Source organism: Furipterus horrens, unplaced genomic scaffold (genome assembly GCF_987537825.1).
Source record: "Furipterus horrens unplaced genomic scaffold, mFurHor1.1.pri manual_scaffold_5, whole genome shotgun sequence".
Lineage (NCBI taxonomy): Eukaryota > Metazoa > Chordata > Mammalia > Chiroptera > Furipteridae > Furipterus > Furipterus horrens.
The window spans coordinates 41955210-42027298 of NW_028327175.1; the positions used below are offsets into that span (position 1 = coordinate 41955210).

General features: G+C 42.5%; 1 long non-coding RNA gene across 5 annotated transcripts; it reads left to right on the forward strand.

Annotated features, from left to right (window-relative positions):
* The first annotated feature begins 8338 nt into the window (after window positions 1–8338).
* Window positions 8339–46085, forward strand: LOC150008457 (uncharacterized). Of its 5 annotated transcripts, none has more exons than XR_016511307.1 (6): window positions 8356–8396; window positions 21006–21088; window positions 33353–33485; window positions 35222–35820; window positions 44198–44265; window positions 45295–46085. It is a non-coding gene; the product is annotated as an uncharacterized LOC150008457 (long non-coding RNA). The 5 variants fall into 5 exon arrangements; XR_016511308.1 differs by lacking the exon at window positions 8356–8396 and adding an exon at window positions 9216–9345; XR_016511310.1 differs by lacking the exon at window positions 21006–21088 and having other exon boundaries at window positions 8339–8396.
* Window positions 46086–72089: the final 26004 nt, after the last annotated feature.

Below are 72089 nucleotides of genomic sequence, written 5' to 3' on the forward strand. Positions count from 1 at the left end.
GGCCCTCAGGACTGATAGTGCCTGCTCAGATCATTCCACCAGTTCCCTATGTTCATATCCAGACTCCTGTCTCACCTGACTCTCCATGAGGCATGGGACACATAGCTCTGATTTTATGTCCCCAACTGAATCTCGGTGCCCGCTCCCCTTTAGATGCTCCTCTCACAGTGGTTCCCAATGCTTTAGTTTCCTGTGGCTTCTGTAACAAGTTACAAAAACAGATCGGCTTAAAACAGCACACACTTATACATTCACAGTCCTGGAGGCCAGTGGGCGGAAGTCAGCAGGATCACACTTTCTCTGTTTCTTGACTCCTTCGGGTCTGAATCGCTGTCAGCACTCCTTGGTGTATTAGTGAGGGTTTTCCAGAGAAACAAAACCAATTGTGTGTGTGTGTGTGTGTGTGTGTGTGTGTAGTTTTATTGTAAGGAACTGGCTTATGCAACTATGGAGGGAAAGAAGTCACAAGATCTGTAGTTGGCAAGCTGGAGACTCAGAAGGGCCAATGGTATAAATTCCTCTCTGAGGGCAGGGAATGATGGTTGTCTTGTTGAAGCAGCCAGGCAGGAGAAGTTCCCTCTCACTCAGCCTTCTTTTCTATTCAGGTCTTTGATAGATTGGATGAGGCTCACCCACACTGGGAAAAGCAGCGGCTTTACTCAGTCCACCAGTTCAAATGTAAATCTTGTCCAGAAGCACCCAGTATGGTGTTTGGTTAAATGTCTGGGTAGCCCATGGCCCAGTGGAGTTGACATGTAAAATTAACCATCACCCTTGGCCTGTGACTGAATTACTACAATCTTCAAATATCTCTCTGTTCCATGTTTACATTGATTTGATGTATGTGTATGTGTGTGTGTATATATCTTTTAATATCCTTCTGCTTCTCTATAAGAATACATGTGATTGCAGTAAGGCCTACCCAGATAATCCAAAATAATCTCTGGATCTTTAAATTAAACATACCTGCAAATATCCCTTTTCCAGATAAGGTAGTATTTACAGATTCCACATTTCAGGGCATAGGTATCTTCTGGGGGACCATTATTAAGCCTACTAATTCATACAAAGAGTACTTTACCCAGTTGCTTAAACCAGAAATGGGGACTCACCTTTGTCAATAAATTCTCCTCAACCTTATCTACTTCATTAACAATTTCTATATATTCTATCTTCTAAATAATTTTGAATCTGCTCACCTTGTTCCATCTCCTCTGCCATCAGTCTAACACCAAACATAATGTCTTTCCTGGATTACTTTAATACTACACTCATATCAATGATCATTATCTCCTTATTTGTACAATTACTTGTTGAGTATCTGTTTCCAGTCACTAAACTAAGCTCCATGAAGGCAGGTTCCCATATGTTTTGTTCACCATTATATTATATTTTATTTTGTTAAAGATTTTATTTATTTTCTAGAGAAAGGGGGAACGAGGGAGAAAGAGAGAAACATCAATAGGCTGCCTCTCACACACCCCCAAGTGGGGACCTTGCCCCTAACCCAGGCATGTGCCCTTGACCAGGAATCGAATCAGGGGCCCTTCATTTTGCAGTCCGGTGCTCAGTCCACTGAGCCAGACCAGTCAGAGCCCACCATTATATTTCAGGCCCCAGCATAGTGCTTCATATCTTGTAGGTGCTCAATAAAGACTGACCACATGTGTGAATAAATAGATGGTGCATTTTCTGCCACTTGCTCATTTAAACTATTTGTATTGATAACCACCTATAGATCAGACATTCTAGTAGACTCAAAGAATCCACCAATGAACAAAACTCCTTGCTCTCAGGAAACTTTGTATTTTAATGTGGGGAAGGACAGGTAGCATAATATATAATTAATGCATTCCATATATGTATATGTGCTTATATTTAACATTAGAAAGTAATCAATGATATGAAAAAGAACCAGCAGTTCAAAGGGAATTAGTGTGCACTAGTAATTTTAGGTGGGCTAGAGCTTCCTGAGAAGTGGACATTTGAGAAAAGGCCTGAGAGAACTGAGGGGGTGAATCATGAATTTATCTGGGGAAAGCTTCCCAGGCCTGAGGGAACTACATTTAAGGAGGTCCCTGCGGCAGGTTTGGCCCCAGGCAGTTTAAGGACACGAGGAGGCCAGTGAGGCTGGAGTGAGTGAGGCAAGAGGAGGAGGCAGTGAGGATCAGGAGGCCACAGGGCAGCCCGTGTCGGGTCCTGTGAGGCTTTTCATCTGAGTAGGATGTGGATCTTTTGGAGGGTTTTCAGCAGAGAAGAGACATTATCTTACAAAGTGTCCCTTTGGCTGCTGTTGGGGCTATAGAGGAACAAGGCGGGAAGCAAGGATCTCTGGGGAAGTTATTTCAGTCATCAAGGAAAAACGTGGCGGTGGCTTGAACCAGGTGGTAAGAAATAGGCAAAATTTGGATGTATTTTGAAGACAGAGTCAATAGGATTCCCTGATAGATTGGATGTTGTGGGAGAGAGAGAGGGGAAAAGAAAGATATCAAGAATGATGCCAAGGTTTTTGGCTTGAGCAACTGGAAGCTAGACTAAATTCAGAGTTTTGTCTGGAACTCCTGCCCCAAACATCTTAATTCCCTAAAGTCACTGGAACGGCTCAACAGCCCTGAACTTTCCAGACAGCTGCACATAGTTGTCATCCATCCTTCCCTAGAGGGTGTCTGATCGCTTTCTTAAACTTACGCCCCACTCCTTGCTCACATCTGTGCGCAGGGACCAGCTCCGTTTGCCTTCAGCACAAAGCTCAGCCCGCTGCCCACCTTCCATCCACGACTCACAGTCACACTGTGTCCTTGGCCTTCCTCTCCAGGTTGGTCTGGGCCTCGACACACTGTGTAGGGTGCCCTTCCAACCCTCGGCTTTGTGCTCAAACTCAGAGCTCTCGGACTTTGGCCTGACTTATTTGCTCACAAAAGTTTCTCCTTGTTCTGGTCCAAAACAGTTGAGGTCATTCAGTAGCCCCTGGATCTCTGCTGGCCCAGGTGGCCTGGCCAAGTGCCACTGTAGGTAACTATGCTGTTTACTCAACCTCCTCCTGGATTTTTAATATTCTCATTGACAGGGGCTTTGGGCTAGTCTGTATGTCAGGCTCAGGGACAAGACCGTCCTGTTAAGCTGCAGCTGTTTTGAAAGAAGGCTCATTTTTCCTGTCTATGTGCAGCTATGTGGCTACATGTATCGGGTGCTATAGGGCTTTGGGAAACATTTTGGATTGTCAGGGGCAAGAACAGTTGTCTGTGACAGGCTCTGTTTTGACCCAGTCCCTCACCCCACATAAGTCTCCCAGCAAGTTACATGAAGGGGACAAACCTCTCATATTTCTTCCTCCAATGAGACTCAGGAGTGCCACTGTTTCTCCCAATTTTCAGCTGCCAGGTGGATCCTCTGTGTAAGCACATCTGTCTGTGAGCCCATAAACCCATGCCTACGTGGAAAGAAAACCCTCTAGGGAGAATGAATTTAACTTGACTCTCAATTATTTGTTCAGGAGCCATCAATGCTTATTTAAGTCACCAGCTTCCTTCCTAAGTGCAGTGGCAGGCTCTCCCAAATTGCCCCCACCCCAACTCCCTCAATATTCAAAAAGCTCTGAGCCTGTCCTGATCCTGGCCTCCTCCCACCACGTGGTTGCTGTCTGGCTGGTGCATTCTGGGTAAGACTGCTGTAAGCAGCAGAAAGTGAAAAGCGAAAGGCTCAGCAGGTAAGCAAACAACCAGCAGGAAGTGCTGCAGGCCTCCTGGTTAGGGAACTGAAAAAGGGAACAACAGGGGATGTGTTCTTCAGAGCTTTCAAGCAAAGTCGTCTGAACTGAAAACTGATAATTAGGGGGAGCTGAGACTTCAGTGGTGGTCCCACAAAGCCGCTGGAATACGCAGCCTTGCCCTCACCCTGATCTTAGTTTACACCTCCTGTGAGTTCTGCTCTAACTGGAGGACTACCAGAGATTTGGGACCGGAGCCAAACGCAAGGATCCTCATATCACCTTCTAGAAACACCCTGTGACGTGGTGCAAAGCTGAGCCACTTAGACAAACTGTTTGGGGTGCTGGTTCAACGTAGCTCATTACATCTGGGGAATTTAGTTTTTGTTACCATATAATCCAATTAAAGTGTAAGAAGGCATTTTTTCTCGGGTTTCTTAAAGTGGTTGCAGCCAAACCAGTTATGATACTGTTACAGAGTGGGGGGTCTCCAAAAATCCCCAGAGCCTGTGGGTTGGGGGAAGAGCTTATAACATGCCTTTGCATGACTATGGCTAGTAGCTTAGTTTCTCAGTTATGCAAATTGCTTTGGTTCTTCCAAGGGCCCAAGAAGGTAGAAGGGGTTTTGACCATGGAGTGGTGCAGAAAGAGCATACAGAGCCTGCGCAAGGTTCTGTGAATGGTCAGAACTGGTTACCCCACCCACTGAGTCAGAGGACGAAGTCAGGGATTTAAAAATAGGCGGCAGACATTTTGGCTAGGAACACCATGAGGCTTTGAGAAGAGAACACCATGCGGCTTTGAGAGGAGGAGAGGAGATCCACGTGGTTTGCAGGGAGGGCAGAGGAGAACTCCATGCGGCTTTGAAAGGGCAAAGAGAGAACCATGCGTGATCCAGTGCAACACGGCACATGTTTTCCTGGACTGTTAAACGGAGGCTGATGACATCGTACCCCAGATCCTAGAGAAGACAGTTGACAGATAAGGGATGGGGAACTTCCAGGCATGTTTTTGGCTTCTAGCCTTTTGGGGAGCAAGGGAAGTGCTGGGTTCCGTGGGAGAACAGGGCTCTGAGCTGAAGAGCTCACTGCCCTCTCCAGGATGCAATATTTTAAATAAAGACCTGTTTTCCTCAACACTAGTTGTTGGGTTTTACACCAAGGAGCCATGTGAAAGAACCCCCTTTCACCCTGTAACAATACCTTTACCCTTCCGTGTATTATTTGTATTATTTGTATTTGGCGTGATTGGAGAAAGGCGGCTGAGACTTCATTTAGGGGAGCTCTGTTGGCAGTGTTCCCTCCAAGTGTCACACAAGGGGTTGAAGTGACCCCAAGTCTGCAGGCTGTCTCTGGGAAGAAGTAAGTCTCTTTGAGCTCTCGTCCAGCAGAAGCACAGCATTTTGCTGTGTGCGCCTGAGCTCTACCTGGTATATATCCTGTGGAATACTGGAGTGTCATCTGTTACTCTTCCTGTGAAGAGCTGTTCATTGAGCAGTTACTATGGGCCAGGCACCACCATTCTAAGGGCTTCACCATGTATTAACTTAGATTTACAAGTTACTGAACAGCATCACAAACGAAAACCAAGTAGCACAAGAGTGTGCATAGCATCCTTTTGTTCCTATAAAAAAAGTAACAATATTTTGTATGTATTTTCAAGGGAGAAAAAACTTCCTGAAGGGCACCCCCAAAATGGTATAGTGGTTGTATCTTAAGAGATTGAGAGAACTGTGATGTGGGAGGGAGGCTGTTCGTTCAGTACTCTTTTATTGTTTAAATTATTTTTAACCATGTGGGATGTATTCCAGTTTCAATTTTAAAAAAATACTGCATTTATTTTTAAGGAAAATGAAAATAGTCCAAGGCAACTTTGTGGATCAGGTGCTGTGGGCCAAATCCTGGAGGAGGACAAGTCTAAGGTAATAGATAGGCAAGAATACCAGGGGACAGGATGGAGGGGGATCCTTGAGGAGAACAATTTTGACACAAAGGAGCTTGCTATTCTGGTGAATGGGCGATAGTTCAAATCTCAAATTGGAAGAACTGGATGTAGCAGTTAAAGTTCACATGACACAAACCCATGTCAAGCTAAAATGAGCAATGTGAGGCCGCACCTGTAACTTGCCCACGACATATGAGGGGGCCCCCAAAACCTGGAATTAATTTATAAAAATTTGTGTATTCTCACATGTTTAAACTTCAGTCACCTTCAAAGTACCCTCCATTGGATGCAATACACCGATCGAGACTTTTTTCCACTGCTCAAAACAGTGTTTGAGCTCATGGATTTTGATGCCTTTTAGTGCTTCTGCTGTCTTTGGTTTCACCTCTTTCCCATCAGCAAAATGTTTCTCTTTGAGGAGTTTTTCATCTGAGGAAACAAAAAAATCGCTTGGGGCGAGATTGGGTGAATAAGGAGGTGAGGCATGGGGGCTATGCTGTTTTTGGTCAAAAACTGCTGAACACTCAGTGCAGTGTAGGCAGGTGCACTCGTAAATCACCCATCATGAAACGGGCAAACTTGTTGAGTCTTAAAAAAAATTCACTGAAGCTGAATGCAGCCTCTCACGATAATACCAGCTGGTACACTAATACAGATGGGTTCCTAGAACACTCACCTACTTGCGGGTGTGGGGGAGGGGGACTGTACTACAAGGGGCCCACTCTCCAGAATATAATTCCATTTTGGGGGGGTACCCCCTCATGTATATCATTTTAATCTGAAGATCACCTCAGCCTGAGAGACAAGCAGGCCTCACTTCCTCATACTATCAGACTCAACCCCAGCTGGTGAACATTTAGAACATGATTATTATTACTATTACAGGCAGTCAGGAGACTGGCCCAGCCATCTGGTCCTCAGCTATGAATATGGAGGTCACTGTGCTAGGCTTGTGAGGGATCCCAGACAAATGCCTCCACTTACAGAAACCCATTGTCTTACAGAAATAACACACTCACCATCAACTCTTAACGGAGGCTCTTCTGTGAGGAGTCCTGCCTGAGCAACAGAGAGAAAAGGTTACATTAGTCAGGAAACAGTTGGGACATTTGAAAAGGGCTTTGCTTGCCATTTAGGATTTTAATAGGATATTTCATGCAGGAGACTGGCTTAAGCAAAGAGAGGGAGGTGTGTTTAGGGAACAGATGAGTAAGTTTGAGAGGCAGGTGCTTAGAAAGGGAGTAGAATGTGAACAGGCTAGAAGGTTGGAGAGGGTCAGCTGGCAGAGGGTCTTGAGTTCCAATCTGGGTCAGTGTCAAAAGCCACTAAGTTGTTCTGAGGACAGGCGAGCCAGGACTTGAGCCCTTCAGGAAGGTGAGTCTGGTAGAAGAGATGAAGGACCTGGCCCTGGGAGAGAAATCTGTAGGCTCTGTGATTCATCTTCCAGTTAGAGCTCATGGGAATTAAGGAGGAAGAAAGAGGACGAGGCAGAGATATTCATGACAGACTTTTCAAAGGGCACAGAAGAGAAGTGAAGACGGATTGGGTGTTGGGAGACGGGGAACAGTTGGTGATGTTTTGAGGCTGGTCAGCTAAGAGGAAGGAGATGGAATAAGTGAGTTTGGTGGCAGCGTGCTAAGGGAGAGGATGGGTCAGCACAGATTTTTTGTTGTTGTTTATTTTTGTTTTGCTTTGTTTTGTTTCTGGTTGGGGGGTGATTCTTGCATCCAGTGCACAAAAGTTTGAGACTGGTGTTGAGGAGTGAAGCTGAGAGTTTTGGGGGAGAGAGCTCTGTGAGGGGCACAGTGGAAGCCCAGAGATTTTTGAAAGAGAAAAAAAGAAAATGATCAAGTAAGATAAGCCTCAGGCAGAGGAGACAAGGCTGAACAGTGAAGAGAGGGTGGTGTCCCAGAATTTCAGTGACGACAGTTTAGCACAGGGCAGAGGCGGACTTAACGGTGGGTGCACCGGGCGCCCGCCCTCTCACCCGACTTCCGAAGGGCCCCGCAAAACCCCAACTTTACACTTTTTTTCTAATGACACCAAGTTTGGTTTCATTACTATGCTGCATAAAAGATGGTTAACATGTATTTTTATTTTCCCTCTCCCTTTTTTTTAAGGAGCCCAAAATTTTCTTCTGCACCCAGGGCATCAACTGACCTTAATCCGCCTCCGCACAGGAGTTTGAGATAAAACATTCCTCCTCCACCCAGAAGGCTGTGGAAAATGAGCTGAGAAAGGTCATTGCTGTGTTAGCTAAGAGGATACGGATGACTTGAGAGAAACATTTTTGGAGATCATTGGGTGAAGGAAGCCAAAGGTTTAAAGCATTGTTTGCAAATTTCAAGGCCATAAGCTGAATTCAACCAGAAGAGGTATTTCATTTAATTCTTAATATTAACCAAAAAAAATCAAATTAAGTGCTAATACTTAAAAATTGTTAAATTTCACATGATCCTCCTAACCTCCATATTTCAAGTCTAAGTAATCTGCCTACCCAGGCCCCTCAATCTTCTGGGGCTGGTGTTGCTGGAGCTCCTGTGCCAGGAGCATCGTGGGGGTGGGTGGTTTACCCCCCCCCCTTCCCCCAGCTGTATCCAGCCTCCTTCTCCCATTTCTGCAGCCTGTCTGTCTGCACTTCTGGTTACGGCATGTGGGGGTGGTGAAGAAATAGAGGTCATTTACTCTCACAAGTCAATTCCTTCTTCAAAAGTTTGGAGATGATATGCAGAGAAGAGAGAGGATGGTAAATTAGGGTGCTTGTGAGGAGAGACCGGGTGTGTTAGGGTAGAAGAGAAAAGCTCCGTGTACCAAAATTACACGTGGAAACTGAGAAGAAACAAGTGTGGGGAGGAAAGGAATCTCTCTGCTCTTGAAATAGGACAGAAGAGCAACAGACAGAGTGGACGAGTTGGGGTAGGGGGGCAACTTTGTGACACAGAGGAAGGACTGCACCAGGAAAGCTGGGATTGGCTTTGTGTGCAGATATGCTAGCAAAGTGGGGCCAAGGTCGCGGTGACACGTGTGGTTTGCAGGCTTTAAGTGGGTCTTCTTTAATAGTCATTTTCTGATGGCAAGGAGAAGCTGATTTCTCTTTAAAAAATTCCATTCCTATGTTTCTATTTAAAAATCACAGTTTATTACATACACTGATTATAGCATAACCTTCAGACTGTTAAATTGTCTTCTGCCTCACATTTTCTGTAGTGATAGGTAACTTCTATTTACAAAGTGTAGGAAAAACTACATGAACAGTAGTAAAGTTTTGTTCAAAATATATTTAAAAGTTTTTTTATTTTTGATTCCATGATAGCAAAACATTTTCCATTTTCTTTAGTTCTCTCTCTCTCTCTCTCTGAGTTTTTTTTTTTTTTTCTGAACTAGTCAACTTCATAGGAATCTTAGGTCAGTGCCAATTGAGAGAATGCGAATTGCTTGTTACTGATTAAAAATATCACATTCTACAGTATATGCAGTATATGCATTTTGTTGGCCCCTCTGCTGACCTTGGCTGTTCTGTCAGCTGATCTCAAGATCTGTGCCTCAGCCTGGGGCCATCCTTCTGGAGGGCACCACAGGGAGAGGCAGTGCCATGTGTGACGCTTTTGCATGGGCACAGTAGTGAGAGCCAGGAGTGGGATTACCCTTGGCCAGTTATGTGAAGTTTCATATGGAAAGCCGAGCTCACTGGCAAGGTATTGTACATTTATTCTCTTATTCGTTTAGTGTATCTTCCTGAAAATTGGTACCTGTAGTAGGTACTTGGATGGCCTGCTCCTCTGTGTGGATTGGGTAGGTTTTCGGCAGTCATGTGGGATGAGTTTGGTGTTGGTGTTATCGAGAATGTGAAAATAGGTCTGTTTAAAGCAAACAAAAGGAGCACTAAATCTTAGGGAGGGACGGGCAGATTTGTGGCAGGCAGACAGAAGAGGAGACTAGAATGATTTTCTTAAGAGGCCAGCAGGGCAAATATTGAAATGCGAGACCCTGCAGGCTTCTGGGGGCAAGTCGGCCAGATCCCGTGTGGACTGATGGCAGTTTGGAGGGTGAGGGGAAGGAGAGGAAGTATAGGAATTACAATCAGATTTAAGATTTCCAGTCATTTTAGTGAAATATTTATTTTAGTGAAATATTTTTAAAGTTGCTTTTTAGAAAACAGTCCCATATTAAAAAAATGCTTCTCTGTGATGTGTGAATTGCTTGAAGAGCTGTCAGTATGAGCTTCATGTGACTAAAAACACTTCCTGTTTCTACACTGTTGTTGGTCTGATATGAACATCCAAATTGTAATGCATTTGTGGCAACCTTAAAAAAAAAATAGATTTCTCATGTGACTGAACATGACACATCACTTTAACTTTTGTTTTAGTTTGTCACTCAGTATGAGTGATAGAGTGACTGAGTAGCATTAGTCTCTCATATGTGCTGAGAAGTGGCAACATATATGAATATAGTTAAATTTTGTTAAAATTGTTTGGTCCACCTTCAAGGAAGGATAGACATTATCATCATTATGGCTGTCTCTTAACCTCCCTGAGTTGTAGTTCCTTTATTTCAAACAGTGATGGGGTGATAGTGGGGTTGGGGTTGCCCAGATGGTCTTTAGAAACACTATGCCCTTTTAAATCTCAGAGAACATGACAATAAGCTAGGACAGTATTTAGGACTGAGTGTGAATGTGCTAAAAGATAAACTGAGGCATATTCAAATGTTTAAGAGTTTATTGGAGCAAATATGGGTTCTAATTGGGCAAAGACTAATCAGAGATAGTTGAAGAAAAAGGTTTTATAGAGAAGACTCTAAAGCAAATTAGAAAATCATTTGATTGGCTATAGCTTCGGCATTTGCCTTATTTGAGAAGGCCTCACTGACTGCTTGTGATTGGTAGCCCTTAAGTTTCTATTTCTTTACCTTGAGGCATTTACAAGCTTAGATTCTGGTTTGCTTATGCATGCTGCCAAGGCATTAGAGTGACCTCAGACTAATGACCCCTGCATTTCATTAATTTAACCAATGTGTTGGAAATAAGAAGGCGGCAGCACAAACTCCTCAGGTTAGAGTTTGCATTTGTTTGGTTTATGTTAGGAGAGATAGGCTATTAGTAGCATTACTTCAAAAAACTCCTGAATTCCAAGAAAGCAATTTTTGTCAATTACATGTTTAAAGCTCCTTATAGCTAGAATATACATTGTTAGCCTAAATACAGTAGAGCTGTTTAGAGAACACAGGGAGGCCTTGTATAATCAGCATGTACGAGATACTTATTTTCATTTTGTAGGATTTAGAACTCATATTACTATAATACTTTCAGTGATTCTGGAGCTTACGGGTTTTTTCCTCCGTTTTCCTTTGTGTTATGGGGTGTGGTGCGGTCCAGGATCTGCATCCAGGACCCACAGCAGACAAGTCTTTCCTCAAATAATCCCACTCCTTGGCTCTGCAGGAACTGAAACTTGCAAGGAAGTTCTTAAGGAATGTTGTGGTACCCAGTTGTTGTGGTTTTCCCTATTTTCCCTATTTTTTGTTTGTTTGTTTGTTTTGTTTTTGAGCTTCTTACCAATATCCTTCTAACACTGATATACTGTGGCCCTGATAGGAAAACTTGGAGAAAGGAAACCTTACTGATTCTACCTGGATACCTCCTTCCAAAGGCTTCAGTCCCACTCCCCAAATCAGCAGATTGATCTTCTGCACAGAAGGGGTATTATCTGCTGCTATTCCCCCGAGTCCATATGCATTTCCTGATAAGATGTCTGCAATGTTAGTTTGGTAGCCCAGCTACTTTGTCTGTCCGGTTTCACGCAGGCAATGCTGCACTGGAACATGGCTGGCCTTCCTGAAGGTGATAGGTATTGCCAGTGAGCTCTCGTTTCTCAATGCTTAGCTAGCAGGTCCCCTAAAACCTCATAACTTGTGGGCCCATCAGAACATTTTCTCATGATATTCCAGTATTATTCTTTTTTTTTTTTTTTTTTTGGTTGATCTTGCCAGGGCTTCCGAAAAAAAAAATTTTTTTTCTTGTTTATTGTCTGTTGTTTGTTTTCTAGCTCATCAGTATCTGCCCTCATTTTGGCCAGCTGGTTGGCTAGTTTTACTTTGTTTTGTTGGGGATGTGCTTCACACAGATGTTAGGGAATTACAACAGCTATTTAGTAGACCTCTCTGTAAACAGGGTGTTGTGTCATGCACTTTACATAGTTCACTTTTAATCTTCCATGTGAGGTATGTATTATTTTACCAATGATGAGGTAGAGGTTTGGAAAGGCCACATGCTTTGTCCAGGGTCACACAACTTCTACTGGCTGACCATGAATTTGGAAGCAGTTGATTGCCAAGTCTGTGAGCATTCCCCTATACCATGCTGTCTGTTTGCATTGATGGGTTTGATTTCCCTTGTCTCCAGCCTTTTCCTGTCCTTCCATTCTCACACATGTGCTGCTCATATGGAACTGCTCTTCATTCCCTCTGTCAGAACTATGCCTCCTAACTTCACCTCCATCCAACACACAACTTCTCTTCCAAACTATTACTAAATACACCTTGCCTGACTTTGATTAAACTTTACCATTGCAGGTTTTATCTGATTATCACCAGTCTCAAGGCCTCAGAGCACGATTTTATCCTGAAAGATAGTACAGTTAATTAATAAACAACTATTAACTTTAAAAGTGGAGTTTTCATGGTTTTTAATGATTTATACCTAATTACCAAAAGTATACCAGTCAGCCCAAAACTATGCTATACACTTTATGTTTATTAATCCCTTTTCCCATTAAAGAAAAACCATGAGATAAGGATTTTTAAAATTTTATAGGTTCATATAATGAGAAAGTAGTGTTAAGTTTATGCCCCCTTTCCCAACACCCAAGCTCTTTCTACCACACCTACCTGCCTCTCTACTCTTATTTATATTATTAGTTATAAATTAATATTGTATATATTATATACTAGATACCTCTGTTATATTAGTGTTTGGAGATTAGCATTAGCATTAAAATTTGCTCAGAATTTCCTGGTAGGAAAGAAAAACATATATGTATATGTATATGTATAGGTATATGTGGATATATATATATATATATATGCATATGTAGCCCTGGCTGGTTTAGCTCAGTGGATTGAGCGTCGGCCTGCGAGCTAAGTGTCGCTGGTTCGATCTTCCAGTCAGGGTACATCAGAGAAGGAAAACTCTGACTCCAAAAAACCTCCGCTGCCTTGCGGCATACCTCTTCAGGGGAAAGGCTAAGGGAGTAAACCCTGACAGAAAATCCGGAGCCGGAGTCCCTAAGGCGGTTTGACGTTGTAGTCAACACCGGCAACTCCTGCGGCGCACCTGAAACCAAGCTGTATTGACTCCGTCTTTCCCTTGGACCCTTCAGCTGCGAAGAGAGGGGGGGTCTGCTGCATGGGCAACAGCGGACCCTCCATATCACCCTGCCCAGGCTCTGTAGCTTCAGCGTCATCGCAAGATGTCGATTCAACACGGGAGGAGACAGATACCGTGTCGCTCCCGAGTCGGACTGCACAGCCATTCTCGGCGGTGCAGATAGACTCTTAAGAAGCTACACCATCGTCTCTCGAGACGGACGGCTGCCGACGACGATATGCATATGTGTATATATAGAGAGAAATGTTAAGAAAATATACATATTCTTACACATTTTAACATAAGTTTAAAATTGTACATTTGGACTTCCAGTCAAGATTGTGATGTCAGTAAACGCAGCTTCCCTCCTTAACAACCACATCAAAATTACAACTATAGAGCAACCATTTTTCAGGACAAAAATCAAGCTGAAGAGAAGTCCTACAATTACAGCATTAAAGAAGAAACCACATTGAGACTGGTAGGAGAGGCGGAGACATGGAATGGGCTGGTCTCACACTCATATGTGGTGGAAAAAAATGGGATGGATATCTCAGGAGTGAGGGGTCCCAGGCCCACACCAGGCCCCTCAGCCCATGGTTCCAGTGCCAGGAAGATAAGTCCCTACAACTTCTGACTATAAAAACCAGTGGGGATTGAGGCTGTGGAAGACAGAAACTTCTGGAGACCCAGCCAGTTCCTCTTAAAGGGCCCGTGCACAGACTTACTTTGACACATTCTCTCTGAGCTCCAGCGCTGGGACGATAACTTGAAAGGCACCAGAGACACCGGGGGCTGAAGGGAAGTGAAGTGTCTGGCATCAGGGAGAGAGCTGGTGGACAGATTTCTCCCAGACGGAAGAGCTGGCAGAGGCCATTGTTCTTTTTCTGAGCCCTCCCCCGAAGGAGCCGGCAGTCAGCTCCGTATCTGAGACTCCATCAACCTGGCTCACACAGTTTGTCCTACCATGGTGATTCTCTGAGGCCCTGCCCCACCCAACTTTTGGGCCCACCCAAGCTGTTTCCAGTGGCTTTTCCACATGAATGGTTTGTCTTGGCTCATGCTTCAGATTTTCCTAAATTTTCTCAAACAAGCCTCCAGTGGCCTCAAGCAAGCCTCATACCTCTTACTAAGTGGCCCCAAGTCCAACACTAGCAGCAGCTGGCCTTGGTTCACAGCTCCGCTTTGCTTGGGCACCCCCAAGTGTAATACAGGTAGCAGCCAACTGCAGATCACTTTATAGTTTATTCTGGGTAGCCCTGGACAAAACACAGGCAATGACTAACTTTGGTCTACACATCCTGGGAGGCCCCAGAGCCTGAAGATCCAGTGGACAGAGATAGACCATGTCAGAGCACTACTACCCAAACACCACCAAAAGCGACACTTTCAAAGAACGGACTCAGCAGGCTCCAGAGCCCTACTGAAATAAGTCCTGTTCTGTGGAGTAAGCCCCTGCACAGTTGATCCTACATGGTGGTCGGAGGTTGGTGGTCAGTGGTCACAGCCAGTCCTTGTAGCTGATCAGACTGAGTAGATTTTTCCCATTGCTCTGCCAATAGCAATTAAGGCTCAGCTACAAGAGGAGGGTGTACTCAGCCCACACAAAGAATGTACCTCAAGTACCCAGCTTGAGGAAGGGGGAGGCTGTGCCAAAGACTCTTCAGGACACCTGTTACATTAGGCCACTATACCAAGCCAGGGAGTTGTAGCAGCTCTACCTAATACCTAGAAACAAACACAGGGAGGCTGCCAAAACAAGGAGACAAAGAAACATGACACAAATGAAAGAACAGATCAAAACTCCAGAAAAAAGAGCTAAACAAAATTAAAAAGTGGAGATAAGCAACCAGATGCAAAGTTCAAAACAGGTTAAAAGGATGCTCAATTAACTTAGGGGAAGAGTAGATGAATTCAGAGAGAACTTCAACAGCATAAAAAAGGATATGGAAACTGTAAAAAAAAAATCAGTCAGAAATGAAGGGTACACTAACTGAAATGAAAAAGAATTTGCAGGGAATCTACAGTAGAATGGATGAATCTGAGAATCAAATAAGCAATTCGGACTATAAGGAAGGAAAAAATACCTAATCAGAACAGCAGGAAGAAAAAAAAAAAAACCTCAAAATGAAGATAAAGTAAGGAGGCTCTGGGTCAACTTCAAATGCACCAACTTTGCATCATAGGGGTGCTGGAAGGAGAAAAGAGAGAGAAAGAAATTGAAAACCTATTTGAAAAAATAATGACAGAAAACTTCCCTAAGGAAATAGGCATACAAGTCTAGGAAGCAGAGAGTTCCAAACAAGATGAACCAAAAGAGCCCTTCAAGACACATCATAATTAAAATGCCAAAGTTTAAAGACAAAGAGAGAATCTTAAAAAGAGCAATAGAAAAGCAGTTATTTACCTGCAAGGGAGCTCCCATAAGACTGTCCGCTGATTTCTCAAAAAGAAACTTTGCAGGCTAGAAGGGGCTGGCAAGAAATATTCAAAGTGATGAAAAGCAAGGACCTACAACCAAGATTACTCTACCCAGCAAAGCTAGCATTTAGAATTGAAGGACAGATAAAAAGCTTTCCAGACAAGAAAAAGCCAGAAGAGTTCATCACCATGAAACCAGTATTATGTATGTAAAATGTTAAAGGATCTTCTTTAAGAAGATAAAAAGATATGAACAGTAAAATGACTATATGTATATAAATAACTGAATCTAAAAACCAAAATAAATCAACAATCAGGGCAGAAACTGAATCATAGATTCAGAGAATGTGTTGATTGCCAGATCGAAGAGGGTCAAAGGGATGGGCCAAAAATGTGAATGGATTAAGAAGTACAAATCGGTTGTTACAGAATAGTCATGGAGATGTAAAGTGTTGCATAGAGAATATAGTAGCCAAAGAATATGTATGTATGACCCTTTGACATGGACAATGGTGTGGAGATTGCCTGAGGAAGTGTCTGGGTAGAGGGCATCAAAGGGGAAAAAAGTAGGACAACTATAATAGTATAAACAATATAGTGTAATTTAAATAAAAAATGAAGTAAAATGGTATATTTGATGAGAAGTTTTTCACTATATCAAAAATTCAGACTGTAATTAAATTAGGGATATTAGAAGTCACTGTAATGGAATTTAAAAAATGTTTTGAAATGTTTTAAAAGTGGATGATTTAAAGCACTGACTCAAATTCCACCCTCTCTCTGTCGCCCTTCATGGACAAGTCTAAATGCCAATCTGAAGATAATTCCACCCATTTTCAGAGAAACCTATTGGTCTATGGCCTCTCATATGTGTGTACAGTACAATGATCACCCAGCTCTATGCCATTTTGCATGCTGTTGTGTTTTTTGTCTCCGCCTCTGGATAATAAACTGCTCATGAGTGGGGACACCTCTTCTAGTCCTCTCTTATCTTTTCTGGGAACTGATCAGAGTGAGGCCCATTCTGTGCTCACTGATTAGTGGCAGCCTATTCACAATGCTCTGAGACCATGCAAGTGGAGCCCATGAGTGAACAGGAAACAACAGAGGGGACATAAGTGCCTGGCAGGAAAGAGTGACAGCACAAGAAGGGACGTGGCTTTGTAGCCTCACCACCTGCCCAAGGCACTTCTGTTTGGGCTTCCTAACCTTAGATGTGGAGATTCCAGTACCTCATGTTCTTAACCCTCACCTCCACCGTGAACAAGACACTTGGCGGGGTCACAAGGCATCAGTGATCTGTCCTCACTCCAGGTTGGGGTAGATATTCAGGCAGATACTTGTTTTTTTTTAAACGACCAGACAGGCTGTCTCCTGAGATCTGACCCAAGCTGGAATTTGGAGGAGATTCAGCTGGCTTTGGTTCAAACCAGACAAACTAAAACAATGCTAACAGCCAGGGGAGGGAGGCTCAAGACCCCACAAGAAATGCTTAGTGACCTTCAGAGAGTCCTGCTCTCCGTCTTACACAGAACCACGAATGCACGTTCTGTTATGGGCAAGAATAATGGTGGAAAATTTAGAAATAAGAACATTAAGTGAAATTGCAGCCATGTGAACATGTCATAGATGGAAATAACAGAAGCATATTCACAACATAGACAATTCTTAGGTTGTAGAAAATTACCCTAACCTCCTTATGGAAACCCTAACACTGTCATTTAGAAGTGTTGGCCATGACAAGGAAGTTAGGCACATCTAGTCGCTTGGATCAGGTGGGTAAAATAAAGTGGAGCATAGAATTAGCAAGGATCTTGTCCATGTTTGTCAATATTTTGGAAATAAGTGGTCTGCTAAGGCTCGCAGCAATGCAGCATGGCCCTTTGGACCTGGTGCCTAACCCCTTATGTTATATAGACTTCCTTTTGGATTGGTGCATGAGGGTTAGCATGACGCATTGCAGCTAGGATAATTTCTGTCTCTCTCCTCTCCTCTCCTCCCCTCCCCTCTCCTCCCCTCCCCTCCCCTCCTCCCCCCCTCCTCTCCTCTCCTCTCTTCTTCTCTCCTTACTTCTCCTCTCTTCTCCTTTCCTCTTCATCTCTCTCTCTCTCTCTCTCTCTCTCTCTCTCAATCACACACACACACATACACGCACATACAAGCATGCTCACATTGCTATGAGGGAGGGCAAGATGGAAGATAGAATGGGGTTTAACTTTCAGAGCCTTAAATGAGAGTCTCTTTGTTAGTGAAAAGCAAACAAAACACACTGGCCACAAGGTCACCATGCTCTGGAATGCAGAATTGTTTGTCGCCAGTCAAACTGCCGCCTGATGCTGGGTTTACATAATGTTTCAGCAAATGGAAACAATGAGAACATTTACCATTAACTCAGGCCTGAGCCATAAAATCAGAATGGGGAAGATCAGGGTCACTAACTCTGGCACTCAAGGCCCTCAACCACCAGCACTGTCCAGGGCAAAATAGCTGCTTAGACCAAGCGGTCCAAGTGTATTAAACACCTGGTATCTTGCCAAAGACTCTGTGGACAGGAAGATGCAAAGACCCAAGCCCCCTCACAGGGCATGCCTTCCAGGCCTCCTTGTCAGACAGGGGAAGAAATCCTGGGGAGGTGTCATTGTTAAAGTGACTTTTACTTCCAACAAATGCCCTGTGTCCCTATAGCAGAAGGAAGTGCCCAAGGTCATCTACTGAGTGAGAAAAGGGCCCAGAGGAGGCAGCATTTGAGTTGAAATTTGAAGGAAGGGTAAAGCTTCCCAGGACCACAAACTGGAGGTGGAGGGGTAGGAACAGAGGCATGTGCTGGACGGAAAGGAAGTGTAAGGAGCATGGGTATTCCAGAAGTTATGGAAGGTAATTTAGTGTTGTCAGACATGAGGGGGCGTGGCAGGAGATCGGGTGGGAAGGTGTAGTCTGACCCAGGAGGACCTTGGGCACATGTCAGGCTGGGTGCTTACGTTTTCTCCTATGTGGGAAGGGATGCCAGTGGAATATTTTGAGTGGAGGTAATGGTTTGGCCATGTTTGCTTCTTAGAAAGATCAGTGCAATGTCCTCATGAGGACAGGTGACAGGGTGGGTGACTGGAGGGATGAGGCAGTCCTGTGGGGGCAGGGGGAGAGGACAAGTTTGCAATGGCTGCTCTGATGGGACACACTGAGGACTTGTTAGGCCCCCGTGAATTGTTGGGGACCCGCACAGGCATCTGTAGGATTCACGAGGGGCCAGTGGGACAGCAGGATTGAGACGTGCGGTCGGTCAGCCCCAGCTCCAAGCCAATGCCAGGCTCGGGCATGGCTCCGGGAAGCCCTAGGGCCTCAGCTGGCCTCTGAGAGCCATTCTCAAGGCTGAGCAGTGGCTTTAGCACTGGCCCAGGCAGCAGGGAGGGACAGCCAGGCCGTGGCCATGTCAGCTCTGAGGGGCGCATCCAGTGGCCTGCTGCTCTGCCAGTGTATGGAGCACGGTAGTGGGTCTTAGTAAACAATTATTGATTGAATAAAGCTGGGTGCTAATATAGGCGCTGGGAAGCAGCAGGGAGCACGTCACACGAAAGCCCTGTTCTGGAGGCGCATGCGTTGCAGGTGGTGAGACAAGCAACAGCAAAAGAAATGAAATGCGTAGAAAGCTAGATGTCGAAACACGCTAGGAAGAGAATAAGTGGGGAGGCTGGTTTGTCTTCTTAAATAAGATATTCAAGGAAGGTTCACAGAGCAAAGCCCTGCAGGAGTTAGGGGCAACACTTTTGGAGCCCTGGGAGAAAAGCATTCTGAGAAGAGGGAAGAGTCAGGGCGGAGATGTCAAGCTGGGCATGTTGTTAGCATGACGGGCAGCAGCCAGGACCCCGGCATGGCTGCAGTGAGGTGTGCGAGGGTGGAGAGATGGGGTGAGGGCAGGGGTGTGTAGGGCCGTGGGCTTTTGTCTTCCACTCTGAGTGAGGTGGCAAGTCCTGTTTACTGCACCTGCTTCCCTGTGCTGTGCTCCTTTTTCCTCTCCTGCCCCTTCCAATCCCAGCTTGCCGGGGCTCCGTGTGAGATGGTCCACAGAGAGCTGTCCCAGACACATGCAAAAGCCAATGTCCTGGAATAAGGGCTAGCAGACTGCTCTAAATTAAAAGGGCCTAAAGAGCAATCAGCTAGCAAACACAATGCTTTCATCCTTAGCATAGGAGGGAGATTGGAATATGGGCTAATATTAGATGACATGATGGAATTATTCTTAAGTTGCTTAGATGTGATCATTCTGTTACGGTTATGTGGGAGAATATCCTCATTCTGAGAAGACCCACGCTGAAATATTTAGGGGTTTAGTAACACGATACCAGCAACTTCTAAATGGCTCAGTGAACACACACACACATTCAAAAGGATACATACATACACAGACAACGCTAAAATCAAGACACCCGTTGCATCTAGCTGGTACGTATATAGACACTGGTTATACCAGTCTGTCCACTTCCATTTTGGAAAATTATCATATTAAAAAGACTGACCTTCTCTGCTATGGTCCGTTCCTTTTGGCTCTGCTTTTGGTTGCTGTTATTTGTTGTCATAAGATTCTGCCCAGCCCCCTAGGCAGTTTATTTACTTTGGATCCAGAATGTTTTCTTCTGGAGATTTACAGAAGACACAGAGCTTAGGGACCTGGGGCTGGTGGGAAGTCAGGTGGGTGGCAATCCAAACCCCTAAGAGTTAAGTACCAAGAGGCAGAGGATGGTGGATGCTTCACCGTTTTAACAAACATGTCTAGGGTCTAGGGCCAGGGAGGGCAAGGAGGAAATGCAGCCTTAGAGAGGCGAATGTCTCTGGAGTGCATGCTTTTCCCTGACATGGAGGTTCTAAATTATTCTACTGTTTACCTGCTGTGTGGCTTGACACAGCGTAATGTGATTTAGAAACTCAGTGGTCCTCCAGAAAGTCAATTTTCAGTCAGGACGCTACCAGGCACTGTCAGGGGATTGAGCTCTGGTGTACTAAATCCCAGATTTAATCCAGGGCCCAATATGTCTGTGAATATTAGAAACGTTCCACTATCCTTTTCATGGGTAACATCAGTTCCTTATGGTGTTTTCCACGTGTAAGCGAGAAACCATGTATCTAGGAAGCTGGGCTTAGCACCTTTGAGTCTCCTGATGACTTTTCAGCATATGGTTAGAATGTGAGCATTTAATACACTCCATCTGCCAACCACAAAAGACAGAAAAATAAAAAATAACCCTAGAAAAGTACTCAGATCTCAGAGGAAAGGAGAATGGAGGTGGCAATATACGACGGACTTCCTAAAGAGAAAGTTGTCAAAAAGTCTTTTGTTTTGCTGCAGGAATAACAGTAAAAGATGGAAAGTATTTGAACTTAATGGAGGAGAGAGAAAAAATGGTCACATTTGTAGATTTTTGTTTATTCTCAGTATGGTAAGGATAACAATAGCAAATACAATAAGAGCTAGCATTTATTGAGCACTTTCTATGCATCAGGTATAATAAGCACGTTTTTGCATTTAACTAATTTTATTCACTCTGAGGGAGCTACTATTATTATTTTCACTTTCAGGGTGCTGTGGTGCAGAGAAATTAAATAATTTATATGAGGTTACATGACCAATAAATAACAGAGAGGGTATTCAAGCTCTTAAGGTAAGCTAAATAAAACTGTACTCTATTTTTCCAGAGTCTTTTTTATTTTCTCCTCTTTCCATGGTAAGTCTTGTTCTGGTCCCTCTGCGGGATTATAATATGTTAAAAATGCTGGTCCTGTACATTCCCAGCAAACCATGTCTCTAAGTATCTGTGACACTGGACTTTGGGGCACCATGATTTACTAAAATCACTAACAACAGCTTGCTAGGTACCATGCCTTCTGCTATATACTTTACATGTTTTATTTCAGTATTAAAAAAAAAATTTCATCACTCACAATAAAAAAAATCATAATGTTGTAAAGCAGGACTAAGTTAAACATATATATTTGAGTAAAAGTTTCCCAAAACAACACTTCCTTCTATTATGCATGGTATGCTTCGCATTTAATTTAATTTAATTTAATTTAAAGAATGCTGATTTTGACATGTTAATGGATTTTATGTCCTGTTAAGGGGCTTATAACCCATTGTTTAGAAAAACATTCCTTTAACTCATTTTAGTTTTTACCGTAATCTAATGAAGTCAATATCAATCTGACTTTAGTACCCATTTTAGAGATGAGAAAACTAACATAATTTGTTCCAGGTCCCACAAAGAAACCAAAGTCTATGGTTTATATTTGGGATTCATTCCTTTTAAAAACAGAATCAGTTATGTTAAAAACAGCTTTCCAAGTTATGTGCTGAATGTATTGTCTGTCATCTGAATAAATATAAGGTCTTGCATGTGTGGCTATCTGGACACTATTCTAAGTCAAATACATGCAGATGGGGTTGTAATTTATAATTCAAATATTCCTAAGTAACTCTAAATTCATGGTAGCGTTTAGTTATTACCTGTATTTTCAATCAACTGATTAAAAAATGACAACTTCTATTCAATGGAGATCTGAGGAAGTCCTTAAAATTAGAGTTGTTTTTTTTCCAGGAAATGGATTGAAACATAGAGGCCACACCTTTAGAAGTGTGACTAGCAGGCTTAACTGGTGATTTGTGAATTACATCTTTAGTTTCACCAGCCTCCAATTGAACTTGAGCATATACATCAATTATTAGCAGACAATAAACCATAGCAGTATTAGCAGCATATATGGGTTTTTCAATTAGAAATGACTGATTTTTCATATCACCACACAGTGTTGCAGCTATTTCAGAATATCAATCATACTCATCATGTCATCGAAATTATGCTAATTATCAGAGTCACCATTAGATCTTGATATTGTGCATTGATAAAGAAGTACATGCATGTATATCACAGAATTAGTTGTGCAATAGTTTGGTAATCGTATTTCGATATAATTTTATTTTATGCATTTAAGTACATTATTACTTAGAAAATAGAAATAGGAAAGGGGTCCCCAGGTCTCAGCAAACTGCAAAAATGGCCCATGACTTCTAAATTGATGGTGGCCTTGCCTACACAAAGGGGAGCGCCTTGAACCAAAGCTGAGGGTCTCTGGACTGCCTCTCTCGAAATGGGTCATATTTTTAGCCATCCAACATCAACATCAACAGCAATCATTGTGAAGAGTCTGGCAAAGGGAGAAATGGGGTACTTGCTCATTCAAGGCGATATGGAAACTGAGGCACAGCAAGTTCTTTGCTCCTTTAAATCTTTCTCTTGTCTCTGTGTTTGTCCCTTCTTGTTCAATTTTTCATCTTTGCCTTATTCTTCTTCCGTTGATATGGCCATGTCTCTTGTATTTGGCACATACATGCATGCAACAAGCCTTGGAATGACTCTGTTTTTTTTGCCCCACTAAAGTTGCAGAAGTCAACTTTGTTTATTGGATGCCTGTTGTTCATGGTCTTAACAAAAAACCTAAGTGATGGATTTTCTTCTCAACAGGGTAGGAAAATCCTACTCTTCCAGACTGAGTCCTGGCATTATCTTCCTAAGTTATCATGCTATTTCTCAGATGTAAAGGGCTACAGAAGTGACCAGTGGTTTAAATTATTTCTATCTCTGGATTGTAAAGTGCTGGAAACACTAAATAATACATTACAGACATGCACTCCCACAAAATCTGCTTTGATGAGGCCTTGAAACGGTTTTCATTGAACCTCATGTTACATTTAGTCATAATGTTCTGTACATTGACAGAAAAACAGGTTGTTGTATGAACTGAAATATTTGACAGAACTGAATTATTTTAATCTTGCACGAAGTTTAATTTACCTCTGAAATTCCCTTAAGAGGATATAAACTCCCTTCTGTGATATCATTGGAGGAGTTATCTTTGTTAAAAACAAATGGAATAACTTTCTTCCTTTTTAATAATCTTTCCATGTTCCTCTGTTTTCAGCAGAATGGAGTTCACGGTGCTCAAGATGGGACCCAGGGCCTCCTGGTCTGGGCTCTATTACCTTTTCATGGCTGACCACTTCCCCACACGTTATCTCTGTTTCAACCTTTCAAACGTCCTTGTATTTTCCTGCACACATTCTGACTTCTCCAACTTCCATGACTCTGCCTATGTGATCTATTCCCCTATGCTGTTTTACTTATGGAACATTCCTGTTGGTCCTTTGAAACATCTCAGGCATCACCCTCTTTCTAAAGACTTCCCTTATATTGACCTCTGATTTTTGCTGCCCATCAATCAGAGATGGGAGATTCTGTCTGTGTTCACGTGTTAACTGGTACTGTTGATCTGAACGGGTTAAAATAGTTTCTGTGCAGAGTGGTGTTCTCCTTTAAATTGAAATTTCCTTGAGCACAAGGAAAGTGTATTCATGCCTTTATTTCTGGTGTCTAGCATGCGGCAGCTATCCCGATGTTGAGTAAAGGAATAACGTGATCATGTGAATGTCATTGATGGTGTTTTGGGAAGACGGTAGTAAAATTTAAACATTACACATTGAATGGGTCACTTCTTATGCCCTTTCTTATATCCTCTTAGCCTGCCTCTTGCCTCCAGCCATTGCTGTGACAAGTATGTGCAGTTGTGACCTGCCAGCCCCTTGCCTCAGCTGTACCACATAGCTCTTGCTTTCTGAGCTGCGGCTTCTCTGGGCCATTCTGTCCCATGAATGCACCAGAGGTGAGAGTGAACAAAAACCTGATGGGGCAACGATCAGAGTTGGTGGATAAATACTGCCCCCACTGCATTTCTTATGGAGACGTGGGGGCACATTCTGCAAGGCCACTCAAAGCATCCCAGGGGCATGGAGCTGCAGGTGCCCTTTCCAGGTGACTATCGGGAGCTTGGGGTGGCTTCTCCTCCTTCCTTGTTTCAATCTGCCTGATCCTCCACTCCTGTTCCTTGGAATCACTTCCCAAAATAAATGACCGTGTCTCAGACTGTGTTTTTGGAGAGAACCTAGACTAAGACAGAAGCCCTGATTTAAAACCAGCTTCGCTGTGTTATCTTTTTCTTTGAGAGATGTTTGGCAACTATTTGGAAGTCTCATCAAGTAGCCATTAAATAAAGATGGTATGGAATACAAGCAAGTAGGATAGCATCCACATGTTGTAGATAAATTCATTATAAAGTACAGCATGTTTTGGGAATTAGCATCCTTTTTCAGTCAGGAGACAGACTCAGACAATTGCTTACTTTTGTGAAACACTTCTCCATAATTCTACAGCTGTGTCCTAGGTGGTAACTGAATAGCAATGTTTTGATCACAGCTGTACAGATGGTGAGGCCCTCGACACAGCATATTTTCTGAGCAAGTGGTGAGGCCCTAGAAGACACATGTCTTTCCCACAGAAGGTCAGTGCAAGAAGCTTGGGTGTGAAACCCTATGCTTATGCTGGAGGGCTGGGTGGCTTGCTCTGGGGTATGCATACACGTACATCTGTGTGCCTGGGTGTGTGACTTTCTTTTTCTATGAAGAAGATATAGGTTCCAAGGTAATGATTTTAAATTTTATAATCCTTGGATTGCAAATAGAAAAATGATATTTTTTGAAAATGGAAAGTATTTGGCAGGAAAATTGGCATCTGAAACCCCATGCATTACCAAATACTTAAATCACAGAAGTTTTGTATCTTTTGCAGCTAGAAGAGACATTCAAGGTCACTCAGAGGTAGAGACCCAATGCTTTCTAACAGAGCCAGGAATAGAACACAGACCTTTGGAGCCCCTTCTCATGGTCCTTCTGGTCCACCACAATGCCTTCTCTTGGTTTCCCCCCTTTTAAACCAGAGGTTGGCCATCTTTGTCTGTGAAAGGCCTGATAGTAAATAATTTAGCTCTGCCTTTGTTGTGTCAAAGAAGCCATAGAAGATACTAAAATGAATGAGTGTGGCTGAGTTCCAGCAAAACTTTATTTACAAACACAGGTGATTAGCTGATTTGGTCTGGCGACTAGTTCGCTGACCATTGGAGTCATGGCGATTTCTGCGTAGTGGTTGCTGGGTCCTAGAGAGTTAAAGCCACCACCTAGCCTGGCGGTGAGCTGGGCTGTTGCATCATGGCCCACTCATAATTGGGCTTCCTTCCGGGTCTCTCTATCGTCAGACTCTGAGCCAGCAGCCAAGAGAGTGAGCCTGGCACCCACAACACTCCCGTTTCCAGAAGGAATCACAAACCGCTTCCTGTGAAGATAAAGGAACAATTGTACTGCAGGAGAACTTACTGGAAAGTAACGCAGGGTCACCAGGAAGGAAAGAAATTCACTCCTGGGTCATAGTCTTCCGTCTGGCTGGGAGGCACTCGGACCTGGGAGGTCAGCTGTCTGCATTGGGCAGACCACCAGGGCCCTACACTCACTGGATAATGTGCTGGGTTTTGGTGACTTCTCTGCCTTCCTCAGAGCTTCCTTTGGCTGCTCCAGTCATGCCCTCCTCCTCAGTCAGGCATACAATTCCCTGGACTATGTCATCCTTGTTTGTCATCTGCTGTGCTAAGTTTTATTTCTGTTAACCCAAACCTCCAACAGACAGAGATTTCTTCTCTCACTTTCATCTTCCACAAAACTTGACAACTTAATTTTTGAGCCCCCTCACCCTATCCCCCCATTTTCAGGACCTGTTGCCAGGCCCGAGGCCCTAAAAGTAATTAAAACTTATGCCTATGCCAATGGAGTGGATGGTTCCCGTGTGTGTATGTGTTCATGTATGCGCATGTGTGCATGTGTGTTCATATGTGTGCCTGTGTAAGACCTTTAAATCAGGAGGTCCCCTTCCCCTTGGGCCTCACTGTTAGGGAAGGTCCTTCACCTGTCTGCGTACTCTTGCTTTGACACGTGAGTGGATATCCTTTGGCCATCATGCTTGAGTCTTCTCTCTCTACGCCTTCCCTCTCGTTTTTTATTATGCGAATCCACATCAGGGTCTGTTTCAAAGTTGAAAGAGTCAAGGACTTTCAAAGGCTGTATGAAGTTTCAAAGGATTTAAGGATCTCATCTTCAAAAAAGTCCATGCATTACCTGCTACTTAGCATAAGCTTCTAATTAATGTCTAAATCCTTGGAGTTGGAGTAATTTAGGAAAAAAATCATGTTATTATTATTTTCCCCAAGTAGCACTCTGGCCCCTGGGAAAAGGTTGCTGGTAGTTATTTGAGAGGGGACAGAACTGATGAAGAAGGAAGAAATATTTGATTATTTCTTCATAAACAGCCAATTCTTTTAGCACCTGGATATAGTTCTTGCTGCTGTGAGAAGAATATCAATGGCTTTAATATCCCATTGTTTGTGGCTGGGAAGTATTTGCCTGCTGTTCTGAACAGCCTGGCTCTTGGACTGGCAACAGAGCAGAAAATGTAGCAATATAAGGGGAAAAATTCTTGCCAAAATGATTTAAATCAGCTAGCTTTCCCTTTAAAGCTCACGTTGGAATTCCAACCTCTCCTTTTTCTTCTTCTTGATAAATCTCTGGTTCATTTTTAGCTACACTTCTTTCCCCTAAAGACAGGCATGTTCTTACGTGTACAGGTTCTAATCTTGGTCTCACATTATTGCTTGTCTGTTAGTTTTTAATGGTCTTCTTTGTGTTTTGGTGAAATCTCCGTATTAGTATTAATGAATACAAATGAAAAAAACAGGTCACAAAAAAGAAGCGAGAAGTGGGGGAAGAAGAGAGGCGATGATGGGTGATGAATTTGAAAAGGCTCACAACCACAAGGTGGCGCTGTTAAAGCACCTCATTTTACAGTCCAAAAAAAAAAAAAAAAAAAAAACATTGTAAGATTAAAGAGCCCTTCACATAGAAAATACTTTGTATCAAAAGCGTGGAGTGTGTGTCTGTGCATCCACGATGCTTATATGTGTGTATGTCTTTGTATTGAGGATGTAATCATTTAAGAAAAGTAAGTGTTATGGGGAGCAGTGATAGAATTATACTGTTAATTTTGAGGGAGGTGTTCCACAATTGATACTCTTGTCATCTACACATTAAATATTTTTATTTAACATTAAATATATTTGACCCCAACCAGATATTTCCTGGAATCTTCTGCGTGTGACATTGTAGTCATGGGAATGATGGGTTAAGTTTACCATTTCTTAATCCACTTTCATTCTACATATACGCAGAGAGCTTGCACACAAGGGACATTTACTTGAAAACAATTAATGCCCCATGAAGGGAAACATGAGGCCTTCAGGGTCTCAGATGTTCTTGGCTGCCTTGGGAACTTGGAGTGTGGAAAGTTGGTAAATTAATACTTGGAAAATAATTTCTTACTTTAAAACATGTTGACTATTATGCGACTTCCTTGATGCTGGTGTCATTGTTATTAAAAGTGAACATTTTCATGTTTGTGCATAGGACAGAGAAGCTGATATTTTGCAAGTTCGTACATTGAAAGTGGGGTGTTGATATAGTGGTCTAGATTATCTTACTCTTGAAGAAAGGCCAGAAGTGGAAAGTGATCTAATGCAAGTGAGTAGAAGAGCCCAGAACTTGACATGGAGGCTCCCATATTTCATCCTCGTAGCAACTCTCTGAAACAGGTGATGTTAATATCGTCATTCTGAAGGTCAGATTCTGAGAAGTTAAATAACCTGTCAACTGTCACAAAGCCAGTGTGTGGCAGAATCAGGAGTTGAGCCCAGAAATTATTCAAGGGAGAAAAATGCAAGGAAGTGAAAGGGAAAAAGTCTAGATTGTCTTGCAATTTGTACTGGTGAAATAATGCGGATGTGTTTGAAATCAAAAGAGATCTGCTCTGTTCCAATGCCTGCTTCCTGCCCAGCCAGGTGAGGGTTATTCATGTAGCACCACACGCATGCACGCACATTCATGCACATACACACGCTTTTATTCTACTTCTCTTATATAATTTTCTTTCAACTTCTACCTTAGCATAACACGTTCTTTTACCATTTTCCCAGGCAGGAGTCCTGAGAAAATGGCTGGATGTTTGCCATAGCCAAGGAAAGAAGTACAAGTCAGTCATGAATTGTTGTAGCTGTGACATCTCCCAGATAAATCATACTGCATTGCTCCAGCTGGATACACAATTTGTGAAACAGAAATCAAGTGGTTCTTGCTTAGGGAGAACTTACGTTGATGAGAATATGGAACTCTGGGGATGGGGAGACATACTACTGTATATACTCTCCATTCTGGCAGGCTCTGAGCCTATGGCAATGTTTAAAAAAGTGTTTTCTATTGTTTAGAAGTGCCTGAAACAACTATATATCTTTTATCAGGTTTTCTAATTAAATTCTACTTAGGGTAGTAGTTTTAGTCTATATTTAGCAGGCATGCCTCTGTGTTCATCTGGAAAGCTACATGGAGGGAAAGATTGTGTATGAGCAGGTGACGGTGTATGTGGGGGGAATTAATGGGGGAGGTGGGTTTTGGTCATCCACCCTGACTTATTCTGAAGCACCACGTATCTCTCATACATATAGTACTTTTGTGTATGTGAGCTATTTGATTTGATGTCAAGTCCCATAGTGCATTTGGGAATCTTAAGATTTATTTAGAACAATTCAGCACACTGTCATACTTAAAATATTCAGATATTATGATAATTTTTTTAAAAAGTGAGAGTAGATCCACTGTGTCCTATGGTGATCAGAATTGAATGTGACACAATATTTGAAAAGAAAAAAAATCATTATAGATCTCAGAGCCAATGCATCACAAAAGAACTGAATTCCTAGTTTGTATAGAAATGGAATCTCATTCTATGATGCCCAATCTTGAACCAGCTGGAGGCTGATTAATATAAAAGTAAGAGCAACTGAGAACCATTCTGACAGAAGGAGAAGACCCAGGGTTTATACTGACATTTTGAATTGTATCCTCTAGCAGTTCTGAAACATTGACAAGAGTGAAATTTATTTCGTTGTTCCCTTGCTCAGTTCCTCCTCATGTATACTATGAAGAGGTCTCCAATGCCCACTGTAGAGAAGTGGATCAGAAGACTTGGATCAACTGACAGATGCCAGACTTCTTTGCTTATGAGAAAAGTGTGTTGTTTACCTTGTAGCCTGTTTGGTTTTCAGGACAGCATCATTGGTGTCAGAAAAAGTGCCACCTACTTGCAATTGCACTGTTCCCTTTTTGCTCATGATTCACTGCAGCTGAAACATGGTGTGCCTTGGTCTGGTTCCCAGTTCTTGGAGACCACAGGAAGCAGGCAGGTACCTACTTGAATCTTCACAACTATTGACATTCCTCTAGGTGCTTTGTGCGGTACACAATGCACTTCCTGGGTGATGCCAAGTCCAGTGTCAGGCCCTCCCCTGAGGGTTGGGGAGATAGTTGGGAGAATTTTGTTGATTTGGGCTCAAGGTCAAGCAATATGTTCTAGACCTTAGGAAATTTAGTTTAAGGAACCTTAAAAGGTCTCATAAAAGAGAGTCGGAGACTTGGCCAGCAGTTGGCTTGTTAATGAGACTTAAGAGTCATACCTTATCTTGGTATTTAATCAGTTAATAAATTATTTCAATATGATGTTTTCTTTTTTCTTAAAGAGAAGTTTCTTCCTGACAGTAAAGTCTTGCCAAGAATATAGCAGAGTCTTTGGTAATTTCCTGTGGAATATGCCTTTTGCATTTATTTTTATGACACCCCACCCCTCCCCAGTTTGGAGAAACAACAGAGGGAAAATGAAAGTTTAGGGAAAACAACCAAATGCAGCATCGGGAATCAAACTGAGATTTTTGGGTTCCAAGGTCAGTATGCTGTTTTGGCAATATTAATAGCCAAACAAGTATTTAATAGCTAATCGACAAGAACTTGAGACAGTGACTCCATTTTTGAGGCTCACATACACCCAAAACTAACCATTAGGGAGCAACACCCAAAGTGTACATTGAACACTAATTTATTTATACAAAACCTCATTCCATAAAAGGAGCGAAGTGGTCTGCAACAATAATACATACAATAAAGTAATGGTAAAATATAAAATGGAAGAGCTAATACAGACCTAGCCAAAGGACTTAGTATATGTTACATGAGGGCTCATCAGCTGTTATGATCCAGCCTCTGATCTGATAGCAAGCCAAAGTGATTCTAAGTGTAAAAGGACCATGGACAGGAAGTAAGGGACTCAGGAGCCTTTCCTGAGAAAACTGCCCTCTCTGAGTGCTTAGGATTCTCTTCACTTATTTCACTGCATATCAGTTAGCAAAAAAGTTTCATAGGGTTAATTTATCTGTATATTAAGTCACCTTGTATTATTAGAGAATGGGGCAATAAACAGGTATGTCTTGTTGCTGAAAGGAGGTCAGGTAAGGAGCTTAGCAGTTGAGAACCAGGTGGTCAACCCAAGGGACCTGTAGCTGGGGAGGGAGACAGCAGTGTTCAGGTGGGGAAGTCAAATGACAAACGTGACCTATGCTGTATAAGGGGGAACACCCCTCAAATTGGAATTTATTTATAAAAACTTGTGTCTTTATTCTCACATGTTTAAACTTCAGTCACTATCAAAGTACTCTCCATCTGATGCAATACACCTATCAAGATATTTTTTTCCATTGCTCAAAACAGTTTTTGAACTCGTTGATTTGCTTTGGCCATTTTTTGTTTCGCCTCTTCCACATAGGAAAAATGTTTCCCTTTAAGGACATTTTTTCATCTGGGGAAACAAACAAACAAACAAAAACAATGGTCAGGGTGAGAACAAGTGAATAGGGAGCATGGGGGATGGGTGTCAGGTTGTTTTTGGTCAAAAATTGCAGAACACTCAGTGCAGTGTGGGCAGGTGCACTTGTAAGTCACCCATCACGAAATGGGAAAATGGTTGAAACAGTCTTAAAAAAATTCACTGAAGTCAAACGCTGCCTCTCACAACAATGCCAGCTGGTACACTGATACAAATAGGTTCCTGGAACACTCACCTAGTGGGGGAAGCCAATACTATAATACTACAAGGAGCCTGTCCTCCAGATGATAATTCCAGGTTTTTTAGGGCGTCTCCACTTGAAGTTTTGTTTTTGTTCACATTGGTCCTAGTGTAAGAGATTATAAAATATGATGAAGCAAAATAGTTATAATTGTAGAGAAATACATGTGGTTCTTTTTATGAAAAAAAAAGCAACCTGGCAAGGGATGCCCTCTTATAAGAAGATACAAAATGCTTTATTTGACAGTTATAACAGGATCATTCTGAAAAGGCCAAAGTAAGACACAGGGAAGCAAAGAATTTAGGTTAGCATGGTTGTATTTCACAGTGTTTTGTAAACTTTCGTGGGTCACATTGTGCTGCAGGGAACAGGTATCTGCAGGTGACCTTAGTGGTTCAGCCAGTATGGGGGCTTCCCTCTGCCAGGGGAGACCTGTGCCCAAGCTCAGCTTCTCATGCAAAGGGTTGGGGGCTTCCCTCCCCAGCAGGGAGCCCTGCTGTCCTGCATGGGCTTCAGTTTCTCTGGATGCTGTGTGGCTGGCTGGCTTTCCTGGACAAATTCAGTAAGCAGCTGGCATCTGAACCCAGCCCACCTGGCAGCAGGAGGCTGTCTGTAACTCCTATAACAAACCCATTTTCTCCTTCATGACCTTTTCAAAGGTGTAGAGAAATGGGGCTTGAGTTCCTTTGCTGGTAGATAAGCCACACTGCTTGTCCCCAGTGTGCCCTGGCTACCTTTTTATGGGGACAATAGGTGGCCCAGCCTCCTCTACTCTTGCTGAGCCTTGCTGGGCAAGCCTCCACTTTCATCAATGAAGCCTTTACCTTACACCATCTTCTGTGACATTATACTTCCCTCCAAGGTATATGCACAACAGGTTGCACACAATCCCTGAGACCCACCTTTAGAATAATTATAAAGGCAACACAAGGGATAGTGTATGCAGCCCAGATTTAACATGTGAGATTTAATAACATAGCAGGGTGGCATTTTCTTCATGATTAAAAATACTCCTGTTTTCAGGGTTAGCTCTCAGCCCAGAGCTAATCGACTCTTCTCAGGCACCATTATAGCCGGTAGCATAAAGTGCTCCCTCCAACGTAAAGTCTAACCCCATTACTGTTAATTGTGCTGCTCTCTGTAGGTAAGTACAAGCAGGCCATCAAATGAAGTGTTTATGGTCAGATTTCCTACTGACACCTGCGTGAATGAGGCAGAGCCCTGGCTGGTCTCGTCAGTGCAGTCCCTGTCGCTGGTGATTACTCTCAAGCTCCGGCAGGGTGCCCTGCTCCCAAGGCTGCACGCTGAGTGATCCTAGCATTGCTAACAAATTTGGGTTCTAATATCATGAAAAATCAGTTAAGCCTTATGCAAGGGCAAAGTTGTCACTCCGTTATTACTTTTTATTGTTGTTATTGTTATTGGAACATTGGTTAATTCAGTTCTGGCCTCTGAATTGAACTTTAACCAGGATTAGTTTTTTTTTTTTTTTTTTTGACAACGAAGGACATGGCTCAAGAATGAGGGAAAACAGCATTGAATTGGTTTTCACAAGTCTTTCTTTTAAGCTTTGTGCCTGGATATAATGGAAGCCTGTTGTTCTTGTTTTCTTTTAACATAGTTTATTGTGTAGATTCAAATAGGTCACAAGTCCATAATGTCCCCTAAAACAGAACATCTGCTTGTAATCAAAGCCTTGTACATATCACATGTTTAGCTCACTTATGGATATTGAGAACTGCTTATCTACCACTTTCAATATTAAAAAAGAATTTTATTAAGCCTTCAACAAAATCTAAATCAGTACTTGAAATAGAACAGTGAGTGCTATTTAAGTTGAAGTACTTTACAAACGTAGATGATTATAATAATAGATTGAGAATTATACATTAAAGGAAGGTTTGCTCTATTTTTTAACCTGTAGCTATACAGAACTCTATTTTATTTTATTATTTATTTTTTACATCCTCACCTGAGGATATGTTTATTGTTCTTAGGGTGAGAACAATGGAGAGCAAGAAGACAGGAGAGAGAGAGATGGGAGAGAGAGAGAAACACTGATGTGAGAAACATTGATCGAATGCTTACTGTACGCACACGCCAAGACCAGGAATTGAACCCACAGATGAGGTATGTGCTCTGACTAGGGATCTAACCTGCAGCCTTTTGGTGTACAGGACAATGCTCCAACCAAATGAGCAACCTGGCCAGGGCCAGAATTTTATTGATCATTGATCATAATCTTTGGTTCAAGACTTGTGGTTCAATATTTTTAATAGAATAAACACCCGTGAACCCACTGCCCAATCCCAGAACAAGGACATCACCAAAAAACACATCTGCTTGTACCATTGCTTACTGGTTGTTTTATCATCATCATCATCATCATCATCATCATCATCATCATCATTATATCCTTGAGCTGAGCAACACTTGAAGATAGATTGCAAAAATACATTGGCTATTAAATTTTACCCCCATAGGCTATGTAAACTGCATGCCATAGGAGAGTAAACTAATACAGCCAATTCTGGATACTTCAGGTTGAGCTGAAATTATCATGCCCCTTGCAGCTTCAACTGCATACCTAATGAGAGAGTGGTACTCTTAGCAGGTATCAATGTCCCATGTTCCTGAGGCTCCCTGACCAGTTAGTTGCAATCCTTGATTGATTATTTTACTCATCTATTCATTTATTCAGAGAACATTTTCTGAGAGCAAGTCACTGAGCTTGGCACTGGGGTTTCAGAGGCCAAGTGGGGGGGGGGGGGCTGCAGAGAGATCATTGTCATGGGAAGTGATGACTAGGAAAATCTCTGTGGGGAGGAGGTTCTCTGGGCAGGAGAAGGTGAGGGCTGTGCTCTCTATTCCTAGAAAACTGAAGGAGACCACCCACTGGGGGAGGGGAGGTTTGACATGGGGATTCTCCTGATGAAGAAGAGATATAGGTTTAAGGCAACACTGAACAAAGCTACTCTAACAGGGAGAGGGAGGGAGATTTGAGACTACAGTTTAGCTGCTTCTTCTTCCTCTGAAAGCCTACTGGCTTTTAAGTTGTTTACCTGTCACTAGCCAGAGAATGAAACAGTACCAAACGATGATGAGACCCCCAGCCCTCAGCAGGGGTTGATTCTGCACAAATACTAGGGAGCAAAAATTTGTGAACAAACAGAAAGATATACTTGATGTGTCTCCGAATGTGCAGTGGGCAGATATAACAAGGAGAGAAGCACAGAATTGTGAGAAGCCATTGTGCTTCTAAAATCTTGACTAACCCCGAAGATGAAAAAGTGTATTGTATTATTAGTAATATTGCAATGCTCTCCCAGAAGTAACTGTCCTCTGTCTGTTGTACGGGCATTCAATTCTGTGTTTTTCCTACAATGGAAATGCAAAATGCATTTGGAAAACCCAAGAACCAAACAGAATACAGTGTCCCCTGAGGTTTCACCTTCATCTGTTTGCTGGAGATAATGGGGGAAAAGACTTGTAAACAAAGATTAGAAAAGCATCATCTGGGTATACAGCCTCTACAATGATGCTCGCAACAATTCCTCGTTTCTTACAGTAATTGAGTCACATGCTTATAATATGATTCTGTATCCAGAGCAGACAGCAGATTTCTGTGGACCTGAGTCTCTCAATTAGATTTCTGTGGCTTAGCCACAGGAAGCTGTCAGAGGTTAAAGACTTAATTTTTCTCAATGGTGTGTCCTAAAGAAAAATGATCAGTATGCAGTTTCCCTACCTGCCTCTCCATCTTGTAACATCTTATTTTCTCTGCTTTCTTTTGCCATTGTCATTAGGCTATTCATTATCACAATTGTTATAAATGGGCTGACACTGTCTTTGTTCTTGCTTTCTAGAATTATCCTTTTGTTAGGAGAGTCTGCCCTGGGTGCTGGGAGATCCACAGCTCATCCGGACTAGCCTGGAATCCAGGAACAGATCTCTTAGGTGGGCACCCAGGATAGCTTCACAAAATTCCTCTTCCTTCTCAAAAATCTTAGTTTTAAAAATCACCCCCATCCAGTGGCAATGAAGGCCATTCAGAGGTTTCATTTGAATTTCCTCTCAGCAGATGGGCTGCTCTCAGAGACTGTACTGAAAATTATTTTCAAATTTCAAAGGCACCACTCCATCCTCAGGGACAAAGGTAAGACACAGAGAGGCAGCAATGGTGTGGTGCAGGAAGCACTGAAGAGTTGGAAGCATTCTTTTTCACACCAATGCTTTATATTCTCTGGAGCACTAGAATGGTGTGGCCTTAATTTACTTCTTTTGATCTTGGAAGAGCCCTCTGACGTTGGAGATTTTGATATTCTGCTCTCTTCCAAGCAATGGCAACTTGTCTTCAGGATCTGTGCTCTGAGAACAGGTCACAGTTTGGAATGGTACCGCCAGAAAGCGGCAGGCAGGACTGAAAACCCAAGTTCAATTTCTCAATCCTCCTTTGATTATTAAGGTGAGTTGGACTGAATTTTTATCCATTTCACTTATGTCAGTTTTTTCCCAACTCACGTATCCCTCTTCCACCTTGTGGTACAAGATAGGGACAAGGTAGGGCCAGGTGAAGAGTGTTCCAGTCCACCTCCTCACTAAGGGCAGAGTTTGTCCCTTCCCTTCCCACTGAGGACACAAGTTCACAGAGCCTAAACATTACAAATTGCTTTTGAGTTGTAATTGATTTACGTAAAGGCTTTAATAAGCTTTATTGAGTTTCTTCAAATTCTAACTCCTCATTACAACCCTACATTGTAGGTACCCCTATTATAGTTCCAGTGTATAGATAAGAAGACTGAGGCACAAAGGATAAAGTAACTTTCTTGAGGTCACCCAGCTGGTAAGATATGAAACAGGAATCCAAACCCAGCAGTATGCTCTGGAGTACGCACTCCCCGTGCTGGGCTGTGCTCCTGCCTGGTGCTGGCTTGATCTTCTCTCGTGCCTCTTGGAAAAACAGATGTTGCATGTTAAAACTAAAAACAAAAACAAAACAAAACAAAAACAAGCTCATAGGAAACCTCTTCATAAAAACAGGTGTCTATACCTTTGTGCCCACTCTCTTCCAGGTAGTATTTCAATTAGAGTGATCTCACCATTTGGAGGGTGCCACAGACTAAGATTGTTGGCCTTTATGATGACCTGCCTAAGATTTAGGAAACTTGTATTCATTGGCATAACCCTCAAGAATATAAATAAGAGAGAAATAAATTGAACCGGCTTCTCAATTGTAAACTTCAAAGAAAAGTGTAGAAAACAATGTTGCTGTTTTGATAGTCAAGGTCAAAGAATTCATTTCCTTTTTCAGAATGAACCACTTCTACTATGTCAGACTTTATAGCCTTATATAATTTATGTACTCCCCTGATGTTGGAGGTTCACGGAAACTCAGTGAAATTGCTTTAGGAAACCATTATCATCAATTTATTTGAATTTTGAATTGTCCTCTGAGGATTATGCCTAATGCCACCTTTTATAATTCCAGTGTGCTATGTGGTATCTGAGCAATGAGTATTTTTCCTTAAAGCAGCAGTAAGATTAGAGACCCAAATTGTGTTGATTTTTAGCAAAATAAAGCTCTTTTGGTTAATTTGTTAGACTGTCCTTGTCTTTGAATCTGTGTTCCAATTTAGGGTAGAGAATAATTCACTGAAATGTCTATTCATTCTGAATTCAGAAAAAAAAAAAAAACAACAAAAAAACCCAGCAACAACGATCCATCCAAAATGGTAGCACTTCCTGCTTTGTACCTAATTTGAAAGTCTAATTTGATGTAATACTGAACCTCTCAGGGCACTAAATTCCATAGTTTCCTACTTGAAAAATAAGTAAAGATGCTAGATGATGAGTGAAAAGAGCTCAGGAATGGGCAAAAGTAACCTATCTGGGTACCTGTTCTGTACAAGGAATTACGCTAGTGCTTTAGACATGTTATCTCACTTAATTCTCAAACCAATTCTATAAGGCAGTTACTTATCATCCCATTTTATGCCTAAAGAAAGCAATTTTCCAAGACTTTGAGTATTTTTCTCAAGGACTCAAATTAAATGACTGAGACTGAAATGCAAACACAGGTCCACCTGTTGTAAAGTGTGACCTGCTTGCACCAACCAAGGCATACTGTGACTCAGAAGACGTGACTTTATTTATTTCACAGATTTTTAGTGAGCACCTGCACTGTGCCGGGTATCTAGTCTTTAGGGATTTGATAGTGTTCAAGACATAAATTATGACTATTCTCAGACCTTGTCTTCAAGTTGGAGATGGGGGAGATCCAGGTTGAGGGGAGATGATCAGAAGGAGCAGCCATCTAGAAGAAGAGCTCCCAGGCAGAGGAAGAGCTTGCAGAGGAGGAAATGAAGAAATGATTATGTGCAGGGTGCACTGAGAAGGGTGAGCAGGAAGGAGATGTGCTTGAAAAGGTACTTGGAGTCCAGATCATGTAGAGCTGTGTAAGCCAGAGGAAGACATTTGGATTTAAGAAGCCCCTGGAAGGTTTTAAGAAGAGAAGTGATAGTTTGCTCATTTTTGAAATTCAAAGAATGGGTTAAAGGAAGGACTATGGAATCAGGAGGACCAGTTAAGAAATCATAATAATAATAGTCCAGGCAAAAGTTGCTGGTTACTTGGCCAGGTGATGGTGGTGGATAAGGGGAGGTCAGACTATTGAGGGATGCCTCCTGGAGGCAGAGTTGTAGGTCTGGCTGGTGCCTCTATGGACTAAGTTGTGTTGCAAAGGATATAGGAGACTTGAATGACAATTAGTATCTCTGGGCATCAAGTTTACCCTTGTAAGAATAAGGCCAACTTGGATTCCAGCTGTATAAATCTAAGTTTCACAATAGCCAGTTGTAAAACATAATAGAGAGAAGATGATTTTATTTATATAACAGCAGACATTATAATATGTATTAAGAAAGTTAATGAATTAATGAGAAAAATTAAAGAAAACCTGAATACATAGACATGCCTTGCTTATTCTTAGAAGGAACAATTTACTCAAATTTAAGGCTATCAATTCTTTTAAATTTATTCTAATTATGTAATACAATTCTAACCATAATACCAGAATAATCCTTAAGTGCATTAGAATGAATAAACTTTTGGTAATAATAAAGGGAAAATTGCCCTCTGAGGCATTAATATGGCTTATAAAGCTACAATAACTAAAATAGGTAATAGTGGCAGAGGAATCAGGATAAAAGTCAATGGAATAAAGCAATAACTCTAGAAATGAACATAAGTATATACAAAATTTTGGTATAAAATAAATATGTAATTACAAATGAGTTATAAACTTATAGATTATTTAATAAATGGTATTTGGACACTTGGCTTAATAAATTGCAAGCAATAAAGTACATCTTACACCAATAAATTAATTATTAGACAAGTTATGCATTGATTACTAGGTAAATTAAACATTTTGATGTAAAAAATACTTTGAGATACAAGAAGAAAATTTAGGTATTTTTATAACCTTAAAGTAGAGAGAGATTCTTTTATAAGGATTATGTCAATGATAGAAACCAAGAAAGGAAAAAACAAATTCCAAGTTATCTGCAATTAAAAGACTTAAAAATGAAAACCAAATGAAAAATTGGGAGATATATATTTGACACATTATTTTGGCAAATGATTACTATATAATGAGCCCTGAAAGAAAATGAGCTATGGACATGAATAAAGAGTTCACAAAGAATTAATACAAATACCAAAAAACATGAAAAATGTTTTACCCCAGTGCTAATTAGGGAAGAACAAGTAAAACATCAAGGAGATCTTATTATTTCACCTTTCAATTTGGCAATGATAAAACGCTGATACCCAAAGTTGGTAATGGCGTGGGGAAGAGGACTCTCTTTAATACATTGCTGGCAGGAATAAAAATTCACACTTCCCAAGACAATTTCACAGTATGTGAAAGATGTATATCTTGTTTCTAGGAATTTATCTTAATGAAAGAAAGATATGTGTAAGAAGTCAGTTACTGGGATATTTATCACAGCACTCTGTAAAATGTCCAAAAAGGGGATTGATTGTTTACTTTATGGTATAGGGATAACAATAGAAAACAGTCATTAAATATGACGTGGTAGAAGAGTGTTTATTGACATAAAAGACCTTCACAATGTATTTCAAATACACATACAAAGCTTATACAACAGGATGTTAAGCATGGGTGTATTTCTTGGTGAACCTGTGAGTGTGTGTACATATAATGTATGTTTGAGGAGGTTGGGTCACTTCTCTGAGTGAGTGTGGTTATATTGGGTTTTGTGCTTCTTTTTATATGTCTAATTAAAAAAAATTATGAATATTTTTTAAAGCATTGTAGCAAAGAGCATGGGCTCTGGGCTAAGCAGACCTGGGCATATCTACCAAGTGTCCCTTGACTCTGGTTGGCTAACTCAATCTCAGATTTCCACCTATAAAATGCCCATCATAATACCTACCTGACAGATGGTTGTGTTAAATAATGCATAGAAAATGCACAGCATGTTTTTGTCACAGCTATTTCTGTTAATTATTTAATTTTTTTACTGTTGATATTTTATCAGTTATAAAAATATTCTTTTAAAACAGAATGGATTGACTATAATTTGGTAAAAATTGGATTAGCATCAACCTCTCTCCTTGAAGTGTCAAAACCAATAGATTTTATTTCTTCTTTCTCACCTGTCCCAGATGTTATCTCTGGATTGCACAATGCAAGTTTCCACCAGCCAGGGCAAGGCAGTTACCACTCCTTGCTGGGATTATAAAACCACCTTGACATTAATGTTTCTGAGTGTAATCCCTGAGGTTCCCACCTGATCTGCAGTTTCAACTGGTCAGCTGTGAAGTACTTGATTTGGGAAGAGAAAAATAGGCTAAGAATAGTACTGTAAAACCCCTAAGTAGTCCTAATGTTTCCTTGAATGATGGATAAGCAAGATAGAGCATACTAAAGGAACAGTGAAGGCCTTTAAAAGTTTGTTTTGGTGCAAAGGGTTTGTAGTACAAACTCAGCTCATCTGATTCCTTCTGCAATATGCCCAGAAAGGGGCACGGGGCCAGTCTGAGGGCTATTTATCACTAACGATGTCTTTGTTTAGGCCTGTGATCGTGCTATACATGTTTCAAGAATACTGTTTTCCAAAGCAGTGCCTCTTATGCTTGTGTTCAGTTACACATATGGTTATCCAGGGCTTAAGATGAAGAGGGAGGATTAATTTTGTCTTAGATAAGTGTCAAATTATTGTTGTTGAACTCTTGATTCCTCATGCTCCTTTTCTTCTCTTGCTCAATTGTTTCTTCCTCCTTATTTGTGAAACACATTCATCAACTTATTAGCTTTTTTTTTATTCAGGAATGGGCAGATTTAACAACCATAAGAAGTTCTTTATCCATACTTGTTTCATATTTTTGATATGTTTAAACACATTGCTCTATCTGAAGACTGCAGGGAGCAGGATGGTAATGAGTTACAGCGCCTCTTTGCCTAGTTAAGGAATATCAACAGACTCTCCATCTAGTCCTTCATGCTGCAAATTAAGATAGTTGATAAATCCCTGGAACTGAGTGGTGGAATTGTTTTCTGCCAGGCATTCATCTGAGTCAAAAAAGAAGAAGAGCTGGATCCAATAAGATATATGCAGGCTGACAAGTGGCTTATTTAACTTAATATGGAAAAATATAAAATACTGGGAACTAGGTCAAAAATGGCAAAAAGGATTAGGGCTTAAATAGAGACAGGCTTCCAGACAATGAAGGGAAGAGAATCTGGCAGTAATAGTGTCTACAAAGCCCAACCCATCAGCTTCATGTCTGGCAGTAATTAGGAGGCCAAAGGAATACTGCAATGAATCAACTCGAGGACAATAATAGAAAAGAGAAAGGGTTGATAGACTCTGTGGAGCTGGATGGCCTCACAGAGGAAGGGGAAGGCTCACAGGAGGCAGTCCCCCCAGTTAGCAGGAGACTGCAGGGAGCCTCCTCTCTGGCCTCTTTGCGGGTGGCCGAGGGATTGACATGCAGGAGAAGAGTGGAAACAGAGTAGATAGAGTGCATGGTGAGAGTGGCATGAGGTGTCCTATCACAATGACCTGTTGGGTATTCAGGTGCCACCACCACCCTTGACTTCTTCAGGTCCTTCAGTTTGCTCCGCACATAGGTCTTGGGGCCCATCTGTCACTGTTAATTTCTATCCATCTTCTTGAAACTAGTCTCCAGTAGGAGTCAGCTATTTAGAGTCCTTCTTAGTTAGGACCTTACCATCTCTCTTAACATCCTGCTACTGAGTCTTTTTCCCCCAACCTCGTGCCTCCCCGGGAGGCCAAGCACTCTCAGACATGACAGACTTTTGGACTGTGTTTCCCAAGACTTGCCAGTGTATTCTGTTATTTAACCGGGACACATACCAGCTGGGTTTAAGAGTGCAGCTGGATGTCTTTCAAGGCTCATCTGAGCTTCAGCTGCAGTGTATTTGTGTGTGTGTGTGTGTGTGTGTGTGTGTGTGTGTGTGTGTGTGTGTGTGTGTTTTCTACATTAGGGATGCCAGTTCATGCTGGGAAGCTGAGCAGAAATCCTTTCTCTTCCTTTTGCTCTGCAGAACACCGTGTGCAAGGCGGTGTCCAGTTAACACTCTGCAGAGACAGGGGAATGAACTGTGCAGAAAGAACCATCGGCTCAAATACACATGCTGAGCTCTGAAATATGAAATCATATGTGGCTCTTCTTTGACATTTGAAACAAACACAATCTCTCAGGAGGACTGAAAAAACAGTCCACTTGGTGACTTCACTGTGTCAATACTCAGCAGGGTTGGGTTGAGACACGGAGGCCTCTTGGATATGATAGAAAGTATCAAACAGCTTAGTTAGCAAGGTCCATACTGAGGGAGGAAAATAACTCTCAGGGGTCACCTGAGATGCCTATAGGGTCCTCTACCAGGAAAGATTTAGGCAACGGTTTACAAATGTCTTACTGTGAGGGCAGTCAAGTTGTTCACATGGACAGTGTCTCCTAATAGACCAGCATGACAGTTTGATGCCCAGATACAGGACAATGAATTTTGTGATTTGGAGATTTTTCATATTTGTCCTTCAGGACCCTTGCTAGCTACCGAGATATATCCACGCAAGTTAAGTCATGCCTTTGAAACTGAAGTTAATTCACACCATCAGAAATAAGAATTGCTTGGGGCATGTAGAGTTATGGCCATGAACAAAACAGACATAAATTCTTGCCCAAAGCACTCATACATTCTCACAGGTAGTCAAGAAAACAATGATTGCCTGTACATATCCTAGATGGTGATAAGTGCTATGAAAAAGAAAGACAAGAGGGGCATAGGAAGTATCAGGGAGAAGGTTAAATTTGATTGTCCTGAAATATTCAGATGTCTGGGGTCTCTGTGACTGACTGCATACTTATTTTCAGTTACAGATTTTCAGTTTGTGTAAATAATAATATTTTTGGATTTGTATAATGCATTATAATTTTCAAAGCACTTTCATATTGATTATTTCCACAGACTCTGCTTCTGCCAGTTTTGTGTAGATAAGGAATGTGCTCCATTCGGGCACAGATTTGAACTATATTAAATTTGGACTTTACAATACATTTAGCTGATGTCCTGGAAAAATGCTCTTATCTGTGTTATAAATGTGTTACAGTGGACTGCATCAGTCATTCCCTTGGGAAGCCTGAGCGAGACTTGTCCCCAGCAGCCTGGTGGACTCCAGAGGAGCTCTGGAATGAGGAGTTGTTGAACACATTGGCATGTTAGTGTTCTTTCTCACTGTGTGGGATATTGGTGAGGAGAGTCCCATTCCTTTGTCATGTATGAAGACACGTAAGTGAAGGAGAGCCCTTGCAAACCATCACAGCTCTTATGTGGGAACACTCCTCAGTCACTGTCATGCCCCGGCTCTCACGCTTTGTGTCCAACTTGGCTGTACGTTTGTCCTTGGGTGTCCTACTTTCACATCAAAGTCACTTTGTCCAAATAAAGCACACCCCCTTTGGACCGTTCCCTCTAATCTGGCTCCTCCTCTTGAATCTTAAATCTTTGAGGATTCTTTAGACCCCTCCCTGCTCCCCTTCCCACATATTTAGAAGTCTGCCCTTTCTTCCTGTCTTTTCTTTCAGTTGCCTCTAGGCCAGTTCAGGACTTATGAACTCTGAACAAATATCCAAATAATGGCGATTGTCTGCTCTCTGGTAACCTCTATTTCAATATTTTTTTCCCTTTCAGCCTCTCATCCTCTGTGGGCACAAACCTCATGCTCTAACGTGACCAAATGAAAGTTCCTTAAAGGTTTCCATGCCCCTCCCACCAGTCTCCAATGACAAGACCAGTCCACATTCCCATTGCCCTCTCTAAATCGGACTCGTCCATCAAGTTCTTACTCAAATGCAGCCTCATCAAATATAGGGTTGCTAGATAAAATACAGGACACCCTATTAAATATGAATTTCAAATAAGTGCATTTTTTTTTACTGTATTTCTTGAATATTGCATGGGAACTATTTGTACTAAAAATATTTATTGTTCATCTAAAATTTAAATTTAAATTTAACTTTAATTTGCCTTTTCTGGCTACTCTGACTCCTGTACTTCCCAGAGCTAGATGTCTGTGAAAGGCCTACAGTCCTTATTCACAACCTTGAATCTTTCTATAAGAGGGTACAGTGTAACTTTTTACAAGAGGGTAGGAAATTAAAAATCAGCACTGTTTATACTCTTTAATTTAGCAATTACTGAACACCTCCTGTGTGCTGGGAAGCATTTAAGGCAGTTTGGATACAAAGATAAAAATAGTGCTTATTCATTTGTTTCTTTTGTTCTTTAGATTTCCACATAAGTGACTTAATTCACTTAGCATAATACCCTCTAGGTCCATCCATATTATCACAAATGGTAAGACTCCATTCTTTTTTATGGCCAAATAATATTCCATTGTATATATGCACCACAGCTTTTTTATCCACTCATCTACTGATGGGATCATTTTGTAAATTATATAAAGTTTTAACCATTATGCTGTGTACCTGAAGCTAATATCAATAATACTGAATGTCAACTGTAATTGAAAAAAAAAGTACTAGTTCTTAATGGCGCCTGGTTAGAGCAGCAGGCCTCAGCAGTGCACAATTACAGTGCAGCATTTTGGTGGCCACAGATAGTTTACTCTTTGCTGTAGGGTGACTTCTTGAAAGAAGCTCTGTCTTAAAGGATTATTAGGTATGAGGGAGGTAGAAAGAATCTCTTTCTCAGCAGAGAGAGAAAGATATGTGGAGGCCCAGGTGAAGAAGAGATTAGGGCGTGACCAGGAAGCTGACAGAAGTTTATTGCTGTTTGAGGTGGGGTGTGTAGTATAAGATAGCACATGGTGCATCTCGAGGTCGGATCATTAAACATTTACCAGCACACCATGGAAGATGAGGTTTAGAAAGAAGACAGAAACCAGATCATGAACATTTTGTTTGTCATGCTCAGGAGGCTGAGCTTTATCCAGGTAGCGAGCCATTGAACCATTTAAAGAAGAGAAATTCTCACATTTATACGTCAGAAAGAGAACTCAGAGGACAGACTCAGGGAGCAAAACTAATGCAAAGGCAGCTACAGTGATTTAGGCAAGAGATGCTGAGGTGGGTGGGATGGGGAGGTGGACACATGCAAGAGGTGCTAAGGGCATAAAATCACCAGGATCTGTGGCAGAACTGGATATGCAGGGTGGCAGAGGGAGAAATGAGCACCTCAGGCTTGGACAACTTTGGGGATGTCAGAGATATTCATCAAGGTAGTGGGGACAGGAAGGTAAGCAGGTTGGGGGGCGGGGTTGATATGAGAAGATTTGTCTGAATGTGTTTTATTCAGCATGTGGCATTTATTATATCTGATATCATTTTGTTCCTCATTTTCTCACATGCTCCGTTCTCTCCCCAGGTGGACTCTGATCTTTCTGGGGACCTGGTCCATGTCAACCAACCTGGGTGTGCCCCCAGCGTCTTGAACTCCTTACAGCTCCTTGCAAGTTCACCTCGCCACACGCTGGTACATGAAGCCCAGGCTGAGCCTGCCAGTAGCTGTAGCTAACATCGTCTGCACAGTTGAGCAGAGCAGGAACTTTGAGCAAGGATGCAATTTCACCCCAAAGATGTGTTTCTCCTCTGAGGGAAGCCGAACACCCGAGGTGACCTTGCCCCCTCTGGGAGGGAGGACGCGCCTCACAGTGGCAGCAGGAGGCTGCAGGTCAGTGAGGGTGATGACCAGGCCCGCAGAGATCCTGCCCTCTTTCTGAAGAACCCTATAAATCCTTCCACTGGGAGTAATTCCCTTTGGAACTAGAGAACCCTCTGCATTCCTGAAATCAGTAAAGGCAAAATGTACAAAGATTTCTGAGAAAAGTGAATGTGGTGTGAGCATGATCCCTGGGTGTTACTATGCAGAGAGAAAGCCTTTTTTTTTTTCCCCTCCACTGAATGGTGTTCTTTGCTCTCAAGTTAACTCATGCACTGGATTGGGTCCAAGAACATTTTGTTTCTTGATTTCTAGCCAGGCTTCTCTCAGTTGTGGCACAGTCCCCTCTTCGCACCCTTCATTCCCCTGTCCCTTTCTTTCTTTTTCTTTTTGTTAAAATAATTATTTCAGCTTTTCCATGTGACTGAACTGATACAGAGGAAAACCCACCGGCTTAGGTAGGGCTTCCCCCGGAGTAAGGCCCGAGGGACTCGGAAGGGATGCTCTCCCTCCCCACCCCACCCCCCTGCAATGGCCTGCCTGGCAAGGTAAGTCTGAAAGCAGCTGAAGCTGAGAGCGTTTGAACTCTGCCCCCTGCCAGATGAGTTCCAGATGTGTAAACTCCAGCCTCCTCAGTTCTCTGACTGTAGCCCTGCCAACATACATCTGCAGATTGCTCGTGCACAGGAAACATGAAAGCGTATCTTTTACCACAACTGCTCTCTTTCCCCAGCCCTCCTCCTCTGTCTCCTCGGACTTTGCCCTGTATTTCATCTCCCCCCTCCAGCAGATTCATTAAGGACTCGCTGCACACCTCTCCTTGGCCGCAGATGCCAGCTCCTCTGTCTTCCCCTGAGCCTGTTCTTGGCTTTCTGGACAGCTGACCAAAGCCCCATGAGAATCATTAAAGGTGCCTATTGGACTTGCTGCAGGAGAAAGGAACCGAGTTTCCTCTGTTGGGCTGGTGCCTGTTTGAGAGCCGCACAGGAAGACTGCGGGCCTTAAGGAGGGCAGAGCAGAGCCTGAAGGTGAACACACAAGGAGTGTGCCTGCGGAACATCCTTGGGGGAGGGGAGGCCTGTCAGGGCACACCTCTTCCCATGGATGTTCTGGGTTTGGGGGAACAAACAAGGCAGGTTTCCGTAAAACTGGAGGTATTCAGATGTAGTATGTGTTCCTTGCTCCCCCTCCATCCCCTGGGGTAAGGCACCTGTTCTTAATGTAACTCAAAGAGGGAGTGAAGAGTCAGATTGTTTTAGCAAAACAGCAAGGGATTTTTACTGAGGCACTTATCACAAGGAAACGAATTTTATTTGAATGCTTGACTTTCATTCTGCCCTTTATCCATATGGACTCTAAACTCTCTCTAGCTCTATCCCAGGGGACATAGAATGGAGCCAAGTGACCAATCTGGGAAAGGAAAAGAGGGTGCACTAGGGAAGGGAACAGAGAGTCGAAAGGGCCTAAGGGCTTAGGGCCTGAGAGAGAAACAGATGTGTGGTCCCCACCACCCCGGGGCCTGTGTCCCACATTCAGGCCCACCTGGAGGCAGAAGAGCTCGCAGGGGTTAAGAAGAGCTGGTTGAGCCTAACGGAGTTTTGGGGGCCCTGGGTAAGACTGCCCTGACTTATGATTGAGGAGCATAGTAGAGAGTGGGTGACATTTACGTTCTGCTTTAATAGTCCCAAGCACCTCCGTCTCTGGCTGTTAAGTGAAGCCCTAAGATTTGGCTGGGTTATTGCAATAGTAGCCTTCCTTTTTAAAACCAACCAGAAAACATGTCAGCCTCACTTCAAGCAGGGATTGCCCCAGAGAACAAGGGGAGGGGTTAAAGCAGGCTCTGCAATTCCTCTCTTTCCACCCATATTTTTTCACCTGGGTCCCCCAAAGACATTGGAAGAAGAGCAGAATCTGTAGATTCTTTCATATAAAGGCAGGTAGGTAAAGGGTAAAGAAACCTTTTTCTTCTGAATGAGAGTTCAACTTTAGGTTAGCAGTAGAGCTCTGTTACTCTGGCAGCCTCTTAAGGGTAGGCTGCAAACTACATTTCCAGGCAACATTGCTGATGATAAAAATGACCCCTGATTGGCAAATTGCTTCTGGACTGGGAGACACTCTACAGAACCGTGCTTTGACGCAGACACCATGCTTTGCTGAGGACACCATGCTTTGGGCTTCCCTGAGTGTGGTGACCTTTGTAAGAGGTGTTCCTTTGGGGCCATGAAAGCTACTTTTAGGGAGTTGTTACAGGACATAGTATTGGTTCCTTTGGGAAATAAGAGTTTTCAGCCAGGTTGGCTCCCACACCTGCCCAAGGTGATCTCATCCCTTGTACCTAAGCTGTCCCTGTGGAGAAGTTAGTGCTGAATTGCCCATGTGGGCTGATTAAATGATGCAGGACTTTCAGTGAGGGAAACCCTGGAGCTGCTCTACTAGTGACCTATAGTCCTGGCCTACAGCCTCTGAGTACACCAGCTGTGGCTGGAATTACCTTAATTGTGAGTGTTTAGTTGAGGCTATGGAGGCCCTCTGAAGGGGGCTATAGATGGTTTATAACTGACTTCCTGTTACTCCTTTCAGGGATAATTAACTTTTACAAAGGTAGACTAGTGGGTGGAAGACATAAAGGTCCAGAAACCTGCCCAGTATGCCTCAAATCACACTCATAGGACACACTGTGGTTTTAGGACTTTTAGTCTCACCTCAAATGACACCCAGGAAGAAAATGGGTGGTATCTGATTTTGCTTTGTTTGTATCTGTCACCATAAGCTGTGAAGAGCTATAACAATCACAATGGCCTCGCACTTAGCCCTTCTTACCATAAAGGCTCTAACTGCAACATTCAGGAAACAGGTGAGAGGGATTTTCATCTTCTAAATTTATCTATTCCAATTATAAACTCAGTGGAAAAATAATCACTAGCTCCACCATGGGCCAGAATTTCAATGATCTCCTGTCCTCCACGCTTGTCTAACCAGAGAGCAGTAGTAGATGGCATTTGTAATTTCTTGGTGGTGTTTTAAGGTTAGAAGCCACATGTATCATTTCTTGAAACATCTCTGCATCCTCCTTTCCCCAATACACAGTTATTCTGGTAAGTGACTGTAGGTCACCTTAGGGGGCAGGGCAGTGGGCATGTTTATCAGATATACTTGTAAAGGACTTCCAGGGGTCTTCTTTTAAGGAGATCCAGCCTCCCCTTCAATTAGTGTGTTCTTGGTCTATGAACTCACTTAACTAGGAACTCAGGTAGGTGATGGTTCATGATTTTTCCATTGAAGCATCTGACTTCAGCTTTCTGCCCTCTAGCTCTTAAGGTTAAAAAAAATTTTTTTAAATTGTTTTTGCCTAAAAAATAAAAGTCAAGAAATACCACCTTGCTGTCCATCTATGTTACTGCTCACAATACTATGTTATATATGGGACATCATCACAGGTTTGAAACAAAGCACTGTCAGGTTGCACGTGTATAAAGCTAATCAAAACCTGGAAGGTTAAGATTTGCAATGGAACACAGATGTGTCTGATACACGTAGGCCAAGGTCAGATTTTATACTGGGCCCAGGTGATTTCTACTTCCTGGTATTGTGTAAGCCCCACCTTCTAACCAATAAAGTATGGCAATATTGAGTAGCCTCTGACCAACAGAATAAGGCAATATTGAAGGATGTCACTTCTGTGCTTAGGTTGCCAAAATTGTGATTAGGTTGTCTTGCTGCTGGAAAATTCTCTTTTTTGTTGGCTTTGGTGAAGCAAGTTGCTATGTTAGAGAAGACCTTATGGCGAGGAACTAAGTGCAGCCTCCAGCCCACAGCCAGCAAGTAATCAGCACCTTTATTCCAATAGCCCCGAGGAATGGGATTCTCCCAATAGCAAGGTAAATGAGCTTGGAAGCAGATCCTGTCCTCAGTGAGCCTCAGGTAGGACCCCCACCCTGAATGACATTGGCCACAGCCTAGTGAAAAACTGAAGAAGAGGTACAGCTGATCCATTTCTGGGTTCCTGATTCACAAAACCCGTGAGTTAAAAAAAGTATATTGCTCCCTGGCTGGTGTGGCTCAGTGGATTGAGTGCCAACCTGCAAACCAAAGGGTCACCGGTTTGATTCCCAGTCAGGGCACATGCCTGGGTTGCAGGCCAGGTCCCCAGTTGGGGGTGTGTGAGAGACAACCACACACTGATGTTTCTCTCCCTTTCTTTTTTTCCACCCTTCCCCTCTCTCTAAAATCTTAAAAAACAAAACAAAACTTTTGTATAAAAAAATGTATATTGCTTTAAGCAGCTGAATTTTAGGGCAATTGTTACTAGAATGACCAGCAGTCCTGGTTAACTGGAAGTTATGAGTGTCAAATCCCACAGTCCTATATTTCTGATGCAGCAATAGATAACTAATACACTTTACACATATATTGTTTTTCACTTAACGCAAGTGTGTCTTCAAGGTAAATTCCTAGAAGTGGGTTTTGGGGGATCTAAATGGTAAATTCATCTAGAATTTTTTTAGATATTTCTAAATTTTCCCTTGTGGGGTTGTACTATTTTGTACTCATATTGGATTGGCTATATGAGAGCACCTGTTTCTCCTTGTTCTCATAAGAGTTTGTTTCCATTATCTATTTATTTGATAACTTAATATATGATTTGTAAGTGTAAGCTGGTTCATATTATCTTAGAATAAAGAAGTACATTTAAACATTAACACTAATAGGATTTAAGTGCATGATTTATACGTTGTTTATGACATATACAGTCATATAATTTCACAAAAGTCAAGTTATAGAATATTTTCATAACCCCCAAATTTCTGTCTTCCCTTTCCTCCACCATATTCCCTAGAAGCAACTGATCTGATTTCATTCCTTTATATTTTTGCCTCTTCAACAATGTCATAAAAATAGAACCATAGAGTATGGAGCCTTTTACATATCATATATTTTACTTAAAATAATGCTTTTGGGATTCACTCAAATAGGTAGTTTGTTCTTTTTTTACTACTGTGTAGTATTTTCATATATAGATGTATCACAATTTACCTCTTTCCCAGTTGATACTTACCTGAGTTCTTTCTGATTTATTATTATTATTATTATTTAAATTATTTTTATTATTATGAAGCACAATACTATAAACATTTGTATATAGTATTTGTGTGGACATGTATTTTAATTTTCTTTGGATAAGTATTCAGGAAAGAGTATTGCTGGGTTGTATGGAAAATGTCTATTTAATTTTCTAAGAAATTGCCAGAGTTTTCCAAAGTGGCCGCACTGCTTTCTGTGCTGCCTTGACAACATATGAGGGTTCCAGGGCCTTTGCATCCTCACGGCCCTTGGTAATGCTAGTTTTTTTTGTTTTTTTTTTTGTTTTTTTTTACATCTAGTAGGTGTGTTGTGGTATCTGAATGTACATTTCCCTAATGACTGATTGTGTTGAAAGTCTTTATGGGCTCATTTGCCATCTGCATCTCTTTGATGAAGTTTCTCTTTAAATCTTTTGCCAATTTTTAATTAATGTTTGTTTTCTTATTAAGTTATGAGCGGTTTTATGTATTCTGGATACTAGTCCATTGTTATATATACATTTTATTCATATTTTCTCACAATATGCAGCTTCTTTCATTTTCTCAACTGCCTTTTGTGCAGCTGAAACTTTTAATTTTTATGAAGTCCAGTTTTATAAATTTTCTCATGCATTTTTGTGTCCAATCAAAGACATCTTTATCTAACCACATGTCTCAAAGATTTTCTCCATTTATTTTCTTCTATGGATTTTATAGACTTGGGATTTTACACTTAGGTCTATAATCTATTTGGAGTCAGTTTTTATATGTGGTGTAAATTATAGGTTGAGGTTCATTTTTTTGCATGTGGATGTCCAAATTTTCAGGCATTATTTGTTGAAAATTGTTTCTCCTTAGTACCCTTGTCAAAAATCAAATGACCATTTATGCATGGGTCTATTTCTGGACTCTATTCTGTTCTTGTGTGTGTTTATCCTTTTCCCATTACCACACTCTCTTGATTATTGTAGTGTTATAGGAAGTCTTGAAATTAAATGTGACGGTTCTCTACCATGAAATTATAGGAAAAACCATGCATAGGTCTCTGCTCCCCTGGTTCCTGGCACAAGCTCCTAAACCCTTGTAATTTTTTAAGAGATAAAAGCACCTGGAGGATCTTCTCTTTTGAAATTTGGTCTTTGACCCTGGTTCCTAGCTGAACAGTTAAATCCCTTGGAGTTTCCTTGGTGAGAGGCAACTCTGGGTGGGCTCCTGGAAGGGGACTGGTCACCAGAAAGACCAGCCATGATTAGAGATTTGGAATTTTCAGTCCAACTCCCCATTCTCCAGAGAGGGGAGAGGGGCTCGAAATGAAGTAAATTAGGAATCATGCCTATGTAATGAAGCCTCCATAAGAATCCCAGAAGTATGGGGTTCTGAGAAAGTCCAAGTTGTTGAACCTGTGCAGGTGCTGGGAGAGTGGTGCACCTGCAGAGGGTGTGGAAGCCCTGTGCCCTCCCCCGACACCTTGCCCTCTGCATTTCATCTACCTGGATTTTTCTTTTGTATCATTTGTCATATTGTTTTTTAATAAATTGTAAATGCAGATGCTTCCCCAACTTTTGTGAGCAGTCTAGCAAATTATCAAATCCAAGGAGAAAGTGTGGGAATTCCAGTTTGTAGCTGGTCAGTCAGAAGTCCAGGTGATAACCTGGGACTTATAATTGGTTTCAAAAGTGGGGGAGGGGTGCAGTCTTGGGGTTCTGAACGTTTATCCTGTGGGACCTGACGCTGCTATGTCCAGGTCGATCATGTGGAATTGAATTAAATAGTAGGGCATCCTGAGAATGTTGCCGAGAATTGCTCAGTGCGGGGAAAACACACACATCGAGTGTCAGAAGTTGTTGTGAGTATGGTAGTAGTGTGAGAGAAAAGGAGACACCTTTCTTTCTATTTTTTGAAAATGTTTTGACTATTTCAGGCCTTTTGCTTTACTAACATATTACTTTTAGAATCAACCTGTCATTTACTTCAGAAAGACCTTCTGAGATTTTCATTGGGATTGCAAGGAAATTATTCCTTATTTTAGATAAAATTGGCATTTAGCAATATGGAGTCTCTCAACTTCTGTACATGTTTTAGCTCTCCATTTATTTAGATCTTTTTGTAAATCTACTTAAAAATTAATTGTTCATAATTCCGGTACATAGAAATTACATTAAAAAAAATATTGGCCTTGGCTAAATTTACTAATAGGTTCTAGTAGCCTGCTGTGTGTGTGTGTGTGTGTGTGTGTGTGTGTGTGTGTGTGTGTGTGTGAATTCTTTAGGATTTTCTAGGTGGATAACCATATTTTCTGGATACAGAGGTAATTTTGGTTCTTCTATTCCAATCTGGATGCCTTTTATTTCTTTTGTTGCCTTATTGCACTTACCTGTAGTAAGATGTTGAATAGGAATAGCAAGAGTGAACATTCTTGTTTCGTTCCCAGCCTTAGAGGTAAAGCATTTATTATTTCAACTTAAGGATGCTGTTAGCTGTAGGGTTTCCATATATTATCCTTTATCTGTAGAGGAAGCTCCTTTCTATTCTTAGTTTTCTGAGAGTTTTATCAAAAATGGATATTAAGTCCTATCAGTTCTATTTTTGCCAGGACTACCTTAATTAAGCCAATCACAGTGTGTGTGTCTTCTCTAATATGAATATGAAACATACACCACAAATAAACCTATGAAAATAGGAACTATCATCTATCTTCCTATCAGTCAACCCTAATCTCCCTAAAAATATCACCAGCAAATGGTGAGAATGGTGTAATGGGAAGAATGGTGTTTGTGTGAGAGTCTAATTTCGGTCCTTGTTTTGCTTCCTATTTGTCACTGTTTATTGGTGTTCTGGAAACTGTGTTTAAATATACTTAATACACTTTGTGTCAGTTTTTTGTATACCATCCATATAAGGTATTCATATTTTTCCACTAAAAGGTGAGGAAATCAAGGTTTAGAGGAATTAACTGGCTTGTCCAAAGTAATACTCTCAGCAAGGATTTGAAGATGTTCGTTCCATCCATCATGTCAAACCTCCTCTATACCAGCGTCAGTGTTCCAAGACAGGGAGCAGCTTCACCTGTCCCACTGGCTTCTGACCTCACTGTCCTCACCAAGAGGCAAGCCTGAGGAGGCAGGGCCAGCTCCCCTGAGCTCAATGGGATGGAAACAGGTCGCAGTGCATGCACAATTGTAAAGCAAATGGCAGAATCCTTTCCTTTTAGTAACCTGTCTCCTTTTGCAGACCCAGCAGTTGAAGCTCCCTTCCTGTGGGCTGGCAGAGCTTATGAGAAGTACCTAGCAGACTCCTTCCCACCACCCCCAACCTCCCACTGCATCCACATTTTGGGTCATATTAGGGATAGAACCAGGGGCAGGAAGGAGGGGAGAGGGAAGATTCAAGTGGTTAAAAAGTATGCAGCCCCGTGAGGGGGATGTTTGAGAGACAGGAGCATTTCCTGTGCCTCCTCTCAGATCCCTTTTATGCAGAAAGTGTAGCCAAGGGGCCCAGGAGCCTGGAGCTTCTCTCTGAGCCCTCCTAGGTGTGTCTGCTGTGATTCCTTCCCACAAGGAACATTAATGGAGCTCTTCCATGTAGAAAGTATTTCCTGGGAGAAGGCCAGGATTTAGGGGAATGGCGGTTCTGGAGTGGGGCATCTGTTAGGGTTTGAAAAGTTGAGGAGGTGGTTGGAGCTGCTCAGGGAGGCGCTCCCACTTCTTCACTGCCCTGTTCCTGTGCTCTTTTCTGAAAAGCTGACCCGATACAATCCCTCTTGGGTCCTATTCATCTCAGACTTGGAAAAAGCTACAGACAATGGGACCTCCTGTTGCCGACCTCCAATTGCACTCCCACAGCCCTTCCTACTGGGCTGGCCTGGAGCTACACAGGGCACCAATCACTTTCTGGCCTGAACTCCCTGCCCTTCAGTCCCCATTGCTGCCACTTCCTACCTTACACCCCCCTGCTCTGGGGGTGCTGAGGTCCCAGGTCCCCAGTGCTCGTCCTCTGTGCCATCCCTCTTATTTCCATGTCATCTCTGCCTATTTCACCCCAGTACCTCCTGATTGCCAAGATTTTAGTTGCTGAAAATTGTTGGTGCTCAAGATTGCACAGTGGCCAGACTCAGCCACACTCCTTATCTCTCCAGTGGGAAAAAGGGACTATTTTCTGATCACATAAAAATGTGAAAATAAAGGAAAGCATAACTGGAAATAAAAGTCACCCATGTCAAAAATTAAAAGAAAAGAAAAACAAAACAAAAGTTACAAGAAAGTCACCCATATCATGCTACCCAAAGATAACTATTGCTAATATTTTGTTGCATTTTCTTGCTTTTTATTTTTTGAAATGTATTCTCAATCAAGGTTTGTATTTTGTTTTGTCACTTAATATTGAGAGTATTTTCTCTATCTTTAAATATCATTTGAAGATAAATTATTAATGGCTACAGCATATTCTATATATGAATGCAAATTAGTTTAGTCCACCATTGTTGGAGATTGGATTGCATGTAGCATATACTCCTAGAGTTGGGATTTGTTTTGGAAAATCAGGATACTTTTCAATACTTTCCATATATGTATATATTGCCAAATTCCCTTATAGAGAGGTTGTCATGATGGGTACCCATAGAGCTACCTGGGAAAGCACGTCTAACGCCACCAGCAAATGTTTGGCTCTATTCTTATCGTTGTTGATTACACAGGTAACGAAGTGAAGTCCCTTGAGTCAGTCAATTCATTAGTCAATCAATGTGTGTCTATGATTCTCAGCTCTGCCATTTCCTCTTTGTATGACCTTTGGTGTCCAGCCCCTTTTTCTATAACAATAAAATGGGGACTTTAATAGTACTTCCAATAAAATGGGTACAGTCATACAAGCTTCTTTGCTTTCAGGTACTTTTGATGCTTAAATGAAATAAGAAATATCAAAATATTTTTTTAAACCATAAAGCACTATCCAAGCCTATTGAGCCTATCACATGAACTGTGATCCTTCCTCCTCAGGGGAGGCAGGATGTAAAAAATATGGAACATAATTCTTAAAACTAAAGAAATTTTAAAATGGGTGCTGTTTCACATGTGGCATCATTACAGCCACCATGTGTTCAGAATTTCCTGAAACTATTCTCTCTCCCCCTTAAAATTCCATGTGTCAGACATTGTGCCTCAATTTTTGGTTCAGAAATATATTAATCGCAGATATAATGCCTGTTTTACAGCAAAGTTCATACACCTCATTTTGGCTAACAAGCTTCGGAATTATTTCTGTAATAAGGTTAAGTTTTTCAGTTTTGAGAGATGCAAAAGGCTAGTTGTGTGTACACATTACTTTTTTTGCTTTTGGTGAGCCTGAAACACGGGTGCGTGTGTGTGTGTGTGTGTGTGTGAATACATGTTTGCATAGATGTTTTTAATTGGTAAAAATGCTCTCCCTCCTTTCTGGAATAGTATTCACACAATCAGTTTTATTTTTAACCTCTTTTGATTTAAAGCTGATTTTGAGTCAACTAAACACAAAGGAGTGCCTTGTCTTAAACCTTTTCTTTCTCTCTCTTTTTAAAAATTTTATTTTCCAGAAACTTGATCCAGCCAAGTGAAAATCTACAATCTTAGCCAAAAGTTTGTTCCCAAATTGATATTATCCTATAGTCTAATCCCAAAAGAAATAGTTTTTGCTGAAGATTAAAGTTCTATTAAAAAAGCATTTTCATAAAATATATGAAAATATTGTTTCTGCAATATTTCTGAGTTGGGGAGCCAGTTTAACCCATTAATATCCATACAAGCAGGGTACTGAAAAAGACACAGACATTACTCTGAGTCATTACTCCCTCGGCTCCCACCCTGTGCTTTCCCTAATGCAGAACCACAGGATTAATGTTGGTAGCGTGTGTGCTCTGTGACTTCTCCTACATAAGATTTTACATTAGTGAATCATTAAAAACATACTACTTGTGTGTCAGCTTCTTCCTGGTCATTTTGGAAATCAACAACAAGCAGAAACATCCTAAATTGTGTTTCCAAGGGTCTGTTGATCTGACTGTACTGACATAAACATAGAATCAAATGGGAATTTCTAGCCTCAGGGACCTCGCCTGGATTCTGAGGCCTCCCTGGATGGGGATTTTGGATATTGGATGGGGAGGCTAAGAGAAATCAAGTCCTCCTCATCGCTGCCCACCCCTCTTCCTTCTTTTATCTCACTCCTCCTCAACCACTGAGGGGCCCTGCATCCTTCCCAAGGGAAATTGAGAATCCCAGGATGGGCTGGCGTGGAAGATCAGACATCCCTCACCCCACAGGCAAACCTGTCCCTTCCTTGGACTCTGCCCAAGGCCAGGTGGAACCCAGATTAACTAAATACAGAGAAAAACTTTTCAACAGATAATTTACTGAATATGTAACTCAAAAGAATCTGCAAACTAACAAACAATGTCCTGGTTGGGCCTAATCTTCTACTCGGGTGCTGGAAATGGCGAAAACAGAGGAAAGCTTATGTTGACTCAAGATCTGGTGCTCTGTGACCACTACATCATCGCCAGGTCCTGACATTCTCCTGCCTGGACAGTCTTTTGGGTGAACATGATATCGAGGAAAGAAATGTGACCAATGTGCCCCTGCCTATGCCACAGAGGCCCTCAGTGAGAGGGATTCTCAGCTGAGGTGTGGGAGGAGAGCAGAATGTCTGGGGGAGGCTTTGTGAACTACAACTTTTAGAGTTGGGGCTATAGCCACCTATGAACCCCCTTACTGAAATCATGGCTGAGTGAGCCATGGTTTTGATAGAGTGTCACATTCCTTAGGTGGAGCTGGGGGGTGGTGGAAAAAAGTTGAGAACAACTTTGCTGGTGGACTATAATGCCACGATCTTGTGCTGATCTGCATGGGTGGACTAGCTTGTCCTCTGTATGAATCAGGTTCAAGCAGAGAGGCAGAACTGGTAGAGAGAGACAGACATTACAAGGAATTGACTTACATGGTATGGAAGCTGAAATCCGTGGGCAGTCTGTGAGAGAAGGTCAGGATCAAGTTGGAAACTGACAGGCACAGGCTGAAGCATTTACAGACTGGCAGGGAGCAAAGTTCCAGTGAAGAGAGAGCAATTGTAGACCCAGATTCTATTTGGAATATAGCTCAGGGAGTTCCCAGCATTTTTAAAAAGAATTTAAAAAAATTTTTAACTGTAGTAGACATACAATATTATGTTAGTCGCGGGTGCACAACATAGTGATGAGACAATTGTACAACTTATGAAAGTGATCACCCTGATAAATCTAGGACCCATCTGGCACCATACGTAGTAAGCACAATATTTTTGACTATATTCCTTATGCTGTGCTTTACATCCCCATGACAATCCTATTACTACCAAGCTGTACTTCCCAATCCCTTTTCCTTTTACACACATCCTCCCAACCCCCCTTATATCTGGAGATCATCAAAATGTTCTCTGTATCTAGGAGTCTGTTTCTCTTTTGTTTCTACATTTATTTTGTTTCTTTTAGATTCCACATACAAAGCAACCTAAGTGTCCATCATTAGGTGAATGGATAAAGAAGAGGTGCATATGGCTCAGCCATAAAAAGGAATGTAATCTTACTATCTGCAACAGCATGGATGGACCAAGCCGTCCTTAAAGGCCTTCCACTGATTAAGTTAGCCCTACCAAGATAAACTTATTTAAAGCCAACTGATTAAAAACTTCAATTAGATCTGCAGAACCCCTTCATCACAGAGCCTAGATTAGTGTTTGATTGAATAACTGGGAGAAAGTGTGTTTGCTACAAAATGCTGTCTTCCCTTCTGTCCCAGAAGCCTAGCCCACTCAGTATGATATAGCAGACCACCATCACACCCTTCTTTCCTCCTGGATCCTTCCCTCCCTTCTCTCCCTTTCACCTTCCTCCTTCCTTTCCTTTTTTTCTCCCTAAAGAGATTAACAACTTTTTAATTTGAGACTTAGAATTCAAGTATTTCCAAGGCGCAGTTTGGATTTGTAGTGTGCTTGTTGTTGGACAAATTTGTGCTGTAAGCTAGAAATGTCACGTGTGTCCTTTCTGTCGAGTGTTCCTTTGGCCTTGTCCCTCCACCTCAAGATACCTGTTTATCCTTAGACTCAAGGAACCGGCTGCTCCATGTGCTACTCCCATCCCCAAATCACTCCAGGCTGGGCTGTCAAATCCAGGAGCACAAGGCAAAGATTTATGTAACCGAAAAACCAACCACCAAGCACTCAGAAGAATGACTTTAATATGGAAATCTCCGTCCTGGCCAATTCTGTGCACATGGAGCAGCCACAACAAACAGGGCTGTAAACAATGGCAATTGTGCTGGGCTTCACAGCGCACACAGATGCAGCAGCTTTGCAGACTCATTTTAACAAAGGGATGACTGGAACTTGTTGTTGACAAACAATCCCACATTGTCTTCCATCAGTCCCCACAAACGGGGCAACATTCTCCCAGCGCTATGAGGCACTGAGTTCTCCAGTGTGAAGCCCAGTGGGATAATCAGTAGATAAATGCCAACTACCCCAAGATCTAAACTTAGTTGACGCTCAATCTGGATGTTATAAAAACAAGGCAGCATTAAAACCATCAATCCAAGTAATTTTCATCTTGGTAAGGTCCTTTTATCAATAGGCAAATCCAGAGGTCTGCCCTAGGGTATGCGTGGAATGTCTGACAGATTACTCAGCCCAATGCCACAAACTGGGAGACCATTTACCTCTTTTCCCTCCAGTGTTTATCTGATGTAATTACATGTTTGTGCAATTGCAGCCTGTTATTTACCATGAAATAATAGGGGTCCCAAACAGCTTGAGAGCAGAAGCTGAAAATACACAGATCATTTCCTTTAATGGCTGTACAACCTTGGAAATGATCAGAGGGGTCAGAATCCCATGACAGAGTAGTTTATCTCAGTTCTCAGCATCCAAGAGAGCATGGCCTCTGGGTTCTCTGCCACGTGAAGGAATCTTTAATGGGGAAAACAAGCCTTTTCCCTCTTGGTCTCAGGAAAAGTCATCCAGAATGTTCCCTGTTCTTTGCTCTTTCCCTGTGTAATTTTAGAGATGGGCAACTTCTCTGTAAAGAGCCAGAGAGTAAATATCTTAGGCTTTTTGGGCCATAAGCTCTCTGTTGCAACTATTTAACTGTCCTTGTAGCCTGAAACTCAGCCACAGAGAACATGTAAATAAACAAGTGGGGCTGTGTTCCAATAAGGCTTTATTTATGAACACTGAAACATTTTGAATTTCATGTGACTTTTTATGTATGATACAATATTTTTTTGATTTAAAAATGTACAAACAGTTCTGTGATTTTAGGTCATACTGGTAAATCAGGTCATAGGGTGTTGAACCTAGTCTTAGAGCATCTTGGGATGACACTTGGAATTTGGAAGAGGACGCACGGGGCTCCTTCTAGCCATAAGGGCTTGACTTTTGGTTAGAAGCTCTAGACCTGGCCTGCAATCCATCAGCCTTAGTTTTCTGATCCATTCTTTGGAGCCAGCCTCCTTTCCATAGCAGCCCAGTGTAGAAATGAACTAATGATGGAAAAGTCCTCAAAAAAATCACGAATTAAACGTCAAACATTTTTATTTCCACTTCCATTCTTCTCATCTTCATTGCGGTTCTGAAACATTTTCTTCCTTCTTAACCACCTGTTTTGGGAGTCTTATGGGTTTGGAGAATTGTAGTAGTTTCAATGAAATAAACTTGCCATTTAGATTTTGAAGTGTGCAAAGTCACTGAATGTCAACTTGCTGAGGGAGCCATTTGAGGTTCTGCTGGTGCTATTTCAGCTGGCTGATGCTCAGTGGAGCCCACTTAAAAGTTTTGTCTTGTCCATTTCTCTGCTCTTGTCTTTGCATAGACAAAAACCTTTTCTCAGATGTCTTTTAATTTTTACTGTGCTGCATTGCTTTTGTGGAGCTTTAGATGGAAGAAATACTTTTGAACATCTATGTGTCAGACATGGTTCTATACTTGAAAAATAAGCTCTCTGGTTACCATTCCTTGTGAGAATATAACCACAACTTATAATTTTTTGTCTTCTTTTGGTCTCCACAACCTTTAACAGGCTTTTAATTTTACTACCTCTTCTTGGAGGATTTCAGGCCCCATGACTTCAAATAAAAGACCAATATGGAGGAATGAGAAAAAATGAGAGTTGGTCACAAAGGACCCCCTTTTGCTTTTGTCTGCATTGATCTTTCTTACTGAGGAGCTGAGAGACAAGCTGACCACACTCTGTCATCCTTTTGGCAGAGAACAGGACTACACCAACACCAGTTCCACCCTGAGGTTCTTTGGCAAAGAAAGGCAGAAGGCAACCGTTTTGTCCTTTTAATGCATTGAAGCTTGAAAATGATTTTGGAGTACTGCTTAGAATAAATTAGATTGAAAATCATAGTGTCATTCTTCACTCAAATGACACATGGCCTTTGAAAATGCTCAGAAGCTCTATCAGCCACATGCAAAACGTCAGCAAGCAAAGCCGTATTCCTTGGCCTGCCCTGCTCAGACATACAGCAGAGTCCAGGGCAGGCTGAGCTCCCATAGGTCAGGGAGCAGTCGGCCCAAGGAGAGTCCAGCCTTGAGCTAGCCTATTTGTTAATGGCTGTTGCCCGTTCAGGGTCATTCTCAACAAGGGAAGCACTTTGGGGCTGGGAGATATTATGCTTGAGTGCAACAGAATTTTTCCTAGCCCAGGGGGAGGGAGTGTCTATTGACGGGGTTTGGGATTTCCTAAGAGTGACTAATAATTTGCTCTTTTTCAATTTCATTTTCATCTGAAAATGTGGCATGATGACTCCTGCCAACATTGCCGGCCACTTGGTGGCATAGGAGTTGCAGCCCTAGGTCCACACTCCTTTCTCCCCACCTGCTGTCCCTACCTGTAAGAGTTAGTCAGTATATTTTTGCCCCTGCCACATCTTTCTCTGACATATGCACACACACATGTGCATGCACAAAACACATAATTTTCCATGAAAGACCAAGGGCAAGACGTGGGCTCATTCACAAACTACACAAAAGTTGACTACACCTAGATGTCCCAGTGACAGGAAAGGCAATTTTTGATACTAAGATAAAGTGCACTCTCGGAACCTCGAGCCCCAAGTACCTGTGTGTCTCATTTGCTGGCCAAACAAATACTAGTAAAGGTAGTTTGCATTTGTTTCACTATCCTGCCTCCTATCAAGAAATAGAATGATTGGCTCCATGTAAGCTGCAAAAAGCATTTATTTATTATATCAAGTATGGACTGAGTGATTACACATGCCAGGCATGGAGCTAGAGATAAAAGAGAGTGATCAGAAAAAAATGATATTCCACTAGCTAGGCGTGCCACTAATTACCCTGTGGCCTTGGGTGAGTCACTGGACCTCTGTGGGACTACACTGAATCTCTAGTGTTGGCTTTTCCTCTAAAAGTCTAAGAATTCAACAGAAACCAGGGAGGGAAAGGGAAGGAGAGCTTTGGTATCAGTGGCAGAAATGACTCCTGAAAGGCTGTTCTATTCGGTGGCAATCATATCCAGGGGGAAGAATAAGAAAACAGTAAATAAGACAATATCTACCTTCACACAAAGAAAAAGCATCCCACTGCAAGTGGGAGTCCCTTCAAAAAGGGGTCATTTGCTTTTTTCAAAATAAGGAGCTCTTCTGCTGTGTAGATCATTTACAGAAAAAGAGGGAGGACCAAGTTCTCTTCGGTCAGTTGATGCCTTGGTCTTCTGCCCCTTCTTTGAATTGACTGAAGGATCTGAGTCCTTTTCAGCAACTGGATGCTCCCTGAATTTTGAGGATTTAGCATGTAAGGAGTGAGGAGGAAACGCGAAGGTCTTGAAGCCACTAAGTGCAGCCACGTGTCACACTCTCGTGTCTTAGTGTGTCACAGTTTCCTTGTTTTTACAAATGGTACTGATAGAATTTTTAATGTCTGAGTAATGATTTATTTAATACTCATTAAAGCAACCTCATATGCATGCTTATTTCAGTCTACCAGAGAGGTAGGTGGTTAAGGAAGACAGGTGCTAATCTGCTCCAATCCTTTGTTAATGCGCTGTCCTGTGAACAGCCTATCTACGAAAAGATTTTGTACTAGGACCCTGGTCTGTCTAGGGTGAGTTTTGAATTGAAGGTTTAGGATCCCTTCAATCTCAAGATCCCTCATACTTACAGCAGTTATAAAGGTGGTTATTATAAATGTCATTGGTCACACTCAATGCAAGATCCCAACATCACATATAGCATGAGCTGGAACGTATCACTCTGTTTTGCACTATTAGCACAACAAGCTCTTGGAAACACTAAAAATTACTGAGGCAGGCATGGAAGGTGGGTTCTGGATGCACTAAGCTAGTACTTCCCAGGTGATGGATTTGTAGCTAAAGCACTGAATGCATAAATCATTGATTCTTTCATCTGGTTGTCTCTAACCTTTCAGGATGAACTTAAGTAGGAAACAGCAATTACTTTATTCTCCCTCCATTAGAATTTTGAAAGATTCCTGCTGTATTGTGCATTGAAAGCCCTTATTAGTAAGCAAGCACTTCAGAAGGCAGTGAACGACTCATACAAGGTCCAGAAATAGTACTGAGGAAAATTGCTTTTATGTAATTTTTTTCTCAGAATGTCATGCTGTGAATACTTATCATTGCAGCAGAAACATGTGGAAAAAATGGCATCTTCCTGAGCCCGCAGGGATACGCTGCCTCTGAGAGCCATGTCATGCCTTCCAGGCCTCCGGGAGCCACCAGCAACTTTAGGGCAGCTATTGAGGCACAACAGGGGAGTGAATAAGTGACAGGAAGCCTGAGAAGTGACTTCTAGCTTCAATTTCAGTAGTATTGCATTCAGCACATGTGCCCCAAAGAGGTGACATTTTGGTTCACTTTTGTTTTTTCTTCCAAATATAGACTCAAAAAATTTTTAATTGTGTTGAAATGCACATAACATAAAATTTATCCTTTTAACCATTTAAGTGTATAGTTTAATGACATTGAGTATACTCACAATGTTATACAACCATTACCACAATCCATCTCCAGAATTCTTTCATCTTTCCAAACTGATACTATATCCATTACACAATAACTCTCCACTTTCCTCTCCCTGCAACCTCTGGCAACTACTATTCTACTTTTCAACTCTATGACTTTGACTAGTTTAGGTAACTCACATAAGTGGAATCATACAATATTTGTTCTTTTGTGACTGGCTTATATATAGCACTTAGCACAATGTCATCAAGGTTCATCTGTATTGTGGCATATGTCAGAATTTTCTTTTTTATGACTGAATAATATTCCGTTGTGTGTGTATACCACATTTTATTTATCCGTTCATCCACTGATGGGCACTTGGATTGCTTCTACCTTTTGACTATTCTGAATAATGCTGCTGTGAATGTGGGTGTACAAATATCTGTTCCAGTCTTTGCTTTCAGTTGCCAAAAATAGACTTTTAGAAATGAAAAGAGAAGGTGCTGAGGGGAGTAGGTCATACAATTTATACTGTATCAGCAGATTGGAAGAGAAGGGGCAGAAGTAGATGATTCAAAACTCTGCACCTAGAGGGATTGAGGGAAGCAGTTGCCTGGGCAGCATGGGGCAGGTGAAAAGAATGGGCTTGATTTTAATGGAGGTCAAGCTATGGGCAAAGTGGAGGGTTAGACCTTGAAGTTCTACTTGGTGAGGTTGTCGCCAGTTTAGAGTGAGCTCCAAAAGGCCAAACCAGGGTGGGCACTTCAAGGAGCCATTTGAATGCACATTGCCAGGTGTTCATGCAGAAGAACTGCACCAGCTCTTCTCCCCTTTGCTGCTGGTGAGGCCCTGTGACTGACAGACAGCTCTTCCCCTTGTGCAGTGATGGTCCAGCACCAGGATGTCTGCCAGTTCTCCCATGTAGAAATGGGGATGATCCCAGAATGTGCCAGGCTTAAATCTGTTCTGTAATTATAAAGGGATGAGGACATTCCTGTAGCTTTTTGGATTCAATTGGCCTTTGAGAGTCCAATCAGACTCTGGAATTTAACACATGACTCCTAAGCAGTTCACAAAAGGTAGTTCAGCTGTGTGCATTCTTCTAAGCCTTTGGGTAAGAGGGCAGATAAAGTGGGCATAAGCTTGGGAATCATGGCAAAGTCTTAGAATGGTCACCCTTGGTGGCCTGAAATGATCTGATCTGGTACCAGTACTTCTCCTCCTTGGAACTGGCCCAGCCAGTGCCCCAAGGACCTGCATTCTTGTTCCATGCTGCCTGTCCCATTAGGCAATGACTAAAGCACCGAGATAATGACCTATCTTGGAAAGATTAGCATTCTACATACTTGGTTTAAAAAAAATTTTTTAACGCAACTAGTGTTCTACTTTTTCCTAGAATCTTTGCCTCTCTAAGGACTAATTCTTGGTCTTGCAAAGTGAAGGAAGCAAGGGATCCAAAAAAATATTGGTCCACAGTCACTTTCAATTAGCACCCCTAGCCAAGTGATAAAGATATATTACATGCTCTGAAGTTCTGTGAGAGCCCACCCAAATCCTTGCTCCATTGCCTAAAGGGGTCCCTAAAGACGTCATCCACAATATACTAGCTTACATTTGAGGCCTGGATTTCAAGAGGATTCATTAGTCAGTGGCTGTGGGGGGTAGGGGTGGAGAGGGTTGGCCCCACGACAATTTGGATGGTTTGCTGTTGATTTGGAAAGAATGGCAGCCATGTTCTGAATAGAGAGGGAAAGGGGGACAGAGTTCTCAGTGAATGCTAATGAGAATAAGATGAAATTGCTTCAAAAAGATGTTCAGCCAGCAACAGACAAGTACACTTGTGCATGTGATGGGTGGTTTGAGCACAGTCACATCCAGGAGCGGATGGACAGAGATAAATGGGATGCTCACTGTAAGAGTAGCCAGGCTGCTCTCATCAGAACATTCATTTCCCAGAATTAAAAAAAAAAGCACTCTGTATATAAAAGGATGTTCTTGTTTAATATTGTAGATTGCTTACATTTTGCCCTGTGGCCCCTGTAGAGTAGTAGCAGAAGATACCAATTTTTATGTGAGTTATCTTTGGGGTGAGAGATAAACAAACAAAAAAAAAATAGAAATTTTTTTTACCGATTCACAAAGCAGTGGGAAGAATTCTGGAACTCACTTTGGCTCTTCTGTGATCCTGGCTACTCAAAACTAGAGATATTATTTTAGCCATTGGGCCATCTGCTTTCTCAATTTATAATAGGGTAGGAGAATGGGTGAAAGGTGACTGGGTTAGATGTCTTTTGCTCATGACCCAGAGAGCTTAAGGGATCTTGTGAACCCAGTTTGCAATGTGTGTTAGCTTTGTACATATGGGTATTCTTTTCTTTTTCTGGAGAGGCTTATTGCTTTTGTCATATTCTCTAAATTCGTCCATTGATCCCCAAATATTAAGAACTCTTGAGCTGGATTCCTAAATGTGGTAACTGTGTTTGAGTATATACACATGTGATTTAAAGATTATTCTGTTTTTTTTTTTTTTTTTTCTGAGAGGGGCGGTGATGATATTTTCCCTAAATCTATTATGTTTTCATTGTGACATGAGGACAAGTTGCAGGTACATGCTATGGTCCACTCTTGTTTTCTGGTCTTGACTGGGCTCTCTGGGGAAAAATAATTAAGAAGTAGGAAATATTAATCTTTAGCCCCTTTAATCTTCCCATTTTCTGATTGTGCCTGTTTTTCTCAACCCTTCCTTTTTGACGTGCCCTTTCTCAAATAATTGATTATACTTAAAAGTTAAATAGGAGAGATCTTTGGCAGGTGAATGTTTTAATACTTCATGGATTCCCTCTGCCTCTGGTAAAGGAACATTTATTGCTAACTTACTAACCTCTGAATATGCAGAAAGAGGTGGGAATGGAAGGATGCGTTTTATTGAAGGGGAGAGTTCCTGGGGTTGATTTTCATACTGGGTGAACTTGCTAGGAACACCCACAGAAGCGGCACATCAGACCATTCTGTCCATGAACATTTAAAAAAACAAAATCAAGTGATCTGTTCGACATACACAAAATTCACTGTTTCAAAACACTTAATGTGGTTTTTGTTCCTTTAGATTTCTTGTTCCATGGATTTTGCTCCACCCAGCAGGTGATTACCGAATATTCTGCCCTGTGTCTTCTGCTCTGAGTGTGACCTTCTCAGTGCAATGCTGTGACCCAGGCAGGATTGGTCATGGGGGAACATGACCTAATGGGAGTAGGGGTGTTGGGGTAAAGAGATAGTTTTGCCTATATTACCAACTGCTGTTCATCAGACATCATTAACAGCTTTGCTTTTCTTGAATTGTGGGAGAACTGCTTTCCTGAACCGGCACCTGGGATTGTCCAATTCTAAGACACAGGGTTAAGCGAGCTGACAAAGAAGTTGCTAGGACACCGCTGTTAAAGCTGAGCTTGTATCTGCTTTCCGCCAGTTGCTAAAGCACCAGTCAGGATGCAATAATGAGACCTTCCTGTATCTCTCAGAAACTCTCTGATTTTGTTTTCAGAAGATAAAAAATTCAGTCGAAGCCACTTGGAATTCTGGAAACCATGGAATTCATTTTTTTTTTAATGAACACTCTCCTCCATTTGAGACATATCAAGTACACAATTTTTCAAAAAGGAAGTGTTTTGTGGGTGCAGATTCATGGGTTTCATTTTATACTTCTCACTCTTAATGTTTGGGGTGCGAAGCCACATAAATGTCTGTGACTCTACACTTCAGTTTACTATCTTTGTGCAAAATCTTTTTCAATGATTCTTGAAAGCTGGGACAGTTCATCATTTCCACTTGGTGACTTATTTTTTCCCCAGCTTTAATATTTTCTCTAGAATATTTTAAGAAATAAAATGTATATTTATTCATATCACATGTTCTCAAAGCCCTCTTGTGGGATGAGGTTTAACTCCCAAACAGGGGCCCTTTGATAGCTAAAAATTTGGTGTTCAGCAATTATTGCTTTTTGAGAACTCCAAGTACACCAGCATTGCAATTTTTGAAACAATTGCCTCTTTTCTCCAGTTTCTCATCTTACTTGGCTCCCACAGAGACATGAGACAGGCCCTCTGTTTCTGATTAAGTAGAACAACTGATATTTATGGCCCAGCTGGAAGTAGAGAGGTGGGTTGACTGATCCAGGCTTTCTTTCTTTTATTTTATTTTATTTTATTTTATTTTTATTGAAATTATTAGAGTGACATTGGTTAATAAAATTATATAGGTTTCAGGTATATAATTTATAATACATAATCCGTATGTTGTCTTGTGTGTTACCCCCGCCCCCAGGTCAAGTCTCCTTCCATCACCATTTATCCCCCCTTTACCCTCTTCTACCTCCCTGCAGTCCCTCTTCCCTCTGGTAATCATCATACTGTTGTGTGTGTTCGTTTTTTTTTTTAAATCACTTCATCTTTTTTATCCAGCACCCCAACCCCTTCCCCTCTGTTCTCTGAATCTATGAATCTGTTTCTATTTTTTTTTTTTTTTTTTTTTTGGGTTAAAGATAGTTTATTCAATGAATGATGTTGGGGAAATTAAACAAATACATGCAGAAAAACGAAACTAGGCCACTTTCTTATGCCACACACAAGAATAAATTCAAAATTGATTAAAGACTTAAATGTTAGACCCAAAACCATAACATTCCTAGAAGAAAACACAGGCAGTAAAATCTCAGCTATTGCTTGTAGCAATACTTTATCTGATATTTCTCCTGCAGCAAGGGAAACAAAAGAAAAAATAAACAAATAGGACTACATCAAACTATAAAGTATTTACACAGCAAAGGAAACCATAAACAAAATAAAAAGAGGACCCACAGAATGGGAGAACATATTTGTCGATACATCTGATAAGGGGTTAATATCCAAAATTAAAGAAGGACTTATGAAACTCAACACCAAAACTCCCCCAAAAATCCAATTTAAAAACGGGCAAAGGACTTGAATAGACATCTCCCCAAAGAGAAAATACAGATGGCAAATAGACATATGAAAAGATGCTCAACATCACTAATCCTCAGAGAAATACAAATTAAAACCACAATGAGATATCACCTCACACCTGTCAGAATGGCAATCATCAATAAATCAACAAACAAGTGCTGGCGAGGATGTGGAGAAACAGATCCTTTCTCCATGGTTGATGGGAATGCAGACTGGTGCAACCACTGCGGAAAGCAGTATGGAGTTACCTCAAAAAAATTAAAAATGGATCTGCCTTTTGACTCAGTGATCGCATTCCTGGGAATATATCTGAAGTAACCCAACACGCTAATTTGAAAGAAATCAAGCACCCCTATGTTCATTGCAGCAGTTTTTATAATTGCCAAGATGTGGAAGCAGCCCAAGTGTCCATCAGTAGATGAGCTGTAAAACAGTGATGGGACATTTACACAAGGGAAGAGAACTTGACTATGAAAGAGAAGAAAAGTTTACCCTTTGCAACAGCACGGATGGACCTGGAGAACACTATGCTAAGTGAGATAAGCCAGTCCGAGTAAGACAACTGTCATATGATTTGATTCCCATGTGGAATCTAATGAACAAAACGAACAAAGAAGCAAAACAGAGACAGACACACAGATAGAGAGCAGGTGGACAGCCGTGGGGGTGGGCGTTCGGGGATAGAGTGATCGATCAAAAAGGAACAAGGACTCATGGACATGGGCATCAGTGTGGTGGCTGTGTGGGGGCGGGGTCAGTTTAGAGGAGTGAGTAATTGTAAAAAATACTGTGCAACAAACAAACAAACAAACAAATAAACAAAACCAGAAGTCACTGGTCTTGTCTGAGGAGATGCTCAGGGTAGGGGATGCAGGCAGTGATGTCACAATGCTGAGCTACACTGGACAGTGACCTCAGCTCCTGAGGGCAGACCCCAGCGGAACTTGCAACCCTGCTAACCAGGCAGCGCAGCCGCACTCTAAAACCGCCCCTACCTGGCTCATTTGCTGGAGATTTGGACACCCGACAACATGTTTTCGTGTTGTCTTCCCGTGTCCCGACGCCGTGCCCCCAAGAGAGGCAGCGGGGATAACGTGTCCCGCCGTGGCCGCCGCTGGATCCGCACTAACCCCGGGAGCCTCTGTCCCTTCTCACGGCGCGACCCGGAGGTAACACAGGGTGGCCCAGGGTCCTTTGGGTCGAGCCAGAACACCCCTCTGATCCCACCTGAGCAGCCCTACGTCCCCTCCCCTTTGGTGTGTGTGTGGGGGCGGGGCGAGGGGAGGTCCATGGGAGGGTCTACCTCAGCCGGAAAAGGCTGGGGGTGGGTGGGTCAGAAACGTGGCGGGCCGGTCATGTTCACGCCTCAGGCCAAGGATGTCCAGGAGGACGTGCAGTGTGGGTGACGCCCTCTTTCCGAGGTTGGTCCCGAGCCCTGGAGGTGAATCTCCTTTCCCCGGGCAGAGGTCTGTGCAGACACAGGGCTGGGCCACATCCGGGAGCAGAGGGTCCAGTGGGCAGAAGCAGCAGCAACTGAGTGACTAGGGCCGGGCAGGGCTTGGGGCCACTGGACCAGCTGCTGGTCACTGTCATTGCAGAGCTCCACCCAGGTCATCGAGGAAGGAGAGCCGGTCGATGAAGACCCCAGCCCCGTGCCCACCAGTGAGGGCCAGATCAGGCCCAGGGTGACTGTGGACACCTGGGCGTCCGGGGAACCAGAGTCGGCGGGTGGCCGGCGAAGGACACCACCCCCGAAGACGCCCAGGCTGCACAGACCGCTCACCGTGTCCGACCGCAGCGCGGAGCACGGTGCCCACGGTAACACACGGGGCCGGGTGCACTGGGGCCCAAGCAGGCAGAGCCCAAGGGTGAGAAGTGTGGGGAGGTGGGGGTGGCATAGGGGTGGAGGCGCATGTGACCCCATGGGGAGGGGTCGGCGCCAGACACACAGGGAGCACCCGCAGAGGCTGGCCAGGAGCAAAGACTGGCCTCAGACCACACGTGTGCTGGACTGCCCACCAGGAGGACGTCGTGGGCTGGGCCCTGGGCTCTGGCTGTGTGCCGTCTCTGGGGGGCACGTGGAAATGCAGACACGAGGGTGACCTTTGCTCCTCTCGCCACTCCAGCAGCAGCGCAGGAGGCAGAGCCGGCGCCTGTGTCACCTGCCATCCGTCCCGAGGAGCTCCAGGCAGGGGCAGAGGAGGAGGCCACTCCAGCACCAGCCCAGGAGGCAGAGCCGGCGCCTGTGTCACCTGCCATCCGTCCCGAGGAGCTCCAGGCAGGGGCAGAGGAGGAGGCCACTCCAGCACCAGCCCAGGAGGCAGAGCCGGCGCCTGTGTCACCTGCCATCCGTCCCGAGGAGCTCCAGGCAGGGGCAGAGGAGGAGGCCACTCCAGCACCAGCCCAGGAGGCAGAGCCGGCGCCTGTGTCACCTGCCATCCGTCCCGAGGAGCTCCAGGCAGGGGCAGAGGAGGAGGCCACTCCAGCACCAGCCCAGGAGGCAGAGCCGGCGCCTGTGTCACCTGCCATCCGTCCCGAGGAGCTCCAGGCAGGGGCAGAGGAGGAGGCCACTCCAGCACCAGCCCAGGAGGCAGAGCCGGCGCCTGTGTCACCTGCCGTCCGTCCCGAGGAGCTCCAGGCAGGGGCCGCTGCAGACCTGGAGGAGGGGGTTCCCTGTCCAGTGGTCGTGCTTGCTCCAGCGGCCACTCAAGCTGAAGATCTCGAGCCAGGGCTGGCCGGGGGCGAACCTCTTGGCCTGGCTGAGGCCCCAGCGCCCATCCAAGGAGAGCCCTCTCTCGAACCTGCCCCGGTTCCTGCCGCAGTGTTAGCATGGGACCTGGGAGATGCATTGGGGCCAGATTCAGAGCTGCTTCTATGTTTGGCGTTCATTTTTCTCTTTTTCACTTGTATGTGGAGTAATCCGTTTACTACACTTTTATGTTTATTACTTGGTTGATTTTAGGTCGTTCTCTCAAATTCTTTTCTTTTCCCCTTGTCTTAGACTTCCTTCTCCCATTCCATAGGAGATTTAATTAATAAAAAAAAGTTACTGTTTGTGTTTTAAACCTGTGTCGTTCCTGAGCATGACGTCCATTCACGATGCTGCGCCAGCGCCGCCACCACTATCTCGTTGCGGGACGCTCCATCACCCCAAAGGGAAACCCTGCACTGAACTGCTCACTCCCCACTCCTGCCCCTGCCAACCCTTGACCTGCTCTCTGTCCCGGTTCCTTGACCTAGTCTGGAAGTTGCCTATCAATGGAATCTTGCAAGAGGTACCACTTTGTGTCCACCCACATATTTTCCTTGTTTCTATCTGAAACAGCATTTTGATTATCTCAAAGGTAAATTCCAGATGGATTAATGATCATAGGTTTTGTTTAAAAAAAGAAAAGAAAAGCTGACAATCTTGGGACAGAGACCACCGTGCTAATGTGACCCCAGGGCCAGCAGCTGGTCAGGACTATTCCAAAAAAT